At 39.2% G+C, this 72089-nt stretch overlaps 5 protein-coding genes across 6 annotated transcripts in view; 2 read left to right on the top strand and 3 right to left on the bottom strand.

Annotated features, from left to right (window-relative positions):
• Nucleotides 1-42142: 42142 nt before the first annotated feature.
• On the bottom strand, nucleotides 42143-48814 carry wdr83os (WD repeat domain 83 opposite strand). Its single transcript, XM_042485406.1, has 4 exons — nucleotides 48639-48814; nucleotides 46593-46698; nucleotides 45068-45165; nucleotides 42143-42540 (listed from the first exon to the last, which is right to left on the bottom strand). The coding sequence occupies exons 1-4, from the start codon at nucleotides 48686-48688 to the stop codon at nucleotides 42474-42476; spliced, it is 321 nt and encodes a 106-aa protein (XP_042341340.1). The 5' UTR covers nucleotides 48689-48814; the 3' UTR covers nucleotides 42143-42473.
• A 125-nt stretch (nucleotides 48815-48939) lies between these two features.
• wdr83 (WD repeat domain containing 83) lies at nucleotides 48940-56490 on the top strand. Its single transcript, XM_042485369.1, has 11 exons — nucleotides 48940-49073; nucleotides 50441-50551; nucleotides 50778-50898; nucleotides 51093-51198; nucleotides 51619-51667; nucleotides 51811-51937; nucleotides 52595-52662; nucleotides 52785-52893; nucleotides 53347-53461; nucleotides 53798-53958; nucleotides 56418-56490. Exons 2-10 carry the CDS (start codon nucleotides 50449-50451, stop codon nucleotides 53951-53953), a joined length of 954 nt encoding a protein of 317 aa, XP_042341303.1. The 5' UTR covers nucleotides 48940-49073; nucleotides 50441-50448; the 3' UTR covers nucleotides 53954-53958; nucleotides 56418-56490.
• LOC121942228 (persephin) lies at nucleotides 56244-58630 on the bottom strand. Its single transcript, XM_042485370.1, has 2 exons — nucleotides 58158-58630; nucleotides 56244-56978 (listed from the first exon to the last, which is right to left on the bottom strand). The coding sequence occupies exons 1-2, from the start codon at nucleotides 58234-58236 to the stop codon at nucleotides 56512-56514; spliced, it is 546 nt and encodes a 181-aa protein (XP_042341304.1). The 5' UTR covers nucleotides 58237-58630; the 3' UTR covers nucleotides 56244-56511.
• An 8843-nt stretch (nucleotides 58631-67473) lies between these two features.
• On the bottom strand, nucleotides 67474-68985 carry gtf3aa (general transcription factor IIIAa). Its single transcript, XM_042485419.1, has one exon. The coding sequence runs from the start codon at nucleotides 68883-68885 to the stop codon at nucleotides 67815-67817; it is 1071 nt and encodes a 356-aa protein (XP_042341353.1). The 5' UTR covers nucleotides 68886-68985; the 3' UTR covers nucleotides 67474-67814.
• Nucleotides 68986-69932: 947 nt separating this feature from the next.
• The window catches only part of yju2b (YJU2 splicing factor homolog B), a 9433-nt gene continuing 7276 nt past the window's right edge, over nucleotides 69933-72089 (top strand). For both annotated transcript variants that reach the window (XM_042485334.1, XM_042485333.1), the window contains exon 1: nucleotides 69933-70000. The gene's annotated coding sequence lies outside the window, so the exon portion shown is untranslated. The remainder of the gene's footprint in view (nucleotides 70001-72089) is intronic.

The following is a 72089-nucleotide window of genomic DNA, read 5'->3' as shown; positions in this document are numbered from 1 at the left end:
TTTATCCAGGGAAGGAATTTGCTGAGCAGTCAGGCTTTTTTCTCTGCAGAAAGGCTTTACAGTCTCCGCTGCACATTAAGGCTCTTACTCATATATTTACATCTGAAATCTCCCCACTCTAACTTTAAATGTGATTCTTGCATATGAGAGGTATGCAGTTAGCTTGGATGGATGATGAAAACAATGAAAATAACAGCATGGTTTCTTTGTGTCTGGCTTTGTAACATTTAAATTATGAAATAAACGTGTCATGTCGCACTGCTACTGCTGATAACAACTACCAGGGATGCTTAGAGGCTGCAGAAAACTTGACTCATGGCGTGTTGTCGGCTTTAAACGGGGCCTGATTTTCCCAGTATAACATAATGACACCAGTATGGTGATGGTATGCTGGTGATGTTTGTGTGCATGTGTTTGGTATTAATATGAGCAGTCCTCTGCTGACACTCTGTGGTTAAATGAGGTACTGCAGATAAGTGCGACCTGCCTATTTTTGAATCACTACAAACATGCGTTCACAGCGGTGGAGAGAACATTTATTCAAGTACTTTCTGCCACTTTATATTTCTAATGTACTACATCCCAGAGGCAAATTTATTTTCATTTCAAATTTTCATTTTCATTTATTTCATAATTTAAGTAATATATTTTGGATATTCAAAGTGCTAATTCTAGATATAATCGACAAATAAATTACATAATTCAATTCAACTAAACTTAAGCACACTATTTGCCCTGAATTTACCAGCTGCAACATTTTATTCTTTGACACGTGAGTGCATTATTATTATTATTTTTATCAGCATTTTTATTGTTTTTTTATCATCGTTTTTATCATTATCATTATTATCATTATCATCAGTTCCATGACCCTTAAAGGGTGAAAAACGTTTAGTTCCACATTTTAACAAAAATTAAAGCTTGAAACCATTTTTTTATTTTTTAAATAAAGTATGTGTAAAAAGTCTCACTTTTGAAAATAATTGAAATAAAGGTGAGGTGCTCCACCCAGCTGTAATTTTTTGATTACCGTAGATAAACAAATGTACACGGTATGATTTCCGTCAATTTTCATACCACCATATATATTAAAATCCGTCTATAGCTGCAACCTTGATGCCAATATGTATTTTTTAATGACAGAGGTGACTTATGTAGGTATTAAACCAATTTTTATTCCAGTTTGTCCGTACTGCAGAGTCAGCACTTTCTAAGTTAATAAATGCACAGCTTACAAGATATAACAAAGAGGAAAAAATGCTAAAAGATCCAATAAAATACCTTCAAAACATTACTGTCAAGAAGTTAAAAAAAACTAATCAATCTCACAGCACAAAAATGCCACGCTATTTCATATTCACCGTAAATACGAGCAGCCAAGTCGTAAAAAAACCCTTCACATCAGAAACAGGAGCTGCTGACAGCTACTTATCTCCCACTTGGTGAAAGAACTACAGAGGTGTCAACAAAGCAGTTAAACAAAAGCACCAACAACCACTTTAGGACTTGTGCTATGAAATGGATCAGAGACCTTCACTAAAAAGAGGATGATATTTCCTGGAATGATTTATGATAAAAACTCTAGGCAGCCTCTTCCTCTGCACAAAAAAACAAGAAGGCAATTTTAAATACTCAACGGATTATATTACGCCCTGTCACAGCGATATATAAAATGGGCATAAGGGATGACAGTAAATGTATAAAATGTGGTGCCGCTGAAGGAACGATGCTCCATCTGCTTTGCAATAAAACTAAGGATTGGTTTGGCGTGACAAAGACGCTGATGATCCAAACTAATATAGACACTCTACTCACATAACCGCCATGTATACTGGGAGATTTGCATAACTTCAGCAGAGCGTCTTCAAAGAATAAGAAGATCTTTCTCTCGATATGTGCGGTCACAAAGACAGTAATCGTGAAAAGACTGTTTTAAACACACAAAGTCAGGAAGATCGGATCATGGAAGGAATAGATATTATTAAACTGAGAAAGGAAGCTTTCAGGCTGCAAAATAATGAGCCAGAATGTGCTGAAACAGGGGTGCCGGTGGGAAAGTACTTAATGTTGCTTTCAAAGGACATGAAGGAAAAAAGCGAAAACACAAGAATTACTTTCTCGCAGTTGTCTGCCTCCGCTAATCAACTTACAGTTACAGCTTACACCCATGTCTGTCCAGACTCATACGCAACCACGACACCGGCCGATTACTGAGGCCGATATTTGGCATTTTATTATAATGATCGCCAATAAAATGAACTCATAAAATAGTGCACAGAAAGTGTGGAAGGGTGGAACTTTTACTGTGAAAGCTCAGGGAGCTGTTTTTATTTATTCATTTTTAGTTTTTTTATTTCAACTTGACTTTATTAAAAAAGTTGCTGGGAACATGCTGTATAAGATGTTGAATGTTTTAGTTTTGATTAAACATTTGTTAAAGACATTTAAACAAAGTATTATGTTAGAGTTTGTTATATTCCCAATTCTAAATATTGACAGAAAGATTTTCATTTTTATTATAAATGCATATAGTTTCCAAATTTCAGTTGTCGGTCTCATTGACTACTGATAACTGGTATCAGTATCAGTCCTAAAAAAACAATATCGTCGATCATTAGTTTACAATGCTTCAAATGTTGCTGCAGAGACGCTACAAATTCTAAAAGGTTCTGTGTTATTTCTTGTTAAGTTGCTCATTGCCCACTTCTCTTATTTTCAAAAGAGATCAAATGGATTTTGGGTTCGAAGGGTTAATATACAACTTAATTTTACACTAGGTAGTAGGGGGCCTCTGCTCTGTGTCTCCTTCAGCTACAAATGTCCTTACCCAGAGACACGCTGAGGACCCCTTTGTGAGACACTGAACTGCCACGGACCTCCGAACCTCGAAACTGTGTTTCTGATCCTTACATCAAGTCCAGTGTGTGTGCATGTGTGTGTGCATGTGTGGGCATGGTGCCCACCTGCGCGACGTGAAACAAAGGAGAGGAAGTGGGGTGAGTCACTGAGGATTTGGATGAAAGGGATAAATGACGGAGAGATGAAGGCTTCTGTAAAGGAAGCCTAATAATTTGAGTCTGTCCTCAGCAGATAAATACAGCGACCTCTGTCTTTTGTGAGGACGACTGTCCTCTCTCAGAAGCAAAGTAGTGCGACATTGTGAAACCAAGGCAGAACCTCTTTGGGACGAGGGCAATGAGGACGGCTGGACAAACAAGACATGTGACATCAGCCCAGGAGACCGGCAGGGGCTGCTGAGCAGAGCGATATCAAGAACAATCTGTGTACAAAAGTGTTCAGATTAAAGGGATAGTTCATCCAAAAATGAAACTTTAGTCATTATCTGCCGATTGAAAGTCGGGTGAAGTTTTATAGTCCACAAAACACTGCTGGACGTTGCACTCACCAAAACAATTGAATGTACTCTTGCGTCTTTATTTGCAGAACAGCCCACAGACTCTATAAAAAGATGAACAATGTTAAGTGTAACTTTTAAATCTTGATCGCCCCCTGGTGTCAGACTGCAGTATAGGTCCTAGAGCCCGCCCCTCCATGTCAGGAACACAGGCCAAACTAAAAGCTCAAAATACGCACCAAATAAATTTTTCCCAAAGATTGTTTTTGACACTGAAGGTAGTTTTCATCACCCTGAAGGATGTTCAAGTGTTTGTTTTTATAACTTTGGTTTTAATTTCATTTTATTAAGTGGGGGCGTGTCGTGTCTATAAGAACAGCCAATAGGAACGCCCTCTCTCTGAAATGACCTGTGATTTGCCAGAGTCTCTCGTCATGAGCTAGATTTTCAAACGTCTGAAAACAGAGCCAAGAGGAGGCACAGAGGTCTAATTTTTGCTCAGAACACTCCAATTACAATACGCTCAAAGTTTATTATGGGATTTTTATCGTGACACCAAAATAAAAATGCCTATCCCAGCGTTAAATGTTCAAAAACTAAATTCTTCTTGCTTGTGCTTCAAGTCATTATTCACATTTTCAATATAAATGAATGACTGAATGACTTTATTTCAGACCAAAAATTAAAAAATGTTATGAGGAAACAAACAAAACAAAAGTACAATGTCCTAAATGGAGTAGGTATAAGTAAAATGTATATATGCCTTATATTACACCATGACCACAGTCTCTCCCCAAATGTGCACTGTGAGTGATTTAAGATAACCATAAAAAGGTTTAGTCAGGTTTCTATAGCCTGATATTTTATTGACAGAGTGAATATTGTTGGGAGAACGGTTAGTATACATTTTGCAAATAACATGTTTCCATATGTTAAAAAAACATTTAGAGAGTCATTAAATTTGTAGTAATTTCAAGGAGACAAATGTAATGATCATGAAATGCGCCTAGAAATTAGTTTACTTTGAAACTTAAAGCGACTGAATAAACTTTGACTTTATAACATTTTCTAACTGAATGCAGCAGAAAAAAGTTCGTTACCTCAAGCAGCATGTTCGCATAGAGGTGTTCAGCTCTGGAAACTTAATCACTTCTCATGAAACCAAACAACATTAAAAAACGTCTCACAGTCACAAACAGCAATAAATAGTTGCTGCTAATCAGAATACTAATTCTCAGACTGACAGGCAGAAGAGGAGGAGAAAGGGACGGAAAGAAGGGATGAAATGAGGAACAGAGGAAAGGGTGACAACGAATAATTGAATGGATGGGAGGTAAAGGCAAGAGTGGAAGATATAAGAGTGGAGGGAGGGGGAGAAATAGGAGGAGAGGACAGGGCTGACGGGTGAATGGAGACGAGAGGTGGAAGGTGAGAGAGAGGAGGAGGAGAAATATTAAAATGAATGATGTGCACTCTGCAGGCAGAAGTGCAGCTGGCAGCAGAGTGGCGTCGCCAAGCCAGCAAAACAAACTGACTGATGCTGGCACTAATACAACACAACAGGAAGACAGTCACTGAGGGAGAGACACAGAGACAGAGACAAGCGGGAGGAACGCTTTCAAATAATGTCTCTGACACATTTAAGATGCACACAAATAGTTTTGCCAAATAGTTTTGAGAAGAAATGTAACTGCTGCCTGGATTAAGTTCAATGCCAAAGTCCGCCGTGTTACGTTCATGTACTGCAGAGAAGTTAAGGAGGTGGTCATAGAGGACAGCGGGAGACAAACTGCACGACAAATATCCGTATAGAGAGACAGAAAATGTTCCTTCAAGGTAATTAGATGCTAAGTGCGACATTTTGAATTAGAGAGATTTAATGAAAGGCGAAAAAGTTTACAAAATGTCTGTTTTTGCAAAAGATTTTTACCTTCTTTTTTTCACCCTATTCTTATTTATAAATAAGAATATAAAACATATAATAAGAAAGACTGTGATAATTTAATTTAATTCAATGTGACAAAGCCTTCTAAGGCCTTATATTACACCATGACCACAGTCTCCCCAAATGTGCACTGTGAGTGATTTAAGATAACCATAAAAAGGTTTGATAATAATAATAAAATAAATTAATAATAATGAAATCATAATGTGCATGTCTGTGTGTTATCATAATATAAATAATAATAATACCTATAATAATAATAATAAATGTATAACATATTAAGAGATGAAGACATTATTCTTCCTATAAACACCCATCTGTTTCATAAGTATAATAAATCAGTCACATTAATTAATTTTGTGTGAGCACAAACATTAGTATTCACAATCTAAGAAACTCACTCTCATGTGATGTGATTTAAAGACTAAATAAGGCAAGAAAGTTAAGAAAGAAGAATAAAGGGGAAAAGAAATTACACAAAAGATAGAAAAACGTCATCTTTGGGGCACTCTATTGTCTCCCACTTCATTTGAACCCTGATGAAGACATTTCAATGTCAAAACCATCGACTGTAAATAAACAGTCCCTCCAGGGTTTTGCAGACTGTTTTGGGGGATTTTTGAGGTCTGACGGATTCACAGATTCAGAGCCTGTCATTATGAGCATTCAGTGGTGGGCGATATGCGGTCTCACTGCACTCTCGTTTCTCATTATTAAGTAAGAGCTAATCAACGCCGGAAACTTTATTTCACACATTTCTCCATCTTTCATCAGAGAGGCAATTTATTCTCATCACCAGGAACAGCAGCCACGACATTAGTGCGTGTGAATGCATTGTCAGATTTCCTGTGTAGGCTGATTTCTTGCTGAGTGGGTCACAACTGCCACTAAAAACGCTGAAGTCTGTTAACGGTACAACAATAAATACAGAACAAAAGTCATTTTAACGGTCTTCTCCCTAATAATTCAGCACTGAATAAAAATGCAGACTGTGAACCTGTAATCTCTCTCACACTGTTTCTCACGCTGCTCGTGCTCGATGCCTGGTCTGACACTCGTGTTAAAGTCACCATGAATGTGATGTTAAAGATACACCTGAAATTAAAGAAAGAGTGTGTTATATCTGATATATCTGTCACCACACACACTGAGTGGTTTCTGCGTGTGTTGTTAGGGTGGAGGCGACAGATTTTGGCAAGAAGTTAAAGCTTTGGCGTGAGGGCACTGCAAATCCACCTTCCTCTGAGGAGGAAGAGGAGGACGGACATTAAAAGAGAGAGAGGAGGATAGAGACAGACAGTAGAAAAACCAAGAGGCTGTAGATGCCAATTTGCTCTAAGCTATAATCTGGTACAGTGCACCAAATGGTAATGCTTTTGGTAATATATTGGTATATTTTAAACTGTACGTGGTCCCTTTAAAATAAAACAAAATAAATAAATACATATTTTTAAAAAAGAAAAGTGAATTTTGAATTAATTAAATGATTGCCTTGCAGTTTTATGCCTCTGTGTACCAGTCAAGTTGCAATTATTGTTATTTTCCAGGTCTTTGAAAACATGGATGCTTCACACACATCTTTTCCCGGCAGCACAGTTTCAGATTAGTGTCACCAATTCAGCATCGGATCAAATGTTTCTCCTCTTCCTGAGAAATAACTATGAAAAATGGTCACACTGACCTTTAGCAACTGAAATCTAACTACTTGAGTCACTGAGTCCAAGTGAACGTTTGTGCCAAATTTGAAGAAATTTCCTCTTGAGGTTCTTGAGATATCGCATTCACAAGAATAAGAAAGATGAGGTCACAGCAACCTCGACCTTTGACCTACGGCTACCAAAATCTAATTAGTTCATCTGTCAGTCCAAGTGGATGTTTGTGCCAAATTAAAAGAAATTCCCTCAAGATGCTTGTGAGATATCCTGTTCATGAGAATTGGACAGACGAATGTACAGACGACCTGAAAACATGCCTCCTGCCACAGCGATCACCAGCAGGAGGCATAAGAATAACTCTGAGTTTGTCATTTTCTATAATAACCACCAAAACTTGATTCAGGCGGATCTGATGTGTTAATTGTTACTGCTGTTAATTATGTTCTCTTTGATGAGGAGACTCTTTTAACCCTTCTGTTATGTTGCGGGTAAAGCTGACCTGTTTTAAGTCAACATGCCCCCACAACAAAACTAATTTAAAAATGCTGAAAAAATACTGTACAGAAAAAAATTGTTTAAAAACTATTATTTTTTATTGGAAAACAAGTGAATTCTCATGAGTAAACCATTATCTGTAAGAGGTGAAAAATACAATTACACTCCTTTATGAAATTGACTGTCAGATGAGTTAAACATGCAATGAGTCAGTTTGACCGGGGAACATTATTGCTGTTCCTTTGAAGTTGAACATAAAAGGAGGGTTAATAATGTCCGAAACTGAGGAAGGTTAGATGAGTGATTCCTCACATGAAAAATAAAAAATATAATTAATCCATTTGTCAAAGTAATTTCTTTTTGCTTTAAGCTTATTAATTCATAAATCTCTGTGTTTAATGAGGTCTGCCTCATCCATGAAATAAAAGGACACTTTCACTTCTAAATGTCAGACAGGAGGAGGCAGATTGATATGAAGAGTTTACTTAAACACAGAAATGACGAAAACATCATCTCCTGCTTCAGTTTGCTCATCCGTCAGCTCTTCCCTCTGACCCTGCCTCGGCCTATTTTTGCCTCATGTTTTCCAAACCACAGGCTTTCTCAGCTTACCGTGACCTTTTACCAATGTCGCAGCCTAAAAAGCACAGTTACAGTTGCAGCAGCTAAGAGGTTAAAGAAACACGAGCGTGACCAGGACAGTGTCTGGTTTGACCTTCAAGGCTGGCTTTAGGAAAATAAAACAGGGTAAAGAAGTTGAATCCGATTTTTTGTTTCCCTCAGTTGGAAGCGAAGCTGAGCGGCGTTCCCGCCTCCTGCCAATACGCCGACTTTCTCGCTCTTTATACTACGGTGTCTGACTTCTTCCTTTCCTCCCATCATAAAAAACATAATTATCATCACCACTAAAGGTGCCCAAAAATAAACACAAATACAGGTTGTAATAAGCTGCTCGAACAAGCAACCGATCAAATCTAAGGTCTTCAAAGGGACTAAAACGATGAAAATGACTCGATGAACATTAGGTTGCTTTTATTGTTCTGGTCCAAACACACCTTTAATCCAGCAGTTCCCACAGTCTCCAGTATGTTTCAGTTTACGAGGCAGAGCCCATCACCCTGGCATGCACACACTTCTCCAAAACTGTAACTATCAACTGTCCACTGGGCAAACCGCAAAACAACGTGATGTGAACGGAGCACTGGGGACACTGTCTTTTACCAGTTTATTTTCAGATGGATTTTTTACTGATGGTGATAAAACAAGGTGCTTTAGTTTTGCGGTCCTCGCACTAAACGACCAACTCAGACTCATAAAAGCTCACATCACTGCGCTGACACCACAGCCACCATAAAAACACATGCAATTATTATTTCCACATTTCTGTTAGCAGAACAACATCATCCAACTTATGGCCCGCAGGCAAATCTGGCCCCCGAAATGGCACAGAGTGGCCCCCCGACCATTTTCTAATTCACAATAAAAATAAACCGATTCACACTGGGAACAGATTTTATACTTCCAGTATACACAAGGAGCCAGAGGGCATAAAACAGCAACAAAATACGAGGTCCTGGCTCAGCGCCTGATGCCCTAAAATCCTACAAATGTCCTGAAATCCTAGAAACATCCCAAAATCCTAAAAAACACCTTAAAAAATTACCTAAAACTCACAGAATGTGCTTAAGTCCTAAAATGTTCCAAAATCCTTAACATCCTAAAATCCGAGAAACGTGCTAAACTCCTAGAAATTCTTAAAATTGATTTATGGACATTGATAGTCTTAAAATCCTATCAATGTCCATAAATAAATAGTCCTAGAGTCCTAAATGTCTAGAAACATGTATCGGACTGCTAATACTGGCCCCTGGCCTCCGGTCATTTTGCAAAAATGGCCCCCCAGCAAAGAACGTTGAGTGTCCCTGTAGCAAAACATCATTTTACAAATACTGCACTAGTCTTACTGTGTAATAACTTTATATTATATCTCAGTGTTATTTCATTTTATCACAGTCATCTCACAGCAATTATTATGATTATCATATAAATTTCTTTCCTGTTTTATTTGTGTGTTTCTTTTGCTGGTACAATATAATAATTTTCCTCCTTAGGATCCATCTTAACACATTTCATCTCATCTTAATTAACTAATATGTTCTTTTGCTATTTGATTGATTTTTTTTATCACTTTATGGCACAAAAGGAATCTCAGTGTTCTGCCAAAGATGAACTCACTGAACTGAACTGGTGCCAGAGACGGCGAGACAGCAGAGACAGGTGATGCAGCAGAAGCACCAAACATGCCCTCAATCACAATTAGGGGGGATAATGGCAGAGGACAGATGACTGCTGCAGCTATTGGTCCTAAATGCCATTTGGGTGCGATCAACTAGTCTGTAAGGACTTCCTTAGAGTCTGAGGGAGGCATTATCAGAGAGGAAGTGACAGAAAGGGGAAGAGGCAGGCAGACACACGGGACCAGAGGGTAATAAAATCCACCTGACCCACCGGCAATCTTTCCATCCATGGATCCACTGCATGACAGGGTAAGTGGGGTTTTAACCTGTCATGTCTAATAAAAATCAGCTAAGCCCCCCCAGGCTTCGCTGACACACCTGGTCTGATCTGCAACTGGGTCAGCAGCTGTCTGCCTGCCCATCTTTCTGCCTGTTTGTCTGTCAAAAAAAAAAAAAAAAAGGAGGCGATATAAAGTCACCACAGGCTGCATTAGTTACGAGGCTCAGGACTCAAGGACAGGGCGCCTTGTGCCGGGAAAAGCCAAGTTTCGTCAATGGCTGTTAAGAGGGTCAGCAAAGGTAACATTGAGAGTGGCTGTCCTCGACCAGTGACGTTGTTTGGCCCGGGCGTCTGAGGCCTCAGCCCTAAATGTTTTAAGATTAGCCCCATATCTAAATAGACTGAATGTATATTTTAAAAAAATGTCTCTTGATCCACTTCTACTTCTATACTCTGTGTCCGAGGTAGCAGGCTATACAAAAATGCAGAGGTACAGCCTGTAGTTCTAGCTACAGCCAAAAAGCCAGCAAAACTGGATGCCGTGTTGTTTTGCTGGAAGGGGAGCAGGAAGATCGAGGCACTGGTAAGATAGAGGGAAGTTTTCTACAGTTTATTTGCACATACTACCCACCTTGTAACGATATAAAGCTGGTTAAAAATTGGCAAAGTATCCCTTTTACTTGTGCTTTTTAATTTGTACTTTTTACTATTTGTAATTTTTAGAGATATCTGTGTCTCTGAGAGTGTGGTGCGTGAGATGCGGCTTGTGTACTATCGAATAGATTTCGAATAGAACAGCTTTACTGATGTCGGTGGAAACGTTAGACTGAGCGTGCTCCAGCCCTTTTCCTCTCCCTTAGAATATCTCTTTAACAGCTCATGTCCAAAGTGTGCAAACACCTCTTCCATGGCAGGAAAGACACTACAGTCATTATAATCAAACTGAATTTTACATCTTTTAAGCCAAGATAAACTTACAAAAGACAAAGATTAGCTTTCTATAATTGGTCTCCACTCCCCCACAAACGGGCCATGTAAGTCACACTCCCACACTGCTGCACAACCCTGATCGCCGCAACACCTGATTTGGTGTGCATGCAGCCCGAGTCTGCATGACATTGCTGAGACAGTCAAAATATGTTCTTAAATGCTGTTTTAAGAGTTTTCTCGCTTAGTTTGCAACAGTTTCTATGTAATCATCAGAAATACAGCTCGTGTTGTTAAAGAAAACATTCTCTCCCTCAGCCGCCTGTCAGAGACGTACAATCAATGAAGACACAAACGTATCGATTTTCTCAGTCGCTCGAATCACGTTTGTACTAAAAGCTCTAACACTATTTGGAAACGGCGTATTGATCTTGCAGTGAATCTTATAGCCTCCAATTCTTAAGCCACATTACCATCTGATGCATCTGCAGAAGTTTAGCTCTGTGCGCCACGCTTGGATTGAAATAGATATGAACAACCAAAGAACACATAATGAAGAGGCCTTCTGTTGAAGAATCATTAGTGTTGCTCCAATCTGTTCTTCTCTTTGTTTAGTTGACAACACAAAACAGATCGAACTGACTCTCCTTCTGTTCACTTGAACCTTATGAAAATCTATAAACTATAAATAAAACTACAATTATCAGCCCTCCACATCATAGCTGATGATTATTTGTCTTTGTTTGATGTAAATTCATAGTGGGATATTATCCCAAACGTAATGACTAGACTGATGCAAGTGCATTTTCAAGCACAGACGCCAGATCAAATGTTGCCAATGTAACCATCTGCAAACCACAAATACATTACTTTTACACAAGTTATGAGCATATGAGCTGACTGAGGGGTGGAGAGGACAGTGTGTGGTGTGTCACCTAGGCAAAATCCCTGCCAAGCTGCAGAACAACGTTCGCGACCATAAAAACAACAAAACCAGTTTTGTTTTGGGAAGTCTTTGCTGAGTTTTTAGGCTCCAAACATGGCTGTTCTGTAGCAACCAGTTGGTGGAGATCGTGCAACATAAAGTGATTTTTTGGCTGGGTTTTTCCCTCTTATCTAATTATGTCAAATTGAACTATCCAAAACTAATGCAGAAAACAATATTGTGTTTGAGTTCTAGTGGAACTATAGAGAGGAACGTTCCCCAAAATGTCAGGAAGCAGCAGCTACAGAACAGTCCCTAAGTCACGGCTCTGCTGTGATCTCTGCATATTTACATGTTGTTCTGCTTGTTGTTGGAAGGAATCAAACATCAGATATCAGTTTATTCTTTCAGCAGAACCGGGCTGGAAACTCACTACACCTGAACTCAAACCGCGTCCAGGCTGTCCTCTCATCGAGTCCCCGTCACACACAAACGGAGCAGAAGGAGGGAGGGGGGAGACAGCGGCCGCTTACACCGGTGTTCAGCGGGTTACTGTGAGCAGCGAGCACGCTAATAAATGACGGTATCAGGATTGGATCGAGACATTTTGGTGCCCTAAAAGACTGTGATTGGAATCACCTGTCGGCCAATGAGAGCATAGAGGACATTTGGAGATACCAGCGAAGAATGAGAGCGAGCGGAAATTCGGAGACACCGGTGGAGACACCGGTGGAGACACCTGCGAAGAATAAGGGTGGAGCGGACATTTGGAGACAACGGCGGAGATACAACATTGTTTTATCGCCCAGCCCTAGATTGAAAGTAAAGTTTGAGCGTTTCCCATATTATAATAACATGTAAATTTAACCTATCTGAGGCTTGCTGAAAGGTGCACCCATATTTTTTTCTAGAGATGCACCATACTGTTTTTTTTTGCCAATTTTTGGAGCAAAATAAGAAAAAGCATGTTGATCGATCCTAATAGTTCATTTTAAAGCGGATGTTGGCCAATACTGATGACGTGCCAACACCGGTGGAGACACCGGTGGAGACACCTGCGAGGAATAAGGGTGGAGCGGACATTTGGAGACAACGGCGGAGATACAACATTGTTTTATCGCCCAGCCCTAGATTGAAAGTAAAGTTTGAGCGTTTCCCATATTATAATAACATGTAAATTTAACCTAACAGCCTTTTGTGTGATCATGCTTATGTTACATTTTACTTTTAATCCTTTATATTTGTTTCTATTATTCAGCATTGACCATATGTGTCAACTCATGATATTTTGGCCTTTTTGTTTGAATGTTCCTATTTATTATTATTATTTTTATTTTATTTTATTTTAGTACTTTACCAGCCTTTTTGTGATCTGCCTGTTTTATTTACTTTTATTCCTTTTATTTGCTTTATTCTCATTGACCTTTTGTAAACGCATGTTATTCTGGCCTTTTTGTTTGACTGTTCTAGACCTTTCTCTGTTTGGCATGTTTGATGATGTTTATTTTTAATATTCCCTGAGTTCCTGCCTTTGCTTTGTCTGTCAAAGCACTTTGTAAACAATAGCTTTTAAAGGTGCTATATAAATAAAGTTATTATAATTATTATCATGCATCCCTATTTTTTTCTGGCAACTGGGCTGGCATTTTCACTTGTTTGGAGTTGCTTTGCAAACTCACAAGTGAAAGAACTGCATGCCAGACAGTTTTTATGACTGTCTTCTATCTGACGGGCAACCTAACATGACCCTCCTTTGCAGCACTTCTTTCCAAGCCAAAGTCTTTCTCCAAGCAGACTACCTACACTCGGTGTTGTTAATATTGGCCAGGATGAACTGGGACCTTGTTAGAACTGCTAGATCCCAGATATGATTACTGCAATTAGTGTTGAACAATAGTAATTATGTTTTATGACTCTTCCCCTGTCTCTAGGTAACCTGTACAGAGGCTTATGTTTAGTAGGTAACAGATAAGCTGAAGAAGTTATGCACATATGAGATATGAGTTGTGCGGGATAATGAATAATATCGCTATGGGTAACAGGATGAGGAGGAGGAGGGAGGGTGAGAGGCAAATAGAGGGATGGACGTATTCCCTTTGACCAGGTGGAGAGAAAGCACTCCTTGATGTTCTGACACAAGCAAGATTAGCTGATCTCACACCACAATTAACATCAGTGCTAATTCAGCAGCTCCAGTTTGGTTCCCAGAAAAACATTTAAACCTTAACTGCAAGTTAAAGCTCCGCTACTCAATATTTCCTTTACATTTACAGAGAATTTAAAGCGTCTGGAAACATGGCTTGAAATAGTAAGAATACACACATTAAGTTGAGTGTCTCATTAAATATCTACAAAAATCTGGGTGAAAATGAATGTCCCTGACCATCAGAAAACCTAGTTTTAAAAAAGGCTTCTTTTTTTTTAGGATAGTATTTGTCAAGACTATGTGGGCATGGCAGATCACGTTTTGACTGTCACCTCCTCAAAATATTACATATCACTCTGTCACTGAATGGTGAGTTAACAAAATGCTTTGTTATCGATATAACAAGAATGAAAACTTGAAGTGCTCCGATATGGCAACATTTTGAATATGAAGCCAACAGAAAATGTATTCTAATTGGCTGCAGATAACAAGCTTTAGAGATGAGCTTTTGTCAGATGTCCCATTTCTATTTATTCCTGTCGCTCGCTTTGACAGCACTACACTGAACGAAGAATGGCTGATTCATGAAATGTAAATGAGGAATTATTTAAACTATAACCTCTTATTTCACCACAAAAACCTTATTTAGGTGGCAGATAGTTGGGGGTGGATCACCGGGGAGCTGAAAGTTTCTGTTAAGCCTCATTCCCACTGCACAAAAAACCCACCAACACCTACTAACATCTGGCTTTTTAATACAATTAGAATGCATAAGATCGGCATTCATACCCGGTTCAAATGACTCTGCAGTAGACACAGGTTTTTATCGTCTCTGGCTCTGATCAGCATAGAAATATAAAATCTGGGTGAATGCAGTATTTTCAGCCATCTCACCAAAACCGGTGAGATGCAATGGCACACCGTCACTAACTACCGTCCGTCTCCTCCTAATCTGCTTAAACACCAATCCCATTACATCTACGCCGAGTTTAAAAGAGAGATTGAATAAGTAAGAGATATATAATGAGAAGAAATAACTGAAAAGTTTTCAAATATCTCTGTTTCTGCTTTCGTGCCTGTCCATGTCATCGCACAGACACACCAACAAAACAACCCACACATACACACACACACACAAAAGCTGACAGAAAGGCAGACTCGTGTGCTCCGGCGGTGTGTTCATGGCAGTGGAAAAACAGTCGATCGCCTATATTTAGCAGGTTTACCTATGTTTGAAAAACCTGCGTGCACATCTTGGTGAGAAGGAGTATTAAATGACAATACTGATAAACTAAATATCACGATATAAAACAACTGATTTCGGTTTAAAAAGTACATAGTAAGACAGCAAATTCTCACCCACTTTTACAGTGGTTATGTCTCCAGTATGATCTCAAGCGCACAGCTGATAGCTACATAGTGTGTTCACATGAAGTAACAGGAGTGCATATTTAATGGATTCAGTGTTGACAGAGAGCTCTGATGTTATGCAACGTGATAGTCAGGCGCTCGTTTGCTGATGGCACACTAGACGATTGTGTAATTATGCTCCGCTATGAAGCAACTGCTGAGTCAAGTGGGACACCTGGTAAAATTCTGTATCCCATACGCTGTACGGTAATATCAAAACCCTTTGAAAGTTTTTACACTGGCTCGACTATACCATATCGTGATATTTTTAAAAATTAAAATAACAGACACCAATGGCTGATGGAGTAGTTTTCAGGCAGTTGTCATATTAAACTGACAGAAAAGAAAACAAATTCCGAGAAGTTTGAATGTTGTAACCAATCGCCATACGATAACGGCATCATCAGATTACCCACAAGTCACTCATACCATAAAAAACACACCTCCCCCCTTATAACTCTATTGTTATCTCAACTGTAAAGAATTAAAGTGTACTCACTCCCATTGTTTCCTCCTGGCCTGCGGTGTGTTGTGCAGCTTGTGTGCCTGGTGGGCCAGGATGACATCACGGTGGTCCACCACTCCTCCCCTGCGGCGGATCAGCGGGACTGTGGGGTCGTTGTTGCTGGTAACCAGGGACATGGAGCCCCGGCCGGAGCGAACCCCATAGCCACCACCTCCGCCGATAAAGGGCACTTCTCTGTACTGCTCCACCCGGACGTCATAGACAGCGTGGTAGTAGGTGGGGTTGGGGCCAACGCTGCTCCCGCTGATTGGGGGAGGGTGGCAGCGCAGTGGCCGGTGGAGGCCCTGAGAGGAGGAGGAGCAGGACGAACTCTGGGGCCACACCGAAGAGCCGCCATGGTCCGGATAGAGAGGGGACAGCATGGAGCTGGATGAGAACAGATGGAGTGAGAGAAGAGAGGAAAAAACTGATTACTGAAGTTTAGTTTAGTTTAGTTTTTTTTCTGTGTCGTGCCAGCCCGGCCCATCCCATATGGGATTACAAGACACCAAAACATCACAAAGCATGTGTCATCTTCTGGTTGTATTCAAAAGCTTTATTTGCCTTTGGCCATGGCTAAATGGCACAGAGGCAAATAAAACTTTAATAATTCTTAAGGGCCATTTACATGGCAACTTGCATGAAACATTACACTTTTGTTGCGGCTGAGCCTTTCGTTAACACAACAACAGCGTTTTGGGGGCTTAGAAATGCAAACTTTTGAAGCCAAACTTTTGAGTGTATTTTTTGAAAACGCCCCCGTTATGCCACCGTGTAAACTGGCAATGCGCAGTTCCTGTGAGAATGGTGATGTTATGTCATGCCATAAACGAGCAGGAGGACAAAAATAACAACAATGGCCGGCTACTGAGCTGTGCTTGTGCGGCTGACTCTGAGTTTATTAACGCTGTTGGCTCTCGTGCGTGCATCCGTCATTCGTTTGTTTATACTCAACTCTCTGTAGAAGAACGCCTCTATGTGCAGACTCGTGGTGTTCTCCCATGATGTGTCATTACAAAGTTACACCACCAACTACTGGCCTGGCATGCGTTCTACAGTGTCTTTGGTTGTTTTTGTGGATGCTTGCACACAAGGATCTTTTCACAATGTTGTCATGTGAACGCTTTTTTCTTTTTTTAACCTGAAGGAAAGACTCTGTTTTTAGTTGGGCCTTAGGTTCTGAAAATTTGTGATGGTCAATTTCATTTCAATCAAATAATGTTTTTTTAACTTTCTGAACCTGACAATTTGATAAGCATGACCGCTTCAGACAGCAAACAGCTCACCGGAGTAAAAGTGTGAATGCACGCAGAATACTACTCGTCATTATCACTGTCACTTATCATGGACATAACTGAATGCAGATGCCTTTGAGGAGTGACTGTCCCAAGTGCGTGCTGTTATGCCCATGGTAGGATTCATTGTGTGGAGATAAGAAAGAGCAGACTTCTTGAGGAGAGATTAGAGAAGCCGTGGGTTGCAGCCAGGATGAGGCTGTGACGGCAGGCTTTTCACCCTGGATTTGATTGTGGCCATTCAGAACACTTTTCGGTCAGATTTAATAGCACTGATAAAAGGCAGAACCGGGAGTTGCAGACTTAAATGAGAACGCTGCTCACACACACAAGACAGATGAATTTCATTTATCAAATTGTAAATGAAATTTGGTTTTGCAGAGTAAACAGTGGCCTCTACGGAGTAAACTGCAACCGCAGTCCTCCAGTTATACTGAAAACTCATAATAATCAAGTGGTCGACTCTCTTATTGGACTGTCGGTGGACTGTGTGGAGGAATAAAACGAGCATCAATGGACCTTTATGAAAATCAATAGATTGAAAAATCTGCTGCAGCTCTATTGCAGGTTGCACCAAATGTTTTGACCAAAGTAAAATCGGAGGGAGACTGCAAACATGAATGTAAAGAGGGACAGTCAGGAGGGATTCAGTTCAAAAAGCATGTTTGTGAATGGATAATGGAAGAAAGAGTGGACAGAAGAAAAGGATGTGGAGACAGAGGGCTGCAGAGGGACTGAGGCCTGAGCTCTGGAGAAAAGAGGAACAGAGGAGGAGTAACACAGAGAAGAATGTAGAGAGTGAAAAATGAAGAAGAACGTTGTGAATAATTGATTTTTGGTGAAAAAAGAGGTAAAGGGAGGAAATAATGGAAATAAAGCTCCTTTAATCCAGTGTTCACTCATCATTAAAAAAGAATAATAATACCATCCATATCAAAATGCACTCTGATAACACTTTTTTGGTAAAAGGACAAGCTGCTTCCACAAATACTCTATAAACACAAAAAAAATTTCAGAGCTGGCATTAAAACCAGAATGCAAAACAAAATAACAGATATGTCCCATAAGCTACTAAAACCACCCACTACAAAGCTTCAGCAGCTTCAAAACTTTAGAATATCTTCAGAGGCAGCTCGTCCAGAAAAAAAACATTTTATACTATTTACTGAACACGTACTGAAAGATAAGACTTTTCTGTTAATGTAAACAGGAGGTACGTCAGTCCTCAAGGGAACATGAGTAAGCTGCCTGTTCTCTTTCCCAGCTCCTCAAATACCACGTTTGTGAGGGATTTCAATGTCGGACACAGATGCATACAGGCATTTTTTGCAACGGTATGATATGCCACCAGGTAGCATCAGTGATCATGATATGCTGCTGTGCAGGCAGATTTTCTGTAAAATCTCAGAAGGCTATTCGTCACACTGGCAGGTTAATATTTGTATCAATGAAAACATATTTGCACAATGCCACAAAACCTGACCGTCATCCGCTGATCTGCTAAACTATCACCTGCCGCCAGTCTGCTGCGAGCTAGCATTGCATCTATGCTGATGAAGTTCATGAATAATCTCCTATTTCTCGAGTAGCACCAACTGATGATCTTGCTATGGCAGGAAAACGTCACAATATTTGCACAGATTTAAATATTATACAACAGCATGTCAATTCAGCTGCAGTTTTCCTTACTAAAATGATTGCTCTGTGCTCTCTCTTGACTTGATACTTTAGAAATAAATATAAACCAGAGGGAACAGTCTGGGGAAAGAAAGTAAACTAATGATTCTTGCCCTTGGTTACAAAGAAACCAAAAAAAAAGAGTGAGAGAAGGAGGAGAATATAAAACCACACAGAGAAGGGGCACATTAATAAACCAGACATTCAATAAAAGTACAGAGGGCAAACAACAAAGAGGTTTGGAGAGAAACAGGGGAAAGAAAAGAAGGGTGGGCAGGAAGATAAAGGGGAAACACTCTTAATTAAACGCCGGTAAAGAGTAATGACGCAAACCTGGCGTTTCACTTTTTACTATGTAATTGCAATGAAAAAAAAAATGCCCATGGTTTGTGTGTTGTGTGTGTTTGAGTGCGTAGTAAACAGCGTTTTTCTTCACCAGTTATCTGCTGACAGTGCATTACACATTATTTCTCCCTGACATGGTGTAAAGCGAAAACTAATTCACAGAGACAGGCGCACACACGCAGATTTACGCTCACACACTGCAGGTACAATGATGAGACATACTGCTATGGTAAGGACTTTGTTGGGTGATTGAGGGTGTGTGTGTGTGTGTGTGTGTGTGTGTGTGTGTGTGTGCGTGTGTGTGTGTGCTGCAGGGCCTGGATAACACAGGTCTAGTTGTATTAGTGGTAGCAGCACACAAACTCAGGACCAGGCACAAAACACGGCGCAAGGGCAAACTACAGACCTAACAGAGACGACAGAGGACTCACAGGTTATGAGGGGGGACAGTGACGATGATGGACGGATGTAGAGGAAAGACGACTGTGAGCTGGAGAAAGAGGAAGAGTGAAATGGAGGACAGAAAAATGTGAAACACTGAAAAAAAAAAGAAGCAAAAAAGCATTTACCCCAAAGGCAGAATGGCATGATGGAGAGAGCACTTTAATAAAAGGTACAGAGGCAGCAGAAACAGCAGGATGAGGGAGAAAGAGTAAGAGGAGATTAGGGGACATGACAGATGTGAGAAGGAATGACTAATTGCTGATAGAGAAAGACAGAGCAGAGCTATGCAGATGAGGCAAAATCCTCTCTCGCTTTCAGTCATTGTGTCTCTCTTTTCTCCCTCGAGGATTGACAGCAGAAGAGAGGAGGAGGCCTCTGCTCCTCCAGCAGGGAACTACCTCTCTACATGCTGTAGGTCTACACTTCAGCGTGCCAATGAAGGGAGGGAAAGCCCTGCCTTACTCGGCGGGTTTCTATTAACCCTCAAATGTGCGAATTAAAATAGTGCATATAAAATACGCCTGATGGAAACGCGTCAGTTTCCAAATAGCTACTGTTTATCACAAAAAGGTTTTCATGCTCCCATGAGGTGGTATTTCAGGCAATCCAAAAAAGTCATATTTGGTAAACTGCAACTGACACTTTTTTAGCTACACGATGCTATGGCTATATGCTTGTCAGTCCGAAGTGGCGCCCTCGTGATGCAGCAGGCGTTACAAGAGGTGTTACTGCATCGCATAACAAAAGTTGAGCAGACCGTAGTCAACATTTAAAATATGCACATTTTAGAACTACAGTGCCCAAAACCATGATGAAAAATTTAACAGATACCTGTTATGAAACTGCTCAGTTGGCACGGAAGTGTTGTCACACACTTAACTGAATAAATTCATTCATCCTGAGTCCCGCTACATCTCTGACGTCAGAGCTTTTAGTTTCCAGCAGGACACCAATAAAAACAACAGCGGAGACGACGAGCCAGACTCAGCTCACTAAATTAAACATGACTCACTCTGAATCTGAAACCGGGATTTAATTTAAAGTGGGTTTTTTCCTTTTATGAGGGGGTTGTTTCAGGTTATTTTTCCCTCTTTCTTTAAGATAACTAAACATAAAGGCAGCAATAATAGTATGATTGAAATTACGCTTGCGCTTTTTCAGAGAGGCGGGGGAGTAAAAAGGGAGCACTGGTTTGGTGCATTTAAGAGGGACAGAGAAGAGAAACAGCGAACAATGCTTCAAAGTCACAGGAGCAGGATTTTGATTGGAAGGTCACTGAACTGAATCCCTAGGCAGCAACGGGAAAATCTGGCCGGGGGGGAAAGTGGATGAGTAAAACCTTTTCTTACCCTTGAAGCAGTCCTGAGCAGCTACTGAGGCCATAATTTCTCTAAATTTGCTGTGAAAAACACCTTTTCATCAATAGAGCAGGGAGTGGGAATTCAGCAGAGGAAGAGCTGACTGGGGAGGTTATTTTGCATGTGTCAGGTCAAGAGAGGATGTTTCACCTGACAGCTGCATCTACGTGCATGACAGCATCCTCACAGCATTAAAGTCCACACTACTAATGATGTCGATTTTTAACTAATATGCCATATGGAGAAAATACACATTATTTCCATTGGGTGTACTGTCATAATCAGTGTCGCTGCAAATTATTTAATCAAATCAGACTGTGATAATCAGAATCAGAAAAATCAAATTTGCACGTAGCACATTGAAAATAATTAATTTTTGTGGTTTTTTTTTTTATCTGAAAACATAGTGGCATCATGACAAAACGCTTTCACAACAAATAATAAATAGCAAATATTAAAATACACATAAACTGAATAGAGATTGATAAAACTATAATAATCAGAACAAACATTTTTAAAAAATAAAGAAAACTCCTTTGTGTTCAGAGAATTAACAACAAACTAAAAGTGTTTTCCTATGCTGTGTATTTTCTTCTCTTTCTGTCAAATACTGTCAATACTAAAGCACTGAATAGCACTCGTGAATTTCTGGTGATATGTAGTTAGTCCAAATTCAAGTTAATTACAGCGCAAGAGCCTCCAAAGCACATTCAACATGCTGAACCATCCACACGGCCAACAATGAAGACTGTCGAGTGCCAATGGTGTGGGATGGTTGGGCCACAGAGGCTCAACAATGGTCCAAAATTACCCCAAAACAAACATGTTCATCATCTCAGCTTTTTCAGTTGTTTTCATTAATAGCACACACAGAACGATTAACACCACATGACTCTTCCGGCTGCCAGAGCTACTTATATGTCAGCCGCCATTACAGTCATGCTCCTGGACACGGATTTTTACTCCTTTTGAGAAAGTACTAAAATCACAGGAAAAAGTCAAATCAGTGACACATGACCAAAGATACGTGTTTTGAGCAGCATTGTGCGACTAATTGGCTTTGTGCAAAATCATTCACTTCTCCATACTCATTATACAGGGAGTTTAAAAAAAAAAAAGCCTTTGGACAAGTAAGAGATGTCTTTATTACTTTTTATTTTCTAGGGGCAAGTGAGATTTTTTTTTCTAGTGATCCATTTTCTACACTCAAAAAACATTTTTTTTTATGTGTGACATAGTGATTTTTTTGCAAGAAAATAAAAAATTCACTCTATTTCACACATGATTTTTTTTTTCAACTTAGAAAATGGATCACCAGAAAAAAAAATTCTCACTTGCCCCTCAGGGCTTCCGTAGAAATGAGTTAATCATACAAACAAACAAACAAAAAAGTAAATTACCTGTTTGTTTTTTTTTTTATTGTTTACAACAATTTTCTAATAATCCCTCTCACCCTCACTCCCCTTTTTTGAGCACATTTTTGGGTAATTTTCTTGTCACATATTAATAATTTCATGCAATTTGTGGGACATTTCTTGCCATGTTGGTCCTGCTTCACACCTGGTGACTAGCACGTTCTGTCCAGTTGTGAAACTGACTTTGCCCCTTTAAAAAAGGTTTTTTTTTCCCTCCTGTTGACACTTTTTAACACCATTGCGCACAAAAGCCCAGCACTGTATCACAATGACACATTTAAGACCAGTACAAACTAGCCTAGCACCAGTATAGCTCCTGACTACCCACAAAGCAAACCCTCTTAAAGTGACAGTGTAAGCCATCCTACAAACCTGTAAAGTTTCTAACTGCTAAAAAAAAGTTGGTCTTTCCATAAAGCTAGGCTGTCTATGCCATAGATATACTCTACATAGACACTCCGACCTCCTACTAGAAAAAGCTCAATGGAACGCCGCTCAAAGTCGGAGCTCCTACTTGTCAACTTGGGTTAAATCCGTGTACCCTAACTTCGGCGGTTTGACATCACACAACAATAGCACCATCCATGGAGGCCACCGAGGCGCACACTGTAAACGGTAAGAAATCAACCAAACTAAACTGTAGTTGAAATAGAGACACTCCATGCAAAATTAATATATCCTCTAACTATGACCAGCACAAACGATTTTTTAAATCTTCGTATTGAATCTGATATTTTCACAAGCAAAACACGAGACTCACAAAAAATAGGTGAGTGGCAGCAGCTGTCTATGCACTAAACTGCTCTGTAACTGGGTGTAGGCGTTAATAATAGTTTTACAGTGCCGATATTTTGCAATACTCTTTGTCCAATGGCTAAAAGATTATGTCAAAGCAGTCAGATTTGTCGCTAAATTTCTTGAAGTCTCAACTCACATTCCTAAAATGAATAATGGCGGTATCAAAATGGTCACAGTGAAATAAGTTGGTGCAGAAAAAGAATTTAGGACTAAATCCTCAGTCCAACCATTCACAGCAGCCACTAGGTCAGTCACTCACTGTGCAGAAAGATAACAGTTATCCAGCCTTTTTTTTTTTAGCAGCCAAACACACCGCTCCTGGTCTCCTGATGTCCTGACTGTCTGACTGCCGCTGACCTCTTTCTGCCTGTCAACCCCCCAAACGCTCTGACCTCTCAGGTCACAGCTCTGTGAGCGCTGCATCCATCAAAGAGCAGGTGAATGCTAACAAGCCACGCTGTTTCTCCTCTAACGTCAGCTCTGAGGCTCAAACAGCACCCAAAAATGTCTTTTTTTAACCCTACTCACATGGGACATTTATGCTTGGTTATCTGGGGAAATACCAAAACTTTACACCAACAAATAAACATGTTTATATGTTCATGAATTGTAAAAATGTGCCTTTTTTGAACAAGTATTAGCTCAAGTTGATGTTAGTCACAGCAGCTACTTTACCCAACGACAAATTATGTGATATGGCAGTGATACTCAACTTATAGCCTGCGGGTAGAATCTGGGCCTCTGTAATGTGCCGGATGGGCCCCGGACCATCTTCTAATTCACAATTTTAAAAAATTGTTTTCTTAATGTTAGTGTATAAAAGATGCCAGAGTGCAAAAAACAACATCAATGCAAGAAATTGTAGAGGATCCAAGAAATTACCTAAAACCCAAGAAACATGCTAAATGTTCCAAAATCCTTAGTATCCTAAAATCTGGGAAATGTCGAAAAATCTAAGAAACATCCTAACATCTGGGAAATGTTTTAAAATCTAAGAAACGTCCTAAGATCTGAGAAATTTCCTAAACTTGTAAAAACATCCTAAAATCCGAGAAATTACCTAAAACCCAAGAAACGTGCTAAAGTCCTAGAAATGTTCCAAAATCCTTAACATCCTAAAATCCGGGAAATGTCATAAAACCCTAGAAACGTGTGGGGCTGCTGTGACTGGCCCCTGGTCTCCTGTCATTTTGCAAAAGTTGCCCCAAATCAAAGTAATCTGAGTATCCTTGGTAAACTGGATTCTGCAGTTCTGTAATAGTGTGTTGAAGCCTGTGAAAGTATACAGTACGCTACAGTAGATTTTTAGAGGGGTGTAGTAAATTGTTGGTTGATGACATGTTCATTCACCTCACCAAGGTGAAAGGACATCACGAGCAGGACTCTGGCTGCGTGCCATTTTTGGTGTAGTTTAAATTACCTCTTGCTGCTTCAGAGGGTGGCAGAATATTTCAGCTTTAAAATTCCACTTATTTCCTGAAAGGTACAGTATGCACAAGCGCCTGACATTATCTCCTGATGTTGTATAAACATCACACAGTGCATCCGTGTGTTAGCCTCAGCAGGTGGGTCGGTTGTGTCATTTGTGCAATGAAATGTTCATCTCAGGTGCGCACAAACATCCCAGGTGGGAACATTAAGGGGTAAATGTACGGAGCTAAATGAAGGGCGAGAGGGTTTTTCTTGGACCACTGATCTGTGAAAACAGTCAGTGCACATTTATAGAGTGTGTTTATGTGTATTATCCAGACTTGCTTTAAACGGTAAGTTCATGATTTTCCAACTTGTGGACCCTTTTTCCTGATGTTTCTGATTCTGTGACCACGTGACTAATGGGAACAACAACTTTAAAACATGGTCGAATATTGAGCAAGACAGCTGCAGCCGACAGCAGCGAAACAGGCTCCAATTCAACCACTCGAGGAAATTGTGTATCATGAATTAAGTCCACAAAAAGTGCGTTTTTGTGCTCAGATTTTTATTCTGAGTGTTAACATTATGAAGCACATCCCTACAGTGATGGCCCGTTTTCTTTCTTTGTTTTAATCATCTTTGAATGAAATGTATTTTGCGATGATAAAATGAATGTTTATTTAAATGGAATCTGGTGGGAGGCTTTGTTTGGTTGAACAAAAAGGAGCTTACTCTATAACAAACAAACTGTACGGATCTATATGGCGTTGTCAGACAATTAAAATAATAATCTAAGCCTGTCAGCAGTAAAACAAAAACTTTAGTTGAAGTACATGGATAGTGGGACATTGATATTTGGTTAAATCTAAGTTGTGACATCCTGTGACCAAAATTCAATATAAGGACATCTAATATCAGCGTCAGTTTGACGTAGAATACGGATGACAAATTGATATTTTGTGGGTTGTGTTTTTAAATAATCAAAATCTGACTTTTTCCAAACGTCTTATGCCAGCGTCATCTTAAAGAGACAACATGAAGTGTTAAATGATATGAAGAACACCGAGCTTCTTCAACGCTTCTTAATATCCACACAACCTCATATTCTAATGTCACCTGACAGTTAAAATACAGTCAAAGTGATTTTCATCCCTGCCCGATGTAAGAGTTTAATATCTTTCTGACGTCATATTGACGTCCAGTGCCAGCTGGGACTTTTCAGACTGTTTCACCAATGCTGGCTGCAGTGCCGTCGCTCAATACTGAGGACCAATTTTTAAAAAATTGTTGTTACCAATAATCAAAGCCACAAAAACATGGGAAAATAGGGCCCAAGTTGAAGGTTGGAGGTTCAAGACCACTTTGATTACCAACCAACTGCCTGCCATAAACAAAAAAATGACAATGGACAGTTTATTATTTTAGTTATCAAGTATGAACCTCGCAGCAAAGACGTTTCAACAGCTTATTTCTTATTCAGACCAAACCCTGTGGTGTGCCCACTTTTAGACTGAATACATCACAACAGGTTGTAGGAAAATCACCCCACCGTTGTGCTGCGAACAAAAAACAAAAGCTGCTTTCAATTAACAAATGGAGATCAAGTGATTTGGCATGGAAAGACATAATTAAATTGTTAATGTCTCAGTGAGTCACCACACCAGCTCCGGACACGAATAAAATCAGCTGGCAACATGCTGGGACCCATTATTCTGTGAGAGGTAGCCAAAATTACAGGGAGGCAGAGGAGACAGAGGTATTACTGGAGCTTATAAATCTGAGTTAGCGATGGACGCAGAGACAGACAGCCACCACAAAGGCAGATGAAATGGATTGAAGTGGTGAGGTGCCTCTTTTCATCAAAATACAAACACGGACAAACGGCTGCTGTCCACATCCGTGCTCTGCTGAACCCAGCCTGCGTCTCACAGAGGAAGTATTTAGTTTGGGTTTCACCCAGGGGTGCCTCGATACACTGACTCACTCCTGCTTTCATCCCGACTACTGCATAAAAGTCAGAACACAGGATGTTGTTTACTCCGCCAAGCCTGGTACACCCACGACAACCACGTTTGATTTACGTCACACCCTGAGTAGAAAGACCTACACGGATCTCAGAGAGCCACATGTACAAAAAACTCAACTAGCCATGGGAAAGTAAAGTTATAAAGAGACAATAACTAATTGCCTTGTCATTGTCTAACAGAATAATCATTTTTAAAAATTGATGATCACAGCCGGGAATACGTCAATGATTTGCAGTAACACTGATTGTGACAGTGCACCTAGTGAAAATAGCATGTATTTTCTCCGTATGCCAAAGATGGTTAAAAAAATGATGTTATCAGGTAGAAAATAGTAAAAATTACAAATTCCTAGTCAAAAGCCAAGAATGACTCCAAAAAATAATACAATGCATGTTTTATGCTTTGATGGCTGTGGGATCAAAAATTGCAGCTTAAATGGGTTTCATGGGGCATTTTTTGCACTCAACAGTCTAAATGTAAAAATGTTGTTCACAAAGTATATTTTAGACTTATTGTAGGAACTGAGCTGGAAATTCCAAGATTCAACAAAACTATACAATCTTGCCAAAATGTATGCCATATGTATGAACACAGCCAAAATTTGGTCCTCTAAAAGCAACATATTTCTGAGAACACGACTGGCATGGACAGTGTTAACCACTGTGGACTTTCTAGCCAAGAACTGTGTACTGCTGGACTGAGGGCGGGGTGTACTGCAGTTATTGTGCCCCTGCTTCGGCACAGAGAGTTTATTCCTGTATGCTGTAATGCGTCCCTTGGGTGCATGGGCAAGTGTTTTGCCCTGTGGTACCTCTGTTGCTACAGAGTGATGTTAAGGTAGAGGGAGTAGTTTTCCTGTATGTTTTTTGTGTTGTTGTCTATATTTCTTTTGTTAATGGACATTCCTAGGAATAAACTGACCTGTGTCTACGCCATTTCTGTTTCTGCCAACTATTCCTGTGTTTACATCCAGTTAGATCCGATGACTCCTACCTCTAGTTTGCAGACCACATTATAACCTTTTTTAATCAGCCACACAAGACATGTTTGATAAAAGATTAAAACTTCATTGCACAACATGAGATTAATAGCCTACAACCTTGGTCCTCAACAGGTGGTCTACGACCCCTAGGGGTAGGGATGGGTACTGAAACTCGATAGTAATGAGGCACCAGTGCCGAATTTTTAAAGACCAGAGTGCTGATAAGCTCCAATGTTAACGGTTCTGCTACGTGAAAATATTTTTCTTGTTTATTTAGGTTAAACGTTTTCTTTACAGTTTTTATCTCACCAACTCCATTTCTAATTTGCAGTAAGATTAAAACATTTGTCTATGATGCATTTTTGCTCTTCAATCTAGAGGAGAGCTCTGTGTGTCTGAGTCTGCTGCATGGTGCATGTGCGAGGAGCGGGGTGGGGTCAACGCTGTCACTCTGTCTCACACACACACACACACACACACACACTCAGGAGCCCTGCACTCAATGACACGCTCCAAAGTCTGATTATACTTCAAGAGTTAATGTGGTCACTGCTCGTTGCCACAAGTGCAACAACTCTTTTGCACATAAGGGCGAAAACATGAACAATCTATCATGTCATCTAGCGAAGGTGCATCAAATACAGGTGAAGAATGCGCCACCCACAAACCTCAGGTATGTTAGGATCTAGAATCTATGGTGATTTGTTCAAAATGATGCCATTGCAGAATGTAAATGTATATACTATGCTTACATGCATAGAAAATAAAGCAATATTTTTTCTTTTTTTGTCCTTTCAAAAAAACAACGCCAAAAGAATGAAATCCATCCCTACCCAGGGGGTCATCAGAGTTACTGCAAGGCGGCCACCAAATTATTGTTTGATAATTCAACTTGGACACCCAGTGCTGCACACATTTCTCTGCCTCCAAAGAAGAATCAATCAATAAATAAAACAGCAGAAACAAAAACAATATACATGTTTACAGAAAAACATGTATCAAACCTTTTAATCTCTCCATTGACAATCTAAAATTAGTAAAATTTCTTTTTCTCTTTTTTTTGAAAACACAATAAAGGCAATAAGCAAATTGACAAGAAATGTTTCGCAAATTGAAATGAAAAAGTAAAAGGTGAAAATGTGTGTATATATGTATATATATATATATATATATATATATATATATATATATGTATATATATATGTAATATATATTTATATATATATATGTAATTTTCTTGTTTGTTTTCATTGCTTATTTTCAGTTAACTTTGTACTCATTTCTTGCTTTTTGGGCCATTTTTTCCTATGTTGCTTGTTGCCTCTTTCCCATGCTTTTGAAAGAAACAGAACCACTTTGCTCAAGTTTCAAAGGTTTAAAGGTCCTGCTCGCCCACACAGGTCATTTTAATTTCTGTAGCTGATTAAACCTCCAGGGAAATTGACAGCAAGTAGAGCTTTGTTGTGAATTACGTGATATTACCAAACTCTAAGATAATGTATTAGCAACAAAACTAACAGGAGTGTGATTAAGATGTCAATCAAGCAGAAATTGTACAAGCTCGCAGCTGAGGTCTAATCATGCAAGTGAAAGTGAAATAAGTGTGTGGGTGGACCACAGGGGCTTTAGAACATTTTACCCAAATCAAACTGTAGCACACAATCCCAGGAAGACCTGCAGTGTCTTACAACATGTACTGACTAACAAAGATGCCATCTATCCTCCAAGTTTTTGCAACATAGGAGGTTTAGTTTGTGCAGATTTTGGCAGATATGGAGGTCAGTCTTACAAAAAGCATGAGAGCAGACAGGCTGGTACCATAAGTCAGCATGCTGGTAGTTTGTTTTTTTCTCAAATTAATTTACATTTACACACCTGTCCATCCCAATCTTGTGAACGTGATCTCAAGAACGCTTCAAGGAAATTTCTTCACATTTGGCACAAACATCCACTTGAGTCAACAATGAACTGATTAGAATTTGGAGGTCAAATGTAACTGTGACCTCACAAAACTCAAGAATTCATACGCTCATTATAACAAAATTTCAAACAAATGTCCAATAGGATATAATAATGAAATGCTGACATAATGTATCCAAAAGGTCGAAGGTCACCTTCACTGTGACATTTATGGTGTTTTTGAAAGAGATTAAATCAATTTAGGTTTCAGAGGTTAAAACTATGTAAAAGGTGTCTGAGTGCAGCACAAGAAAACAGATGTCGATCAAGGTGAGGAGGGTAAAATTATAAAGTGATGATATTTTACATCCAAAAGGTCAAAAGTCTACTTTACTCTTACATCATAATACAAAACTACTTTTTCTGGCCATTATTCAACGCTATATCTAAGAAACAGAAGGGGAGATATCTGGTCAGATGCTGATTTGGTGATACTAGGGCTGGGCGATAGAATAATAACAATCGTAATCATAATATAACTTTAACTCAATTGAAATATGAGACGTGGTCGATAGAAGGCATTCAAGTCATGTTTTTACAGAAAACACTAACAGCCAATGAAAATAAAAATAGCGCTGCTGCAAACCAAATGCAGTGAAGGACTTGGACTCTAGTACAGCTGAGTGTTTGACAGCCACAGCATTTCATCACTGCGGAACAAACAGCTGATGGTCGACAGCAGCAGTGAGACAAACAAACAGAGCGCAACATTTTCAAAGGTGGAAACTGACTTATTTAGACTTCTACAGACTACTTTGTGTTAGTTTCAGGTTTAATCAAACTTCGGATGAATAATTTAGAAACACCGGGACGCATCGCTGCGTGTCTCATCCAGCCGCTCGCGGTTAGCTCTCATTACGACCTATTAGGAGTGAAGGAAAATCGACTCATATAAGAATCTCGATTCTCGTTTTTAACGATTCAGAATCAATTCGAAAATCCTAAACATCGATTATAGACTATATATTTACTAAAGATAGTCTCTTTTAACCCTAAAAATCTTTATCATTTAGAAAAGTCTTCATTATGAGACCGTTTGTCGGATCGTCTTACTTTTTTCGCCGGTGAAAGCTGCCGTTCAGAGGGAAACTCCGATGCATCGTAGCTCTTGTAGAAGCCTCAGTGTCCAGCCTGGGAATTCACGTGTTTTTACGGGACCTTGTTCAAATATACATAATGATAGATCCGATATTGGGTGTCTTCCGTCCATATTTTATCCATATTTCGATGATAGAAGTATATTAGCATCGATGCTAACCGCCATATTGGTTTCCCATGGTTCCTTTGGAGAGAGGTCAGAGGTTTGTTTCGGTCTTGTCCACCAATCGGAAGACGCTCCGACGCTTTGTATCCGCTTACGTATGCATACGTCATCTGGAGCAAACTGCACTGTGATTGGCCGAATCCTACTACATCTATCGCTCTGTGTTATTGGCAGCGCCTCCTGCATCAGAATAAACTCTGGTAGCCCCAATAATAATAATGATAATACTAATACTAATACTAATACTAATACTAATACTAATACTACTACTACTACTACTAATAATAATAATAATAATAAATGAGACAAGGGTAAATCAGGAGACAGTCTAACAGGCAGCAGGGCCTCATATGGGTGTAAACTCTGTGTTCACTGCAGGCAGAGCAGGCAGGAGAATCAGGCCCCTCTCTGAGGTGTCAGGAGTGTGATGTGGCCCTCTGCAGCAGCACAGAGAGGAGCTGATTTGCAGAATGGCACAGATAATGGGATACACAAAAACAACTGCAAAAAAATGATGGGACTTTTTTTTGGAAAAGAGTGTCCATTTTTTTAACTATAATAATTACAATGTTTATTTTTTTTACGTTCTGATTCCCAACACTTGGGAGAAAGGTTTTCTACAACAAAAAAGCTTGTTCATAATAAAACCTCCATAATTTCATACACGCTTTGCTTTTATAACATAATATGCCACTGGCAAAACAGACTGGAGTAGATCCTGAAATTACACCTCCTATATTTTGAATTGGAAATCAATCATTACCCCAAGAATCGAAGCCGAATCGAATCTTGAGATACTGAAAGATTCACATCCCCTATTACCAGGGACAGCTGTAATGTTTTGGGGGCTTGGGGCCACATGTCATGCACATTACCCTATTTTCACCCTTTCTCTAACTGGGAATGTTAGCCAGCTGTTGGCAGCTATAGTAGAAATAGTTTTCAATTTTTAATTCCTGAATAAAATGATTAATAGAAGTTTTATGGAGGTTGAAGTCAGAGTCCTGCAGTCAGGAGAGGTTGGCCTTTTATCAGGATGTTTGTGAAGCATTCACATTTTAGAATTTGTAGCTTTTTACAGTAATATCTATATTTGAAGCATTATCAACTGTCATGGAAACAAATGAGTCTGGACAGACAAGGATGCACACTGAAATTTAACTTGTTTTTCAGAACTTTAAGGCAATAATTCAAGTCTGTGTTTTGTTATCTTCTATGCAGAGTGTCTCTGAGGACTCTGAAAAGCGCTATGTAAGTATGATGGGGTTTTTTGTTTTGCATTTTTTCCCTGAGGGTAGTAAATCCTCTCTGATATATGATAGGAGATACTGTTATACAAAAATAAACAAAAATTGATAAGTCATTAATGAGATTGATAAGAACTGTAGTGAGCAATCAGATTATAGCTGATTTAAGCTTTTCTCTGTGCATGTTTGCTCGTGTGTAATATTCCTGTCATTAGTTTTGTTTCTGTCAACTTAACAGATAAATAAGTTTGAAAGTAGCGATCACATGACTTCACCAGATGGTCACATAATTGAACAAATAAAATTAATATGTTTATTGTATCTGCATCCAAATCTAGGTTCATTACAGTAAATATGCTTGTGCAGTAAATAATGACAACAACACACAACATGGCTCCATAATTACTGTAACCAACAAAAAGTGTGTTTCGAGGTTCAAGGTTCATTTTCTTTCCATTCTGAACATGTCGACACATGAAAAGAACACAAACTGTGACTCAGGTCCAGCAGCATACGATAAGTGACAGTGTTACCAAATAACTTAATAAAGAAATAAATAAAAATAGAAATGAAAATACTGTTATGCTATGCTGTAACTTAACACCACAGATTGCTTGAGACCTGTTCAAAGCATCCACGGGTTCACTGACAATCATCAGTCACAAGATTTTTGCAGAAACAAAACAAGCAGCGAGACTGTGCTTTAGACCAGTGGTTTCCAGCTACTGGGTTGCAGTCCAAAAGTGGGTCGTGGGACCATTTTGAATGAACTGCAATTGACTTGTGAATGTGTCAAGTTTGTTTAAAAATATATGGTATTTTGAAGTGAATTTCCAGCACAAGGCTTTTATTTTGAAGTGCTGTTTCTGTATATTAGTACAATATGTTTTATTTCTTTGTGCCGATGTGTTGTTTACATTTGGTCAAATAAAATTGAATATGTGGTAATATATCATATTAATGGACCTGACTAGTTGGGAAACACTGCTTCAGACGTCGCTGAGTACAGAAACAAGTTCCAGTATGTAATGTAACATCTTAAGTATCATCCTCTGCATGTATATTATCTATGTCTGTTTGTTCTAATTGTTGACTTTTCGTCCTCCGCTTAATGTCAGCTTAGTTTGACAGTTACTGACTCTGACAGCACCACTGCTTTGTCTCATGCCAATAAGGCTTTATTCAGTCGAGTAAAGCTGACAAACAGAGGGATGGAAATCACTGGGATGGATTGATGGACGGACGGGTGGATAAATGGGAGTGCTGAGACGGGAGGGTCAGCAGAGAGACGACCCGGAAGAAACAGGCATGAGCGAAGGTGTGAGGTCGTAAACAAGTATACGAATACACATGCACACCTCTGTCAGAAAAACTCTCTGGTTCTGTGGGTGTTGAAGCGGGAGGAAACCAGCGCCCTGTAAAGATTCGATAACATTTAGATCCGATGATGCTGCGCTGATGTCAGGTTTGGGCCAACATAGTAAAGGAACAGAGAGAAGCGGGGAGTATTTTTGGCTAAGGGGTACAGAAGTACTTTCAAGAGATCCGTACATCAAGATTTTATATAACTCACTCATCCAATAGCGGATTTGGCACTCTCCTGCGTTCAATAATAACCCTGGGAGAAAACCTCAATGTATATCATGATCCTGACTCCTTTGAAGGAACAGTTTGAAGGTGTAAGAGTATTTTTTGTAAACAGCAGCAGATCTTGTTTGTTGTTGGCAATGTTGGCATTGTACATTTCTGGAAACAGCAGATATGCCACATTTATACGTTTCTTAGGTTGCTTTCACACCGATGGTTCACTACATTTGCCCCCCTGCAGTAACTCTGGGAATGGGTATCATTCTTTTCTTAAGAGGACAAAAAAATTAATTTGCTTTATTTTCTATGTATGTAAGTACAGAATACAAACCAATATTCTGCAATAGCATCATTTTAAACAAGTCACTTTTATACACTATAACATACCTGAGGTGGGTGGGGTAAAAAGGGATGAACTTTGAGCTAGGCAAACGGTGCATTACTCTGCCTGTATGTGAGGCACTTTCACTAGATATGTTTCCACCCTTAAGTGCAAAAGTGTTGTTACGCTTGTGGCAGCAACAACTCTTGAGAAGTACAAGCAGATTTTGGTGCATGTTTCACTGAGAGCAGGGCTCCTGAGTGTGTGTGAGACATAGTGGCTGCACTGACCCCACCCTTCACACATACGCAGGCTACCAGGCTCCGACACACAGAGCACGCCTCTGAATTGATGAATGAAAATGCATCACAGATGAATGTTTTAATCTTGCAGCAAATTAGAAACAGAAGGCCCTAAGGAATTTCTTCAAATGCCATTTGAGCCTGTCAGATTTTGGTTGTCATAGGTCAAAGGTCAAGGTCATTTTGACCTTATCTGTCTCCTTTTTTTGTGAACACAATATCTCAATAACGCGTTGAGGGATTTCTTTTTTTAACTTTGGCACAAAGGTTTTAGTGGACTAAAAGATAAATTGATTAGATTTTGGTGTTAAAAGATGAAAAGGTCAAGGTCACCGTGACCTTGCATCCATCTCATTCTTGTAATTTTGATATCTCGAGAACACCTTCAGGGAATTTTGTCAATTCGGGCACAGATGTTCTCTTGGACTATAGGATGAACTGATTAGATCTTAGAAGTCAAATTTCACTGTGACTTTCTCTGTCGCATCTTCTTAAACACGGTATCTCAACATGACCTTGAGAGAATTAACTAAATTTGGCACAAACATTCACTTGGACTGAAGAATCTTCTTTATGTGCCAAACAGCTGAATCCAAAGGAGACACTTTGGTCTGTTTATGTAAGGTTTAAAAAACGAGATAAAATACACCCCATTCTTTAACTTCTCAGGATACATTGTATCATTGTTGCGTTTACCCCATGCACATAGTTTTCCCATTTTTTAAGCTATCATTTAATTTCTGATGCTTGTCTATGGAGGTGTTCGAGGGCGGAGCTTAGCGATAGGTCAATTGGTGACACTAATCTTGAAACTGTGCCGATTGTATAGATCGTCTGCGTGTGAAGCATCCATGTTTTCACAGACATGGATTTACACGGGTTTTCCGGAGGCATACAACTGCAAAGCAGTAATTCTAGTTCTACTACATTAACTCTGTATGGATATCATCTACAGTTACTGCCTGCTTCCCTCAGATTTGCATTTTACATCCAAGCATAAAGCTTTTGTGCCATTCATGAGCTACTTACACAAACTTTAAAAGTAGACTAAGTTTCATTTTCCTTGATCCACTGAGTAAGGCACCAGTGAGGAGCACAGAGGTCTCAGTCAATAAATAACCCACTCTCCCTCCTCTGTAGGTCCTTTATCAACAGTGACTGAGCAAAGGCAAACAGAGTTATTATTACATTGAGAGGAAGATGCTTCGGGGCCTGCGAGGCTCCTGACTTCCAGTTGTCCATCAATCCAGTGTCCTCATGTGATGTAAAATCTCAGACATCTGCTCTGATTTTGACTGAATCTTGAAGCCTGATGGGGATGTGCAATTACAGGGAAAAAGTTAAACTATCAGACCTAAACCTTTTAACGGCTTGGGAATTACCCTAATTAATTTTAATTAAGTGCATTTGAAGGCTCCTAATTAGGTTTACTCCTTCGCAAGCATTTCGCATTCAGATAAAACTGGCCACAAATCGAATCTCATCTCAATATTGATATTCATTTAAACGTAAAGTAAAAGTCTTTTTAGTCTGGCTTGTATATAGTGTCTTATGGTTTATACGTATTTTATTTATTAAGATCCATTTTTGCTTATTTCCTACGTTCTTTTTTTGTTTCTTCAATCAAACTGTAAATCACTTTGAACTGCATTTGATATGTTTGAAAGGTGCTATATTAATACAATTTGATCGATTAATTGATTGATCACTTTTAGGCAATGTATGTGTTAAGATTCTTCGTCCATTGGAACGGACATTAAATAAAAACAAGGAAAAAAGTATACTATTAAAACTTTTTCTTTTGCCAATGACTTTTAAGTTTATTTATTTAAGAAATCCATCATTACAATAATTTGTATGTATTTTTGGAACATAACTGGGCTCTGAACGGGTTAAGTGGTTCACTGACATATGATGGTGTCTCTAGGTGTCACATCTATAAAATTATAATCTCTATCTCTTAAAAGTTAAACTCAATAGGTGAAAACAAATGATTGCCTTTGCTTTTCTGCACCCACCACATTGCACCATATTGCACGCATGTAAATATAAAGCATATCTAGGTATATATATACATTATGACATATTTTTTTCTTTCTAATTCCCTATTATTTAATTCTATGTATATATTTTTTTATTCTTTTTTGTCTTTGTAGGCTACTTTTTTACATGTCAGAGCTGACATTAAAGCTGACTTTGACTTTGGCTTGTGTATCCCCAGAAATCATTCAATTTCTGAAAAATGCTGCATGGCATTAACATTTTCTTGTTTGGGAGGAAAAAAAAGAAGAAAAACTTGCTATTGGAGTTTAATTCCCAACTGTCCACAGAGGCAGTGCTGTGTGGTCCGCGGGTCCTTACCTGTCTGTCAGGTGCTCCACTGTCCGGCGGGCACACAGCCTGATGTCTCCGGGGATTCCACACCCGCCCACCGGGTCTCCGCTGTCCCAGACCCGCTCACCTGTCGGGCGGAAGCGGCTGCGAACCGGTCAGCGGTACCGGGAGGACTGGAGGGGCGGAGAAGGAGCAGCAGCGTATCCACCACCGGAGGGGAGGAAAACTCCATGTTCACATCCAGAACATCCCGAAAAAAGTGCTGTCCGCCGGTCACTGAATGTCACCGTGAAATCAGCTGAGCAGAGTATCCGGAAAAGAGAGCGAGCTGTCCGGAAACTGGGAGGCAATCGGCGCGTTTTTCTGATCCGGTGTGTTTGGAGGTCTGGTGCTGTGAAAAGGACGTTTCGGTGTGTGAGCTCCGCTGCACCTCAGCCGCCACACCGGACTCTCCCTCCCTCCCTCCGTCTCCATCCACCCCGCCCCTCACTGGCTCCTGTTTCTGTCTCTATCTGAAAGTTTCCTCCTCACGCTTCTGCATCCTCTCCTTCTTCTTCTCCCATTCACACCAACTTAACCCTTTGAAACCTGGATGTGCATCACTTTTCTTGTGCTTCATTTAGATGCCTTTCAAGTATTTGAACCTTTGAAATCTGAAATTTTAAAATGAAATTGAACGAAATGTACCCATTTAGGAAACCTTTTCTTTATTCCTTAAATGAAACGTCTAGGGCAAAAACGAGAAAAAGCTAGGGAAGAAAAAAAATATATATATACAGTACACACACACACACACACACACACACACACACACCTTTACCTTGCTTGTTTTTGTTTGTTTGCTTGTTTTGTTTTTTAAAATTTTTTCTTTACTTTTTTGTCTTTTTTTTCTTTACAGATTTTCAGGTAATATTCTTGTACTTTTAACTAATTTCATGCTAATTTTTGAGTTTTGAATTTGCGTAGGTTTCAAAGGGTTAATAGAAGCAAACATACTGAAAGTGCAGTGAAATCCATTGAAACTGAGCTCACTGAATGGCTCCTTAAACACTGTTTTCACCTGCTGTGTGACTAAAAATAGTTCAGTGCAACTTTTATTTCTATGGAATATATAATATATATATATATATATATCACAAGAGTCCCTGCCATGTGTGCAGGGGCTTGTCTAGGATTTGATGACATTCAGAACTATATATATATTTCTACTTTGACGCTTTTTATGCAGTTTGACACTTTTTTTCCCTTATTAGTTTTGACACACACACACACACCCACACCCACACCCACACACACAAACGCTACACACGTACTACACATACATACCCACACACCTTAAAACCCTTTACACTGACAAAAACTCATAACTAATTAAGCATTTTTTAGTTCATGGATAATAATTGTGATGAGAAAAAATATTTGTAGTTTGTAATTAGCAAAAAAAAGTTCAAAAAAAAGTTAGCAGAAAATTACATGGAGATAAGTCACAAAAAGTAAAAATCAAAAGCAAGAGAATTTTAAAATATATATATCTATTCATTTTATATATTTTATTATATTTTTATGTAATTTAGAATATAAAAGTATCATAATTATAAAGGAAGTTTTCTGGACATTTTCTCTCTCTTGGATAATTTTTCTAACAATCCTCCCCTCTTTTTTGGCAAATTTTCTTGTTGCCTTTTACTAATTTCTTTCAGTTTGTAGAACATTTCTTGCCAAGCTGCTCATTGCCTTTTACCCCATATTTCTGAAAAAATCCAACCAATGGTGCTGAGGTTTAAAGAGGGTTAAAAAGCTTGTGAAAGACATCTGAATGGTGCACAAGAAAACTGATGTTACTCCAGGTTTCAAACATATTCACAGGTATGCGTCTATAAGAGAGACAGATGGGAGTTTAGGAGGGAGATAGAGAAATATTAAGAGAATTTTAAGCAACTCAGCTGAAGCTGCAGGTCCAGTGTCACGGGGATCTGACCACTTTTTAAAAATTCAACATCAAGCAGTGATGCAGCCGGAAAAACTCACCTCATAACTGCTGTGCACACTAACATTCGAATGTATGCATGTGTTAGCAGTTCTGTGTGGCTTTTCAGTCTTTGTGTGTGTTTTTGTGTGTGTGTGTGTGTGTGTGTGCGACAGCCCGACGACAAGGGATGCCCGACTCAGCATCTACCCACCAACACTGCCTGTGTTCACATCCAATAATAACACCTTGCTCCTGAAAATTAAAGCCTGTAGCCAAACGTACACCTCCTCTCGTGCATACACACACACACAGATACACAAACACACATAGGGGATTCAAATATGCAGAGGTACAATACAGTTTAACCTCATTTGAGGACACATAAAGCGACCTGGCTGTTATGCTGCAGAGATCCACCAGTGTTTAGCCAACACACACACACACACACACACACACACACACACACACACACACACACACAAACACACACACACACGAAGCACAGGCACAAGTACACACACTCACAAGTGACAGGCTGCAGTTTTGAGGTTACTGTGTCGCCACACTGCAGATCAAATACAGAAAACACTAAACATCTTCAATGGTATTATATGATTTAGGCAGCAGGATACTTTATTAGGTCTACAAGGTTAAAACCTTTGAACCTGAGATGATGTGGCCCAATAATAATCTTAATAAAAAGAAAGAAAAGACAAGAAAAGAAAAGAAAAGAAAAGAAAAAAGAAAGGTCAGTGACTTGGTTTGACTTGAGTAAAAGTTGCTCTGAGGTTTTCAAACACATGCAGAGAAAGATAATCAGACAGAAGGACAGAAGAGACGTTCATGATGTCCTGCAGGAGTCAGGGGACTCAAAAACGCGTAAAAGAAAACATAACGCACTCACTCACTGATATGAAATTACCGAACCGGTGGTGTTGTTGAGTGTTGGCGTCTGAGGCTTCAGCCCCAGATTTAAAGATATATAAAGACTAATTATATATATTTCAAAATTAAGAATAAGCCTATTAATAAAAAAAAAAGCCCAGCATCTTTTCTGTTTATACATTAAAGCCCTCAAAAATAATATGACATCATTGATCAAAATTACAATTTTGCAACTCGAGTCACATTATACATTTTCAATAACAGCAGATGTAAAGTATTCTGTATCTAACAGAACTGGTTCTGTTTGCTTTTTTGCAATCGAGTTTAAAGCCGTCAGGAAGAGAGCCAGCACCTCCAAATCTGAGATCAAGGCTTCTCTGCCGGAAAATGGTGGACTGGGGTCAGTTTAGGTGTTTCGGGCATTTGATTAGGATGCCTCCTGAGCGCCTCCCGTTCGAGGTGTTCAGGCACGTCCAGCTGGTCGGAGGCCTTGGGGCAGACCCAGAACACGCTGGGGAAATGATATACCTCATCTGGCCTGGGAATGCTGTGGGATCCACCAGGAGGAGCTGGAATGCGTTGTTGGGTGAGGGACATCTGGAGTGCTTTGCTCAGCTTGCTGCCCCACAACCCGGCTCTGGATAAGCGGATAAAAATGGATGGATGGAAAAGTAAGTCATTAAAAACATTTTTAAAGGTATAAAATATGTCAAAGTGCATACAGAAACATCACAATAGAGCTTCTTTATCCCCCGACACTGATCCGGGCCAAGCCTCAAATTTTCCTCAAATTCTAGGAACACCTCTGCACCCAACCAAGGTAAAGAAAGTGACATGTGAAGTGACGGCATTTTCAGACCGAGTTTCAAAACTGTGAAATTCACTCATAATGAACATCACGTAAATGGTGTCTCAGACTGCTTACACTAATTTATAAGTTTGAGCAGTAATAGTCAACAGAGAAGAATTTTGCTCTTGAGGTGAACCTGTGACCACCAAACTGCAGACCACCTGCCAGAAACATAATAAAGACATGAAAAATGTAACTAAAAATGCTATTTCTGATGACTTTCCACACAACCATTGAAAGATTTCTTTGGGGAAACTTTATTCCAGAAGTGTTTTAAATCCTTTCAACAATACATTAACTCATTGATGGAGGCCACAGAGACTGGACTCATGTTATTTCTTTGAGTCAATCAGGACTCTGATATTTGTGATGCTGTTGTGCCCTCTAGTGTCACAGAGTGAGAAGGAGGCCTGTTTCACAGTAGTGTCTCCTCACTCTGCTCTCACTGAGTGCATTCAGCAAAGGAAAATATGGAGATTAGATTTAATTAAAACTACCTCCGGCCGTCACCCGCTGAACTTAAGATCCACATTCAGCAAACTGTGACAGTTTTTAATATCCAAATTACGCAGCCCACCGATCAATGCAGACGATAACTGCTGACTCGGACGAATTCAATATCCTCTCCTGTGATAGCAATCAACAACAAATGTAGCATTGTGACTGGGGCAGACCAAATTTAAAAACCACAACAATGGGAGAAAGGGAGTTGTTTAAGTGCTCCAAAAAAAAAAGGAAAAAAGGAGTGAGTTGGCAGTGTGAGTCAGGACAAAATCAGGAGAAAATCCACTGGAGTTTGCTGAAATGACGCATGGCTGTGAGCCAAGCAGCCCGAGCACACACTCTGCATGGCAGCAGCCGAGCCGGGCCTGGGGAGGCATGAGTTATATGGCACTAAATCAGTCTCACATCCAGCTGACTCCCCAGCTTCTTCTCCGTCATCAGCATGCAAACACACACACACACACACACACACACACACAAACACACAAGCAGTCAATGGTGTGTGTGTCTGCATGTGAGGAGAAAGCAGTGCCTTACTAGATGAGAGTCTGGAGGGGGAAAGACCTGAGTGTGTGTGTGTGTGTGTGTGTGTGGTTAATAACCAGGTGAACCAGAGACAATAAGGGAAACCTCTCACAGTGTCTGCTGCTGTGTGAGCGACATAATTCGGGCAACCTGTATGCAAATATTTATATAATTTTTATTTTTTAATCTGATACTTATATGAAAACTACCTTTTGCATGATCTCACAATTAACTATGGGTTTTCTGCAATATTTTCTACAACATAGATAGATGGATAGATGGATAGAAAGAATAAATTGTGATTTGTTATTCGGCTCTGTGCAGAAAAGTGACTTGACTTTTCTATACAGAGCCCATTAACAAATTGCAATTTATTCTTTCTAAGCATCACATTTTAAACTGTTAGAGTATTCTTCATAAATAAATTGTTACTGAGTATTCTTAATAAATAGACGCGCACCAGTTGCTCAGTGTGTTTCAGTTGTTCCTGGAAAGCAATAGCGACTCTGAGCAAATGATCCTTGTGAAATAACGTGAACTGAATGGGCAACTTCACTTGGAGAGGGACCAGTGTTTGCTTTGAGACACATCCTGTTATTCAGCACAGAATCAGATCGGATCTTCAGGACAGTATATGAGAATCCCAGTTGTAATCTGACATATAAACAGTACGGTATTTACAAGTTATAGTCTAGTAAATAACGTAACTTTCGATTAGGTAGGAGCATGGCGTTGACATGTAACAAATGAAATCAAGCAGTTCCTTTTCAAAATTGTACAGCTTTATTGATGACATCCTGCAACAGATCAGCCAAACAGTAAAATTTGAAGTTTTCATCAACAAATACAATTAGAAAAGATTAAAAAGAGACAAAACATGAGAACGCAGTTAAAGGCCGTTTGATCTCTCTATCTTGACGTAATGTCCTCTTCACTGTCCATCCGTTTCCTCTCTCCTTTTCTCTCCATCATATTATCTTCCTTTCTGTCTCTGTTTTTCCTCAATGATGGCCTGGGGGGCCAATCAGCTGTTTTGTCACCACTTCAGCATCCGCAATTCACCTCCGTGCTCCTCTGTGATTGGCCCTTGGTTACCATGGCGGTGACATTGGCTGTGGGTTCTGGAGGTAGGACATCACCACTGCTGAGATGGACAGCCTACAGACGGTGCAGAGAACGGGAGAAAACATCATGTAAAGCAGGGACACACATCTTTCTTTGCCCGGGGGCCACTTTTCCAAAATGACAAGAGGCCAAGGGCCCTTTAATAAACAAATATTAATAATGTTTATCAGAAAAAAATAAAAAAGCAAAGCAAATTCAGTCACAGCAGCCCCATGAAGGTCAGGTGTGCACAGGGGGATTTGAGGACATTTGGGGCTTGGCCAAGATCTCTTTTGGGAGGCCACTGACTATTTCGTTTTACTTTTGTTACCTGAAAGCCACCCCACACACACAGAGACGTGCAGTTGGCAGCGAGCAACAAGTCCTTTTGTCGGATTTAAAAAAACTGTATGTGGGGTAGGCTTCCAGGTAGCACGTGAACATTGGTGTGCAGATACTGCGAGCTCTCGTTTGTGCCGAGTCCACGCAAACGTGGCTCCCACACTAGGACCTACAGGCTACAAGAGGGCTAAAAACATGGCACCGTTGATGTTTTTCAAAACAAGTTGGCATGTTAGGGCTTCAGGACACTTGGATTACCTCAGATGAGCAGCAAGGAGACATTTTGTGGTTTTATGATGTATTTTTATATGTCTGAATCTTGGTCACCATTTGCTTCAATTATTTATTTATTTTTTTTACTATTCATATTGTTCTTTTGCTTGCTTATCCTGCACACACCTGGCTGCTGAAACAATACAAATTTTCCCACTGTGGACTAATAAAGGATTGTCTTATCTTATTTAAATTTTATTTGAAACAGTTGAGAGTAAATTAAGAATTATTCAAAGAAAAAATTCCAAGGAAGCCCGGGTCTTGAGACTTAAAAAATAAACCTTGATAATACACAGATGACAGCCATGCATCTTAGCAAAAAACATTTTTTTCTCCCTTGTAAATTCCCTTTGTTTGCATTTGTTGCGGTCATTGAGCACCTTCGCTCGTGTCACTTGTGTAAAATTGTGTTTCACTTATTGCATGTAAAGCAAAAGCACATTCCAGTTGTCCTTCAGTTATTCAGTGAGATATTTTGCTGGAAGGTTTTGTATATTGTGAAACACTGAGCACAGGTCATATTAGCACCAATGAAGGAATTAAAAATGTATCCCAGAGTCATGTGAAAAAACTGTGGGGTTAATTTATCCAAGCGTGTATGTATAGATAACCTGAATGACTTACCTGCCCTCCACAGCTCTGCCATCCTGTTACTACACTCACCTTTGTTTAATAACACCGGGATACTTACATCATATCTTGGCTATCGAAAAATGTCCTAAAACTGGCCTTGAACCAGCGTCTGTGCAAACGAGCCTGGTGCATTAAGTTCACCGTCTGACATTACTTGCTGAGCCAAACATTTTGCGTTACTAAACTATGAGTGCATAAAGCTTGTCTTTAATACAACCTCATCTAGACGATGGAGCAGAAGGTTTTTCCTCATCGCAAATCTGTCTGCCAGGCCTGGACCAGTGCCCCACTGTAGTACTCTTTTATAAGCAAATGGAAATGTACCACCCCTGGAGGTCACACAGTTAAAAGCTTTTGGACATTAGAGTTGGCTCATTTGAAGTCTCAGTGGGAGACAGAGTCCAACCTGCAGATTTAAAACTGAATAATTCAGGAGTTTAACGTCAACACATGGTGACGTTATTAGCCTTTTTGTCTGCAACAGAGACGAGGGCCACATCCCTTATAATTGAGATGCTAAAAATTAAAATTTTGTTTGAATTTAAAGTTTTTGAGTGAGCACATTTTTAGGCTGATAACAGCGCCGTGCGCTGGACAAAATGGTTGAATTAAATATCAGGATACTCACAAGAACATTTGTCAACTATGCTACAAACGGCAGCAGCAGGACAAGGCGCCGAGTGTCTACTCCACCCTAAGCACCGCTCATTTGCTGTTTATTTTTTCTAAGAGCCACGAGTTTTGAAATGTGGAAATTTTCTAAATAATATTATTAAATTATCTCACGCTCAAGGTAAAAAATAAATACGATAGAAATTCAAACTGTCTCCTGAACAGTCCTGAAAGCTGGACTCAATATTTTTAGATATTTTCGTCTGGTCTCTTTTGTAAAAACCCTCTCAGGACGACACTGTCGATTAATATTAGGGCTGCAAAAGAAACTGACATATAACTGAAATTGCAATATGTCCAAGTGCTATATACAAATCGCGGGAGCTGCAGATTTCTTTTACAAGGTGAAATATGTCACATAGCATTTTAAGGGAACATGAAAGTTTGGTACAGACCCCAACAAAAAAGGCATTTTTGGGGGGGAAAAAAATTAAGACTGCCTCTAAAACAGTGACTCATATTACAATTACGATATCTGTCAAAATAATCGCAATTTGAACTATTTTGGAAAACCTGCAGCCCTAGTTAATATGTTCTGTGCTGCACTGTGCATTGCGGGTACATTACAAGGTGTTTAAGTTTATTTGTATTTAAGTTCGGCCTATATTTATGTAATAATGGTATATCCTGTATGTATTAACACATGGTGCTGTACACTCACATGAAGCTGCTCATCATCTGTTTGGTGTCCTCTGAGCTTCTGGAGTTTGCAAAGCTGATGAAAGAGCAGTAGACTGCGATCCAGGCACACCACTTCAGCTGCAACACACACACACACACACACACACACACACACACAACACACAGGTTACAAAGATTTGCTGGACAATGGTGTGGAACATTAAAAAAAACCCATATTTATATATTGAGACACATTCATATGATGACATATTATGTTCTGCCAGGTAACCGTCATTTGTTTGGAGTCAGACAGACTCTATTAGCAAAGATGAACAAGACTCAGCCGTTGCACTTTGAAGATAGATGAACACAGCATAGTTGATAAATGGCACTGAATCAATGAGTACACGATGACCTTCAGTTCAAAGAGGTTTAATCTGGAAACTGCATGTTTCCTGGCTAATATACAGACATGCATAACGTGGTGTGTCACCCGCACACAAATCCCAAAACAGGCCACCAGAACTCAAAAAATAAAGCTTTTTCTGAAGGCAAAGAGTGGCGCTGTCACTCCTTATTAACACAATATTTTATTAGATTTTGCCGGTATTTTGTACACCCTCAGAACCAGACTTTTGTGTTTCCTGCACTGACAGAAAACCCCAAATCTGCCCATACTTGCCTAAAAAAATCAAAATATTTAAGGAAATAATGTATGCACAAAAATTGTAATAATAAAAATAAAAAGAATTACACCAATGTTTACCACAGTGATCTACTGGCCAAATCTGGGCCTCAATAGGGTGCCTGGTACCCCCCCCAACCATTTTCTAATCACAATAAAATTAAGTGATTCAAACTACATAAAGTGCCGAAGTGCATAAAATGGCATCAAGCTTGTTTATTGAAAAAATGTCCTAAAATCCTAAAAATGTCCTAGGATCCTTGAAACATCCTAAAATCCTTGAAATGTACTGAAATCCTAGAAATTATCTAAAATCTGAGAAACGTTCTGAAATCCTAGAAATGTCATAAAGTCCCAGAAATGTCCTTCAATCCCAGAAACATGCTGAAATCCTAGAAGTGTCCAAAAATCCTGTAAACATCCCAAATTCCTTGAAATGTCCTAAAATCCCAAAAATGTCCTAAATGCTTGGAACATGTATGGGGCTGCTGCGACTGGCCCCTGGCCTCCTGCCATTTTGCAAAAGTGGCCCCAAAGCAAAACAAGTCGAGTGTCCCTGTTTTACACTAACAAGTGAAAGTAGTTCTTTGTTGATGGAAAGATAATCAATTAAACAAATGATCTCCTAACAGACTGGGAGGCCACAGGAGTCTGCAGCTGTGCCCTCTTTGCTTTGTTCATTGTGTCCTTGGTGCTCAAAGTCAAAAGCTGCCCCTCATCCTTTCATCTAAAAGGTGAGTTTACCTTTAATCTTCTAAATGGAACGACTGGGCTGGACCAAGGTCTACCATGCAGGGGCAACACCCCTTTAGTGGGGACACACAGACACACACACAAAGGAGGAGGACAGGTTTAGTGTGTTTGTGTGTGTGTAGGTCACCTTGAGCATCAGTCCACACATGCTGAAGATCATGCCGAGCAGGTTCATGTAGTCCGGCGTGGGGTCCTCCAGTGTGGGATTGGTCTCTGTGCTGGGGGGTTTGTACCTGCAACACCAAACACATTTATCAACCAAAAAACACCGTGATAGGCATTTCATTCTCTCAGTGAGATACACTTTTACACACAAGCAGTCCACAGTTTCCCACACATTAATTTATTTGAGGTGGACTGCCACAACTAAAATGATTGATTTTCGGAGCTGGACTGTTAATTAGGAGCATTATTAGAATATATGAACGTCAGATGCTCTGAAAGTAAAACCTAACCAGGGTTTGAAATTAACATTTTTGTCCACCTGCCACATTGGCTGGTGGACTCCAAAATCAGCCACTCAGTAGATAACCGTTGTTTTTTGGCTGCTAAGTGAAGCAAATCTAGTGGCCACTTGCATATTTTACCAGCATTTGGCTGGTGGCTGGTGCTAATTTCCACCCCTGAATCTAACCATTAATTCTGTTTAAAAGTTAGCTTTCACTTACAAACACCTGCAAACGGCTCCTCTCATTCATTGATGTGATCTGATCAGCTCTAAACGGATCGATATATCACTTATCCAGCAATTTTTAGTGACAAACTGCTGCGGAGGAAAAACTGCCTGCTGCGCTGCATTCATGGACTTCCCGAAACAAATGGAACAAACCATTAGTGACATTTAGCGGCAAAACTGTAGAACTGAAACGTCACATGTGCCAAGCGACAAGCGTCTAACAACAAAAGAAGCCGTCGCAAAAACTCGGATAGTCCAGTCTGGAGCCAGTTTGTCCGTTCTGAGCTACTGTAGAAAAACACGGTGTACTCCGTGGAAGAGGACGCGCTCCATTTGTAAATATTAACCCTTTAACATCTGGATCAACATCAGTTTTCTTCAGCCGCAATTAGATGCTTTTAATAAGCATTTAAACCTCTGAAACCTGAAAAAATCAAATACTTTCAAAACCACTAGAAAAAAACATAATGAGCAGCTTGGCAAGAAATTTCCTGTAAACTGCAAAAATAGTAAAAGGTGACAAAGATATTATCTGAAGATTAGCTGGGTGGGATAATTGGATATTATCAAAATGTGTAAATATCCATTGTTTTCTTACATATATTTAAAATTATCCTACATAAATACGTATTTAATTTTTTTGCACTTTCTTAAAGCCATTTCTTGCTGTTTTTTTTTTTTGTTTATTTTTCGTTTTCTTCTTTATAAGTAATTTTCTTCAAACTTTTTAATAACTCCTTGCTCATTTTGAGCCGTGTCTTGTTTTTTGCTTGAATTAAGTTTTGTAAACTGCTGTATTACTTGTAATTTATTGTATTACCTTTGCTGATGTTTTTCTATAAGATCATTTGTGTTTCTAATCTCTCTTTTTAACCTGTTTTCTGTTGCTGTTTTTAATGGTGTTACTAAATAATAAAATGAAATGAATGAATGAAATGAAGATGCCTGTCTTGTCTTCCCATGTTTTTAACAGAAATCAACCCAATCTGTTTAGGTTTTACAGGGTTAACAACGAGGTAAACACAACCACTGTTATTTTCAGGTGATTATAGACTAAAGAAAACATGTTGATTATGATATTTCTGCCAATAGATGCCCCTAAATCATACACACACTGGACCGTTAAGTCAACTTTATGGCACCTGATTGACTATACCTGTCTATACCCCACTCAAAGACTAAAAATATCTCATAAAGTCTAAGAAAAGAGTCTTTTTAACTGACTGTCATGGGTAATAGGCAAGGGCAAACTGGATAGAAACATTATGGAAAAACAGCCCATCTGCTAGAAATACTTAATGACTGTTTTTTGATGACTAAATATTTAGAAATTATCATGATTTGTTGGGTGTTAAATGGTCTATAATACTTTAATCAACTAATCGCTAATCCTCTTAAACTAGTTATGCTCATGTTAAAGGTTAGCTAGTTAGCTGTTAGCTTCCGTTAGCTAATACCATCAAGAAAAACTACAAATTTGACAAATATTTGACTCACCTTAAAATCTTATTTTGTCTCCTCGGGTCTGCCATATTGTTGGAGGCCATAATATGTTATGATGACCTTCTTTGAGTGTTTTATTTTTGATAAATTTGATCTCCGGTGAGCTACAGACAGCTGATCGACTTCTTCATGAATGGAGTCAAAGGGGGGTAGTCATATCCGGGGAGTTTCAAAATAAAAGTGAGCCGTTGGGCAAAAACTGAATCTCGAATCGGGAGAAGTGTTGTTGAACTTTTATTTTGACAGCGGCACTTGATCCCAGTGTGCATTGCGCGTGCTAGCAAACATGGTGGTTGAATGAATGGAAGACGAAGCTGTTGATGGTTGCAAACTTTGGATGAATTTATTATTATTATAATATTTGCGGCATCAGGGATTTTGAAATGGCACTCCTTAGAAGTTGAACTGTGATATAACAGCTCAAAAAAGGTAAATAATAAAAAAAAAAACACGGAAAACTGCAGTTATTAGGAGCTTATTAACGTTAGTTAGCTATAGCTTAAATAGCAAACAAAGCTGTGAATTGTTGAGATAAACAAAATATTTACAAATAAACCACTGTTTAAGACAGTGGGGGGGATTAAAATATAGTTTAACATAAACTTACGGTAATAATTTTCTTTGTAACTTCTATTAGTTTCCTTCGAGAAAGCTAACGTACATTAATTTTCATGTGGCAAGAAATAATACTAACTTAGCTAGCTTAGTTTGGTTTAGCAGTATTTAACGTTACAGAGTATACAAGTATACTACAGTAAGTAAAAGTAATGTTAGTAGGAGAAATAATCTGCCATAAGTAAAAGGCCTACATTCAACATATTTCTTAGGTAAAAGTACGAAAGTATTAGCATAAAAATGTCGGTTTCAGACTGGTATATATTTAATTATTGGTTTATAATTGTTGATGCATTATGGAAATAGATTTGTGTCAATATCATTTGATAATCTGTGTGTAAATTTGTAATTTCTAAATACAAAGCACCTTCTACAAATACAAATAAAATTAAACTCACAAATATACAAATATAAAACTGTTCCAAAAAACCCCAACCAAACAAAATACACAACAAAGACTCAGTGTGCATAAAATGCAAATCTACACATGTAGAACTGAGATTCACAAATAAAAACTTGTATTCACAAATATCTGTTCATAAGTTGCAAATACTATGAAGATATTCACAAATGCTTTTCATTTATTTGTAAAATACTTAACTGTATCCATAGATATTTTATTTATGCGTGGAATTTGTTTAAATGTGTCTCCATATCTATTTTATGTTTGCAAAATCATTTTGCATTTGTGGAAGGTGTTTTTTATTTACAGATTACACATCAACACCGGGAATGTCGATCAGTTCACACAAATACTAATCGAGACAAATCTATCTCTAAAATAAATTAATATTTGCATTACTTCAGTGTTGAGGCACATAAAGGTGGGGGCAGTTTTAATTACTTTAGATGCAGCTGGGTAGCTTGTGAATTTCCCTTGAGGATCATTTAAGTTTCATCTTATCTTAATATTGTAAGACATTATCATTTAATTGTTTATTATAATTGATATAAGTCAGTAACTGTTAACTAAAAATAATCAATATGTGTAGTGGAGTGAAAAGTACAATATTTTCCTCTGAAACGTATTGGAATAAAAATACAAAGTAGTACAAATTGAAAATAGTTGGAAAATAAAAAGTAAAAGTTACTCAGACAGTATTTGAGTGAAAAAGTCAGTTTCTTTCCCCCACTGGTTGTCAGCATGGCTCATATGTTCGTGTCATGTTTTTTCTGCACAGGTAATGTCATGGCGTTCCCTCAGCCCAGACCTCAGGCTCCTCAGCTTCCTCGACATCTGCTCAGGACCATCGACTGCCAGCAAGGAGCGGTCAGGGCTGTTCGCTTCAACGGTAACAAACTACTATAACATTTATTTCTGTTGAGGTATTGACATAAAGTCGCTGCTTGTCATTAGAAATCTGGTTTAAGTTCACATCCAAGATCTGAAAACACACTCAACATAGTCTCACAGTAGTCCGTTTGCTTGCTTGTGCTTGACTCCATGTGAGTCATGAGCCGCATATGAAATGGCACGAGCTTATACCCGCCTCTGTCTCATGTCTCCTGCATGGTCAGCTGATGGGAACTACCTGCTGTCATGTGGCAGTGACAAATCTCTAAAGCTGTGGAGTGTGAGCCGAGGGACCCTGCTGAAGACATACAGCGGCCATGGATACGAGGTTCTGGATGCCGATGGGTGAGAGAACTGTAACAGCCTTCTCCAAAGTGTGACAGGAAAACTAATTAGTAATAGATGGAATTAAAATGCATGATAAGTAAGTATACGTAGTAAACACATATGGGCAGGAAATGTTTTTGTAAAGGTGTGCTGGAGAGATCTTCTCCCTGCAGAAAGTAACCATGTTTGTCTCTCATTGGCTGTTTCAACAGGTCCTATGACAACAGTCAGATTTGCTCCTGCAGCTCCGATAAGACGGTGATCCTGTGGGACGTCGCCACAGGCCAGGTCACACGCAAACTCAGAGGTCATGCTGCGGTCAGTTTTACTTTTTTTTTCTTGTTAATTTCATTTAAAAAGCTTTTACACCTGCATATTTATATAAAAATATGTATTTTGTTCTATGGTTGGGGAAAATGGTGAAGACTTCTGGAGAGACTGAGACTGTATAATGAGGACAGGGGGAGTCTGGTTTACAATTTTTTTTGTATTTTGCGAGGCGTTTTATAGATTGCACATTAACACAAGGATCATCAATCTGATCACACAAATAGCATCAAGACAAAATCTATCTCCAGATGCTAATCATGACAAAATCTAACACAAATGTCCAATAGGATAAAATGATGAAAAAGGACATCAGCTTCACTTTAGGCCATGACTCAACATCATATTTCAGAAACAGAATGACATAATAGTAATTCTAGTTTATATCTCACTCAAATTTTCTGCTCACAGAAAGTCAACTGCGTCCAGTTCAACGAGGAGGGAACGGTCATCTTGTCCGGTGAGCTCCCATAACTCACAATACATTTCTAATATTGATAATTGACTGATGTGAGTTGTGTTGTCATGTTCACTCAGTAACGTGTGTATATTCTTTTATGGTCCGGATGTGTGTGTTTGTGTGTGTGTTTTCTCCTCATTCAGGGTCCCTAGATGGGACAGTTCGGTGCTGGGACACCAGGTCCAGAAGATTTGAGCCCATCCAGATTCTGGACGAGGCTCGGGACAGCGTCAGCAGCCTGAAGGTGGCACAACACGAGCTGCTTACCGGGTTAGTACAATAAACATGATTTTTGCCAATGAAGCAATAAATCATCTGCATAATGTCCATCATATGTGTCAATTATATATGTCCTTATCATCATTATTGTTGTTTATTATATTTTCACAGGTGTGATTAATTATATCCCAAAATGCATCTTTTTAAAAAGATTTTTACAAAAATCTTGTAAAAATCTTTTTAAAAAGTTTGGCTCCCCTTGCTGGGATGTACTGTTTTGTTTGCATATTTAGATATGATTAATCACATCTGTGAAGATTTCGTTGTGTTATTGCCAGTGCACACGCTGAAGAAGGATTCTGGCCCGAAATGTCCGTGTGGCAGTAAAAGATACTTTAATAGTGCTGTCCTATTTCAGCACCAGCTTTCAACTTGGTATATTGTGAGTGAGCGCATTGTATTTGTATTTTTGATGTTTTTTACATTTCCAGTTGCTTTAAAACGTCAAAAAATCACAATCTGACGGAGTCCAAAGTGTCGACCTCAAAAAGACCCATGAATGACAATGAAATGCAGCAAATTCTCAAATTTAAGAGGCTGAAACCAGACAAATATTTGACATTTTAGCTTTACGCACCTCTTTACCTGTTAGATTACATTTTTCGGTTTCACCGTGGCACTATTTGAAAACAGCTGTCTTGTTTTTAGGTCAGTGGACGGCAGAGTGAGGCGCTACGACCTGAGAATGGGACAGCTGCATGTTGACTTCATCAGCAGTGAGTCATCTATGTAATTTCAGCATTCATTACGAAAAATACTACTAATAAAAATCTATTGTATTATTTAGTGGCACTCGTATAAAACAGAGAAGGCTGTAACTTGTGTTTGTGTGTTCCAGGTCCCATCACATGTGTGTGTTTCAGTCAGGACGGTCAGTGCTCTCTGAGCTCCAGTCTGGATTCAACAGTCAGACTGTTGGACAAGAGCACCGGCGAAATGCTCGGAGAGTGAGTCCCGTTGACAGGGTGGTTTGCTTTCATCGTGGCTTCGCTTACTTGTCAAATAATTCAATTTTTTTTTTTTTTTTTAACAACCAAAACTTTAAAACTTTGCACATAGTGTTACGCCCCTTTGATCAGTTTTTAATGAAGAAAATTTGGTTAAAAATAATCCTGAAAATGTTTCAAAAAGCATTAAATTTAAGTGTCTGATACCTGTAGAGACCGTGTGACAAAAAATTTGACACCACCAACAAAAACCTCAGCAAGAGTCAACACCATTCTGGCACTTGCCAATATCCTAAATTAACATTACAAGATTAAAAAAGTACTATTTATTGATTTTAAAGTCATGTCTGTTATTTTGTCCACCCTCTGGTTGTTTTTCTGTATGTGTAAGTATGTGTATTCATTCACACTCTTATTGTTATGATGTTTATGGTATTTGTTTGTGTCACTCAGGTACACAGGACACAAGATGAAGGGCTATAAGCTGGACTGCTGCCTGTCCAGTAAAGACACCCACGTCCTGAGCTGCTCAGAGGACGGACACGTCTACTGCTGGGACCTGGTGGAAGTAAGTGTCCAGTTACATTCATGTCCACGGTGATTTAACCACCATACGCATTTTACAGAGCTTAACTTTATAATGTGTGCCGATGAAAGTGAAAGACAACCCAGGATTCAGTTTTGTCTCGCCTTATTTGCAATTTTTCGTCTCTTTGTCCACAATACTTGGAACGTGTATTATAGCTGCTCATGGTCTAAATTTCATCCAACCAGCACATGAACACAGTGTCATATATCCTCAAAAATTAGACATATATCCCAGAAATTTTAGACAAATATGCTCTGTCAGAGACAAATGTAGAAAGTGCACTGAAAGCATTTGTTGTTGTTTTTTTACCTCCAGGGATCTCTGTCTCTGAAGCTGCCTGTGGGGAAAGCCGTTGTCCAGTCGCTGTCCTTTCACCCTACAGAGACCTGCCTCCTCACAGCCATGGAGGGACGCGTCCAGGTGTGGGGGACGGAGCCAGAGGAGACAGAGGAGGACGCAATGGCCACGTAGAGACGGTGACTCACAAACTATGTCTTTGCTTAGAAGATTCTTTTTTTTGCTGTTATTCCAAGATCACACAGTCTGCATACATATTAACTTTAACATAAGATCAACTTCATGGTAACATGAACACATCAGATTTAGTTTTTGTGTAAGAGCACACAGGGTCTTTGGAGGTTTGGCACTGGGATAATAATTTAGTGTGAAGCAAAGTGAGTGCTTGATAAATGTGCCTGGTTATTTAGAATCACGGGTTATTTTCTGTCAAAACAAAAATATCAGAAAATGTAAATAAACAAACACAAAGTATCGAAGGCTCATGCGAGCAGATAAACTTGAATAAGATCCAAAACGAGGTCTATGAAAACTTGTAAATGGCTGTAAGAGGAAAGTTTCGTTTTCGTCAGGAGTGAGCTAAAGATACAAAGTGGTCATTTAGGTAATTCACTTTTTAATCAAATTGTCAGTTTTTTCTTTAGCTGCTGTTCAAGTCGAGAATATTGCTCTGCTATACCGCCCCGCCGTCGTGTGTATAAGGTACAATTGCATAATGGGGGGACAATAACAGAGACGAAACAGTGTCCACTTTTACACTGCCTGTTCAAGGCGGGAATATCACGCCCAATCGCAGAAAGGGAGAATAGCGCCTGAATTTTGTGTTATTCTTTACATAGAAAAATATATTTCCAATATAATTTGATGTATAAAAAAATCAACAATATGATGCTCAAAGTTTTCTCCAGACTCCCCACTTAACATGTGTCCCCAAAAATGTTGATATGAAACCTACGCCTTTAATTTTTGTTCATGAGTTAATCATAAGAATTAACTTAATGATCTAATTCTTTTGTATCTGTGAAACATATATTTTCGTACAAAATGTTAAATAAAGATTTTTTTGTATATATTACACCACATCATGTATTCCTCTCTCAACACTAATAATACTCCCATCAACACTGTTTAGTTCTGTACATGTTTATCTTTATTATGAACTGTACACACAGCAAACATAGAGACAAACATATTACAAAATAAGTTAATTCAGCATGACAAAAAACTGCAACAAATAAATAAATAACTTATATTACATAAATACATTTTTTTAAAGTGTAGCTGGACTGTTGAAATGAAAAGAACCTCACTCGGCTGTATCTGCGCAGCTTCGTACGTTGAAGCCGCTCTACTGTTAACCCCAAAATTGCACTGAAGGTATTAAATAAATATATGTCAGCTTATCTACAGAAATAGTCAAGTAGCTCGTCGTGGAATCATGTTCAGTTCAGACTCAGTTGATATAAGCATTGCTTTCGTTTTTTTAAAATAGTACTTACATAGTAGGAGCTTATTTCTAATGCCCTTCATATATACATTGCCCACATCAGCTGAAAAACTCCCCTCTTCAGAATGCAAACTGCTCATGGACTAAGAAAAGCACACGTATTTTGTGTGGGAGTAATTTTTTTTAAGCTCGCAAATGCCAAAAGTAATAAAATTCAAATCCCACTGAGGCCCATTAGATCACCAGCAGAAGTCAAAACATTTAAATCAACAAAACTGGATTCATGAGGTGTTCACCCAAAAGTGAAAAGGAAAACAGCTTAACCCTTTGAAACCTGAGCGGATTTGCCTAATTTCTTTCAAAAACACTGGAAGAAGTTACGAGTAACGAATTATAAGAAAATTATCTCCAATTTAGCAGAGAAAAAATTAATAAGGTCTAAAAAAGGAAACAAAACAAACAAACAAAAAACCCAAATGTATAGATAATAATAATTATATTCTAAATAAAAAGAATTAATATTCTGAACATTTTGCCTATTTTTTAAAATGATCATTAACCTATCATCATTTCCCCTCTCTGTCTCACTCTCTTATTTAAACAAAATTTCAGGTACCTTTTTTTGACACCTTTACCTTGTTTCTTGCAATTTGTAAAACATCTCTTGCCGAGGTGTTAGCTTTTCTTATGGCTGGTTACTGTGAAATAAACTCTTTGAAGCCTAAGCAAACTGGCATAGTTTCTTTCAAAGAGATGTGACAAAGGGAATGAGCAACTTAATAAATGACCCAAAAATTTGAAAAAAAGTACAAGAAAATTACATAAAAATTAGGAAAAAAAAGAAAAAAAAAGTAAAATGTTCTCAGCAAAGACATGACTTGAAATAAGTGCTTAATAATACTAATAATTCTGTAGAGTAATTGAAATATATAATTTAATAATTATAAATATTTTTTTTGACATTTTTCCCTAGATTTATTTTATTTTTTTCCCAAATCTACTTATTTGTCACAATGTGCAGAACATTTTGATTTCAAATTGCTTGTTGTCTTTTTTCCCGTATGTTTTCAAAAGAAAGCAAACCAATGTGCTCAGATTTCAAAGGTGTAAAAACTTATGAAGGCCTCTGAACGCAGCATAGGAAAAGTGATGTTGATCCAGGTTTCATAGGGTTAAAATCTTCATTTACAGACATTACAACAAAACCTGCCAGCAAACTGATCCTCAGAATGGCCTCACAAACCATTGCACGTCTCTACTTTTTCAACCGCCTACGCTCGGACGTCTAGCCAACACAGCTGCACCCCGCCGCCGACAGCTTCTCCACCTTGTGCCAGCGGTGCGAGTTATCGAGGAAGGCCACGTCCTCGTGGTGGGTGGGTCTGCAGCAGGGCGTGTTGTGCCACAGCTCCCCAGCTACCGGTTGAGGGAGCAGGCCGCTCACCAGCAGGTTGGTGAGGGTGAGGTCATGGTTGGAGCGAACGTGGGGGCACGCCCCGCTGCAGTACTTGAAGAGGATGGTCTCATCCGAGTCGTATCCCAGTCCTAGGTTTCGAACCTGTAGCAGGACGGAGCGTAGGCCGCACTGGGAGTCTGGGGTAGAGCGACGTGATCGGACTAAGACTGGGATGAGGGGATCAGGTGATGGCCCGACTCCAGAAGCTTCTGTTTGGTCGTCTTCTGCAGCTGGATCTCCATTTTTGTTGTCCCCATTTAGTGACGTGTTTGGAGATGCTGCTTCTGGTTTCTGATCTGGAAAACACAAAGAGTTTCAATGCAAATGATGCACAAAAGAAAATCAATAAAAATGCAAAGAGCAACTCATTTCAGATAAGAAAAGATCAGCCCATATTGTCCCGTTAGGGAGAAAGATTTTCATTTCCACTGGAAATACATATCTGTTCCAAGTATTGGTTTTAAGTCTCATTAAATACTAATAATCTGTATCGGTCTCTGTCCTGAAAAACCAATATAGGTGGAGCCATAGTTTGCAACCAGCAGAATACAGATATATAGCACAGTAAACTTGGTTTACTGAAGTTGCCAAAACTTAGAGAGATTGATTTAATAATTAAACTTGTCATTTTTAAGTTGCAACAACTACTTACTTACTAAATGTAACAAAAATGTAAGTAAACTTTATAATTAGACATCAAGCAAACATAAAATAAGACTAATAGTTTATATTTTCTTACATTTTTCAGAGCAATTGGTTTCCCAGATTTATTAAAAGTAAAATCATCTTCAGATCTTACAGTGTACTAATAATCGCACTAAAGTCCTATACAGAATTAATGCGCAGTGCTGCACATGAGGTTATTGCACAAATGTCCCACACGTAGTAATTGCAAAGATGCCCTGCACAAGGTCAGTTCATAGCAAGTGCTTTACATCAAATATTGCACACACCCCTGTGCACACATACAGACACACACACCATCTCTTACTGTAAGTAGGTTAATTGATAGTGGAAAACAAAAATGGACACCTGTTCACCTTATAGTTTGTAACCTGTACTTCCTGCCTGAAGGCATTGACTCACAATAGGTCATTTTATACAATGAGGTCAAGATTGCAAATGAACAGTTTTTTTTAAGGAAAGTACTGTTACTGTGGATGACATGGAGGTCACAGAAAGTTGTGTATCAAATATGATACAACTGGTTTTATAAGGTTAATAATGTCCACGTCCTGATTCATGCAGTCATTTGTATATAGAGAGCTTGCGCAGCCCTGGGGAGCGCCAGCATTTATAACCCCAGTCCAAACTCACCAGTTATTTATACTCTCACCTATGAATAAACAACTCCGAAAAGGCAGAAAAACAATGTTTAAAGTATTACGTATCCAAGGTTAGGTACGATATTTAACAAATTGCAGTCAAATGAGCAACAATGAGATTTTCATCCAAAGGTCATAGGTCATACTTACCAATCAGTGAACTCAGCCAGCGGCCCTCTCCCCTCTGGACGCAAAACAGAATCACAACCAGCTTCAACAGGGACCTCATCGCTGCTCGTCGTCTGCTCTTCGTTTGCTTGTCGTCTGCTCTTCGTCTGCGCTCAAAATGAAGCACACACGTGTGGGTTTGTACGAACGTCTGCGGGTGCGAGTGATGCTCAAGATGCAGACGAGTCACAACCTCCAATATATAGCCCTCGGAGATGAAGAGGGGGGGTTGAAGGGATGAGATGAGGACGTGTAAGGGGGGAGACAGACACTCACCCGTTACTTGCCAACAGACTATCCCGCTCACCTGAGCCTGACAGGGAGCGTAGGAGGGCAGGCGGGCGCTTGACCCAGAATTTGTCCCGTTGAGATTATCTAATTGGTGTAAATCACCGGCTTATTGTCGAGTTTCCCCCAGATGTTTTTCCAGAGGATGTTGGCCACTGGATATATGGATTTCCCGGAGGTTTGGGGCTTCTTAAGAGCTGCTAAGGAATGGACAGTGATGTCACATTGATGATGCTGAGAATTATGTGTGATAAGTGAATCAGTAGATAGGTAGCTAGACGGGAACGGAAGTGGAAAGGCAGGCCAGCCAAGAGATACGCAGACAGAACTTTATCAATGCATGACCACAAAAATGATCCATGTGGGAAATGTAAAGAAGGAAGAGCGGTGAAAGGTTCAAAAAGGGCAGCATGAGTCACTGTGGAATGTCTTAAAACGGGCCCACGTTGCTCTGCTTTTTACGCTCTCCTCAGCGTTACATCTGAGTATCAATGAAAGAAAAGCAAAAACTTTAAAAGGTGAAACCCCAAAGGAGAAAGTGAGCTCAGGTTATAGTCAGAACACAACAGGGCCTGTTTCAGCAGACATTCCACATTGGGCGACTCGTCCTGAGCTGGTCCATAAATCGAGGGATTTCATCAGCAATGTGTGGCTGACATGTAGAATATGTACAATATGCATTATGTAACGGTTATAGGGCCCAAGCATGCAGTGGCTGGAATTTGGAGTTTGCAAAAAAAAAAAAAAAAAGTGCATATTTGGATCCTGTTTCTGTCATCTAGGTGCAGGTCAAGCACCTCAGTGCACCTTATTTAGCAACTCAAGTAACGGAAAATATGAGCTGAACCCGCCCAACTCTATATATGACAGCAGTAGTGTTTCTTTTTGTGCTGCTGCAGAAAAAAATGGCAAAATTTTAAGGAGATGAATAGCCTAAATTTTGGTTGATGATGAAAAAAAAAACCAAAAAAAAAAGATGTTTGAATTCTGGAAACCAGGACATCAGCCAGTGTAATGTTGTCTATCCTCACCACATTAGTTTGGCGTGTTGGCATGCAAACACAAAGTGCAGCTAAGGCTGATGGGAATATCAATAGTTTTTTAGGTATTTTGTTGTAATTAAAAGTATTTGACAAAATTTTATTTTGACATGATGACGGCACAAGAGGACAGGTCAGAGTTTCACCAATGTTGTGATTTACGTGATTTATTGGCGAGCCATCCAATGTATCGATAGTTTCTGCAAACCAGGTTAACATGTTTCGGCACAAATCCCACTTGGTTATGGTTAGAAAAAACATGTTTTGGCTTAAAATCCTCAACGTGGTTGATACAAACATGGCTAGAAATGTCCCAATGTCTGGTTTAAAACTATCTTGTTTAAACATGACAAATAAGCAGAAAATGTCCAAATGTTTAATTAAAAACAACCTGTTTTGTTAATACAAACCAACTGGAAATGTCCCCAAATCTCGTTAAAAAATACCCGATTTGGTAGATGCCAACCGACTGGAAATGTCACAACGTCTTGATAAAAAATACAGAGTTTGGTTTCTACAAAAAGAACCAGAAATGTCCCAGTGTTATGTTGAAACATTCGCAATTTGGTCACCATAAACACAGCTTGAATGTTTCTGGTCTCACACAGTGGGCAGCCAACTTGCCCAGGTGCAAGGGCGTAGGTTTGCATATGGACAGTAGAGACTATTCTATTAGTGTAATTATTTATAAAGATTTAGGCAGGTAGAATAAAAAAGAGTAAGCAAATAATACATACTGTATATTACAAAATATTAATTATAATGTAGGAAATTAACACACCAATTTCAAAAAAAGCCCATTACCTCGCCTGCATTTTGTTCATGCCTGACTCCTGGCTTCACTTAGTTATATTTAGACATGAGGAGTGTGTCCAATGAGATTTTAAGTTTATTTATTACATTTAAACAGCCTCATTTCTCGTATATTATAGCTCTGTTGATATGAATTACAAAGGAATCATCCCTAAATCTTGAACTAATAATGGGCCACGAAATTTACTGCCAGGAATTTCAATAATTCTTTCAAGGATGAGGTTTTCAAGACTGCACTAAATAAGAGATGTTAAAAATAAAAAAATGATTGTATTTTTAGTGAGCTCTCCCTCAGTTATAACACAATCCACAATCCACCATACCTCTGACTCTCATTTGAGCTATTTTTACCCCAAATGCCTATGTTTCTAGTTTTAGTTATAGTTTTTTGAATTAAAATGTTGAACTATTGAAGGTAGAAGAAGGTAGAAGGTAGATTTATTGATACAAACATGGCTGGAAATGTCCCAATATCTGGTTTAAAACTATCTGGTTTAAACATGACAGATACAGCAGAAAATGTCCAAATGTTTCATTAAAAACATCCGGTTTTGTTAATACAAACCAACTGGAAATGTCCCCAAAGCTTGTTAAGAAATACTCGATATGGTTGCTACCAACTGACTGAAATTACATTTGTCCTTGATCCTGCTACATCTTTGGAGTTGAGTGATGAGTTGATTAAAATCAGCAGCTACTGTGAAAATTCCTTCTGGTTGCTCTGGCATGTTGCTGCTGGTGGCATCAGGGTGCATCAGAGTCAACAAGGTCCGCCCCCCCAGTGCAACAGCCCGATTTGGGATGCCAGGGAACAGCCATGTCTCTGAAGATGTGCGTGGAGTAGTCCCCGATCTCCCGTTGCTGAATGAGCTTCAATCACATCTCATCCACTTTATTCTCCTGCGACCGGACATTAGCTAGAAGAAGGCTTGGTAGAGGAACAGCTCCTGTTCCAAGTCAGGTCAGCCTCGCCCTGATGCCGGCTCTCCTCCACTCTTTTTCTGGTGCTTTTGGTTTTGTTTCTCCCCTCTGTTCTGACTCGCCGGTCTGCGTAAGCCATTTTTGGGGATCCTCTCAGTCTGCTGCATCCAGTCTAAGCTCCACACAACCTTTCCTGATATGTTGACAGGTGTTACTATTGTAGAAAAGTTGTACTTCAGCAGAAGGGGCCATGGTCTAGAAAAAATAGAATATAGCAAAAAAGTAGCAAGGATTGGAGGAGCTACACACTGCTGCATCTACATGTACTGCAATCATCAGAGGAAAACGTCTTGTCTCAAAATATAAAAGGCTAAGTGGCTTTAACAAGCAGGCAGAGGGCATAGGTTTTGTGTCAACATTGAGGAAGACACATAAAAAGGGGGTGTTTGAGGTTATCTGCCAGAAAATCTGAGCATCAAACACTTTCCTGCATTCTGATGATTTCTTTATGCAACAAACAGATTTTTCTGCATCAACTTATGGTGTAAATGCCTCTAAAATTGTCAAAATAAAAGTACTTTTACTTTTGTTATCATTGAGGGTGACAAATGCAAATGAGTAAATATATCTGTGTCTTAGGATATAAAACTAGTTCACTGGACTTCTCTGGGTTGCAGTAAACACATTAAAGATGACTTGCCTTTGAGGAAGACACAGAACTGGTCTAGTTGACCTTCTCAATGGCCTAATGCGGTTATACTGGGCAGGTAACCATCCTTTTTCCCCTAGATATCGTAAGTAAAGACCTTTGTCAGCCTGCACGAGTTGAAAACCATAGTAGCTCAGCTGTCCACGAGCAAGCAAAATCATTCTCCGAGAGCGTCCATTTCCCGGTAATTTGTAAGAAAAACAAGAACACGAAAGGGCAAAGCACCTGACACATTCCTTCCACCTCTCAAAGAGACAGGAGGATGAAGGCCAAGGGTTAGAAGAAAATAAAGAGGGAAGGCGGAGGAGGTGGTGGGAGAAATACAGTGGAGATAGAGCAATCCCGTTGGATTAGGGCCTAAAGATCCAGTCTGGAATTCAGGGTTGTGAGAAGACAGGAATGGAAACAACGTGGCATCAATTTCTGTTGAAACAAAAGGGCGGAAGACACAAAACACTTTTATACAGTGGTAAACCGGGCCAGATCTGAAAACTGTCTGACGCTGTTTCTAAACTACAAAGGCTGACCCATCATTTGAAAAAGTATCTCCTATAATCTATGTTACAATTTATATCGCACGTTAAAAATAAAGTAAGGCAAGTTTGGATGGATATTAGACTCAGACACCAACATCATTTGTTTACACACATTATCCACTAAATTAGGGTTTTTAGCTATGATAGCAGCATGGTTCAACGGATCACTATGCGGGTTGGTTAGCTACCAATTTGGCCCAGACTTAAATATCTGAGTAACTATTTAATGGATTTCATGGAAATTTTGTGCAAAATTTCATGCTCCCCTAAAGGTTGCATCATCATGACTTTGGTGTTATCCAGTGAAATATCTTAACATCTATAGAATGGGATGATACAAAAGTTGGTTAAGATATTCATGGTCCCAACACACTGCATCACTATAACTCTGCTTTTCAAAGGTTAACACAGGACTTTCACCTATGAGACGAGGCCTCAAGTCCTGTTTGAAACCAATATTTATACTCAATCATAATCTTTTCGAAACCTAACCAACCTTTGGTGCCTCAACCCAAGGAAAAGTGCAACTTAACAAACTGGTAATGGCCATTGAATGGGCTGAAAACGGTCTTCTGACCTTCAGTGGGTGTAGCAGGTCCTTACTTACCACTAATACTGAGGCTTTTAATCACAAATAACAGCCATTAAATAGTCTGGTAATATCCAGATCCAGATCCACAGAGATACTAGCATGACTTAGTCTTCTTCTAACCATAAAGGACTGTTTGGCACATTTTATTTTTGCTTTTCATTCTTCATTTTTGATAATTGTGGCTTTGTTCATGCATGTGGTATAAATTTTGGCAAATTTGTGCCAGCTCGTTACATTCGTACTGTTAAGTGCGAAAACATTCAAAGTGCAATTTTTGACCCCACAGCCTACTATATACATATTTATATATAGTATATTGAAAATATTTTTTTTTCTTTTTCTTTTTTTCATCTAAAAAGATGGTGGCATCATGACAAAATCCTGGCATTTAAAAGATAAAAATTCTGAAAAATAATAAAAACTAGATATTTATGATTAGGATTACTGATGGTTAAAAATGAACTCAATAAAAACAGAAAATAATATTAATGTGTAATATTTTTTAAAGCTTGATTTTGAAAAGTGCATTTTGTGCGCAGAGCAATAGGAGTGTGTGTAATATCAAAGCAGGTCCTAAGGGTAAATATAGACATAACACTACAGCACATGACTTCAATTATTAATACATTTAGAAATGTGCTGTATCATCTCATTCTAAATGTCATTCCTTATAGACAACACAAACATTCACATCAACGAGCAGTTATTTTCTGGTGGCCAGTGCAACTCTACAAGAGCAGCTGAGGGTTTTGTTCCTTGTTCTGGGGAACACTGGGAGTCACAGTTAATGCAGGGCAGGACCCTCCTTATTCTTTCCTTTTTTTCAGCCCATTTTCTCCACAATGGCCCAGCTCTCTTAACCGTGACTTAGCAGCATTTTAAAATTTTGAGCTGCTTCCAGCTCCTTAAATAAATGTCACAATTGTCTGGTTTCTAGTCTACTTTTAAATCTTTTTAAAGGCACCGTAGATCTTTAAGGGGAGAATCTCTCCTCCCAGCACTTTGTCTTCTCTGGCACATTCCTGCACGTTCAGCACATTCATTTTTTTTTTTTTTTTATCTCATGAACCAGTCATAAAACAAAAATGCAAAAAATTAAGATGATGTACTGCTTCCTGTATGTTCTACTTCTACTTCGGAAGATTTAGAAGATAAAGAATTACTTTATCTGGATAATTAAAATAAAAACTAATAATGGGGGTTCCATGTTCTTATTTGAGTTGTAGCATGTACAAAGACCATTTTCTTAATCCCAAGGGAATTTCATTTACCAAAATGTACCTGTCTCATTGGTATTCCAGTTGATTTCTTAAAATCAATAAAAAATATATCTTATACTTAGACCCACTGTACCCAATAATATATTAGTGTAATAAAAAAACATTTATTCACCGTGTGCAGATTTTTCCCTCACTTTGACAGTTAAAATGTGCAGGTTTGACAGTAGGTGACTTTGAATCCAGCGCAGTCTGTGTGTCTGTTCCCAGGCAGCCAGACTGGATCAGGCGTGACTCCAGACCGGCCTAAATGTAGCCTGAGTTCATGCCAAACTGATATGGAGAGGTAAAAATAGAAGGGAACAATATGAAGATGTTTGAGTAGGGGGAAAAAAGTTAGATTTAAAGGATAAAAAGTAGAATTACGGCTGTATGCTTCTGCAAACCGGTCAAGTTGCAGTTACAGTTAACCCTTTCAAACCTGAGCAAATCGGTTTGACGTCTTTCAAATGAACAGAGATAGAGGTCTGCACATAATTTCTCTTTATTGACTTCTTTCAAAAACATTGGGATGAGCAACTTATTAAGACATGGCCAAAAAGTATTTAAAATGATTAATAAAAAATTGAAAACCTAAAAACAAGAATAAAAATATTAAAATTATAAATGTAGTTTTTTGTGTATTTTCCCATATTTTTTAATAATAATCCTCTGTAATTTTTTAAACATTTTTTAACCTTTGACCTATAGCCACCAAAATCTAATCACTTCATTGTTAAATTCAAGTGGACATTTGTGCCAAAATTGAAGAAATTTCCTCAAGGTCTTCTTGAGATATGGCACTCACAAGAATGACAAGAATGCAAGGTCACGTTGACCTTAACCTTTAACCATCAACATCTAATCAGTTCATCAAATCACGTTTACAAGAATGGCACCGGCTCGAGTCCAAGTGAACGTTTGTGCCAAATTTTAAAAAGATTTTCCCTTAAGGCCTTCTTGAGATATCAAGTTCACAAGAATGAAACGGACAAGGACACACCGATCTTGACCTTTGACCTGTGACCAAAATCAAATTAATTCATTGTTAAATCCAAGTGGTTGTTTGTGCCAAATTTCAAGAAATTCCCTCAAGTTTTCGCGTTTACCGGAATTGAACGGGTGGACAGTGTTGATGTGAACTGATGACATAAAACCAATTTGTAGCAAAATCCCAATCAAAGTGATGACTTTTATCCAAAATGTTGACTACTGTGAGAGATCAGAACACCGTGATTACATTATATCTCTGTTTAAACTGACAGTGTCTCTGCAGCTGCACGTGTTTCTTCCACGAGACATTCCGGTTTTATCACTATTACAGTCATGTCGAAAGGTTTTAAACAGGAAATGATTACAGGATACCGTGTTACATCCAGATTGTATGAATACTAATTGGATGAGGTCTGCTGTGCATTTCTGGGGGAGCTGGTCAGACAGTCAGTCCATATAGGGCTCGTCTGAGCCGCGGGGCAGGAATGCAGGGAGCAGCCGTCCTGTAACGGGAAATATTCGGAGAGGATTTATCCTCGGAATCTCAAACTCGCACGGAGCTGCTCCTGTTTACGCCGTAAATCTGCCGGTGAGAGCTGCGATGCTCCACCGTGTGTCATCAAGAATCTGCAGGTTTTCATTCCAGCCGACGGTGATTTTACCGACAACACACACACCCCTCCTTTGGTTGTGCAAGTCAGTGACATCAGCTGCAGGTTCCTGAACCACGATGCCATGAAGATGAGAGGGACACACACCACATGGCCATAAGTATGTGGACACCCTAGCATAGGACAGTATGCAGGGATTTGAAGTAATTCCATAATAGCAGGCATTAATCTGCTGCTATAACAGCCTCCACTCTTCTGCTAAGCATTTTCAACACATTTTGGGATCTGACTGCAGGGACTTTATACCATTCAGCTGCAAGAGCTGCCTCACCAGTTCATCCTCAAAGTCCTGAGATCAAGTTCTCACATGACCTTTGAAACCTGGAGCGACATCACTTTCTCTGTGCTGCTTTCAGACGCCTTTCACAAGTTTTTGAACCTTTGAAACCAGAGCAGATTGGTATGATTTTGTTTCATTAACATGGCAAAAAAAAGCAATGAGCAATTTGGTAAGAAATGTTCCACAAATTACATGTTAAATTTAAGATTATCATTTTTGAGAAAGCTAGGTAAAAATGTCTCGGGGGGGAAAAATGATATTTGTAATTGTAACTATTCAGACTCAAAATACATCTTTAATAAACAAAACTGTCTTTGTGCAAAGTTATATTTTAGGACATTTTATCATACAGAAAAGAAATACAAAAAAGTCCCCCAAAAACCAACTAAACAGAGAAAAATTACAGGTGACAACATCCAGGAGGACAGAGCACCAGGATTTGGTTTTAAGTCAAAAAGTAGGGGTTAACAGATTATTGGCCTTCCTGCTCATTGGGCCGAGACTTCGCATTTTGCCAATTATCTGTATCCGTGTTTTATTTTAACGTTGAAAAATTCGAAAAGTTCATGTTGCTGTGCTTCATGCAGGAATCATTTTCAGAAATACAATAAATCAGCTCAGGTGACAGTTTATTTTTTTATAGGGATGTCCCAATGGGAAAATATATATATATATATTCAAGCAAAAATACTATTCAGACTCAAAATACCTTAAACAGATTTAATAAAAACAAACATCTGTGCAAAGTTACATTTTCTGATATTTTATCATACAGAAATGTCTTATTAAATTCACATATCTTCTTAAATAAAAAGTTCACACAGAGATATTTAATGGCTCCAAGAAACAGAGAAAAATTACAGCTGACAACACCGAGAAGGACGGAGCACCAGGACTTGGTTTTAAGTCAAAAAGTAGGGGTTAACAGATTATTGGCCTTCCTGCTTATTGGTGCCGATATTTAGCATTTTGCCAATTATCTGTATCTGCGTTTCATTTTCACGATCGCCAATAAAACTAATGAACTGACACCAGGGAAGACAGTCTGCAATATATGCAAAGAAGTGTCAGCAGGGAAGAACTTTTACTTTGTAGACTCAGGAAGCTATTTTTTATTCATTTATTTTTGAGCGAACTTGCCCTATATGATGTTGAAAAATTCAGTTTTGATTAAACATTTGCTTTCAGGCATTTAAACAAAGTTTTGTGTTTAAATTTTAAATTTAAGCAGAAATATTTTCATTTTAGTTGTAAATGCATATCAGTTATCTGTCACAGTAAGTGCTAAAAATCTGTATCGGCCCTGAAAAACCAACATCTGTTAACCCCCTATTAAAAAAGTACTTGTTGCTGTGCTTCATTCAGGTTTCATTCAACCCAGTTGACAAAGTTTAGTGTTTTAGGTTCCAGCCTGTCAAACCAAACAGTGTCCACAATGAGGAACCATGCAGATGGCAATTAATCAAATACATGCAGCACAGAGACCTTCAAACAGCCATATCGGGAATAATAATGCATCATGAATAATCCTGCTTTGAGTCTACACTGTCAGAGGAGTCGTCAGTGCATCGGTGAGTGTGTCCACAACAGGGCTGCAGAGCAGGGACGTGTCCTGCAGGAGGGACACCAGCTCCACAGGACCAGGCGGATCAGTGTTCATGTGTGCGGACCCTCCGGTGGGCTTGATGTGCTTTTTGACAACCAGTCTCTTTGTGTCTCTGTAGCCGCTCAGCCTGGAAGCGAGGGATCTCTTGGCTCTGGGCTTGCTGATCTTCTTCCTCTCGGGGTCGTGGGCGATGCTGTGGCGCTGGAGGCTCTGTCTCATGGTGAAGGTCCTCCCGCAGCCTGGGTGGGTGCAGGCGAAGGGACGCAACTCCTCGTGGAAGGAGCCGATGTGGCTCTGCAGGTTGAATATGGTTGTGAATGACCTGTCACAGCCGTCTCTGGGACACTTGAAGACCACGCGCGTGTCAGAGTGGACGCGCTGGTGCTGCTGCAGGAACCAGGAGTCCCTGAACACCTTGCTGCACTGCTCGCACTTGATGGTGAGCCTGTGCTGCTCCTTCCTGTGCTTCAGGTACTCGGTCCAGGTTTTCCCCGTGAAGCTGCAGCCCTCCTCCTTGCACGGGTAGCCTCGGTGCACCTTCTCGTGCCGCTTCAGCTTGCTGGGAACGGTGAAGCGCATCTGGCAGCCCTCGTGGGTGCACTGGTAGGGGGGCAGCTGCGTGTGCTGCTCACACATGTGGGACTTGAGCTGCTCCTTCTTTTTGAACTCGAGGCCGCAGGCTTCAAATTTGCACACGTACTTCTTGTTTTGGTGCGCGTGCACGCGGCCCATGTGTCGCTCCCGGTTCGCGTTGGTGGTGAAGGCCTCCGCGCAACCGTCCACCGTGCAGTGAAACGGTCTCACGCCGCTGTGGGTGAGCTCGTGCCTGCTCAGGTGGTACGGGCTGCAGAAGGACTTACCGCAGCCCTCGTGCTCACACGCGTGCGGCCGCACTCCGGTGTGTTTGCACAGGTGAGCGTCCAGTTTCCACTGTTTGTTGTAAGCCGCCGAGCAGCCGGTAAACGAGCAGATGTAACGTTTCGTCGCCTCCGGTTTGATCGCCATTTCTGCAACATTAATAAACGATAAAGGTTGTAAATATTGTCGCTCAGTTCTGACCACGTTTGTTTGACACCGGTACTTCCCACAATCCTCTGCAACGTGACGCCACTTCCGAAATCATGGAATGACGTCTTCCGTTTTTTTTTTTAAAAGAAATCTTTATTTAAAAAAACTGAACCAACCGTGAAACTTCATTTAATAGAAATAGCAGAATAGCAGAAAATTTGCAGAAAATTTGCCTCCGAAATAAAAAAAAAGTAACAAATAAATAAATAATAAATAAAAATACAAAGCAAGAAGTGACCTGACAAAAAGTAAAAAAAAAAAAAAAAAAAAAAAGATAATTCTGTAAAATAATTTAAAGTATATTATTATTAACATATAGTTAACTGGAGTTTTTTTCGCAAAAAGTACTCTACATATACTATTCTTTCTCTCTCTCTCTCTTTGTTGTTTACTGTGCTGATAATTACATACTAATTCAATATTAACATTTCCAAAGTTATATATATATATATATATATATATATATATATATATATATATATATATATATATATATATATATTTATTTTTTTATTTTTATTTTTTTTTTCTTTAATTTCTAAAAAATGGATAAAGTGCTGAAATTTATAACATAATTCTTAAAGATTTATAACATAATTCTTAAAGTATCCCATATTACCCAAAGCTAGAGAAATACCGGCTACACTCAGTTCACATGTGGATATATTACATGGAGTAGATATGACAGAGAGAAGAGAAAATCTGTTAATAATGGCCAAATACTATATGCATAAAGCTAAATTCACGAAAACCCTTTACATCTTTAAAGCTTTCTATGGTGTGATCATAAATGAAGACCAAACTGCTTTATTTTGTATTATTTATATTGTAGCCTATAATTTATAATTCGCATATATATTCGTATTTATTAAGTATTTTATTTTTTTTATCCTTTATTTATTTGGCTGACGAATCCCTTTTTGACCTGCTTCGTGGGTGTAAATGTTGAATTTTTCAATAAAGTTAAAAAAAAAAAAAGTCCACCTTACCCATCAGCCCCTCTGGTGTTTGCTAACTCTGTGAGGAGGTTGATTTCGGCTAAAAGAGCATTTGTAAGTAATTATTTTAGGTTTTTGTTCAAAAGTTAAAATGACAGCAGCGCGTTTTAATATTATAATACTAACGCTTTTGTCCGCAGTCGTCGTTTAGCGCCATGTTGTTCATATTTGTGCGAAGAAGACGGGAACGTTACGTAGCGAGCTAGCTAATGTTAGCTTGCTTTTAGCTCCGATGCTAACTGTTAGTAAACTAACATTCACATTAATCAGCAAACCGTGCAAACATTTGGCAGTGCAACGTTGGGATATTTTACCTTTTTTAACTGTCTGTATACTATATACATTTACAATATCAACCCTATTCGTAATGCTGTTTAGATACACTCACCGGACAGTTTATTAGGCTTGTTAACGCAAATGTTTACTAAGTTTATCACGTTGCAGTAATTCAGTTCATTTAGGCATGTAGATATGATCAAGACAGTCTGCTGAAGTTTAAACCGAGCATCAGAGTGGATAAGAAAGGTGATTTAAGTGACTGTAACGTGGCATGGTTGTTGGTGCCTGTCAGGCTGGTCTGAGTATTTCAGCAACTGCTGATCTGCTGGGATTTTCACACACAACCATCTCAGAGAAAAGTCTGAGAAAGAGAATATGTCCAGTGAGCGGTTTGTGCCAGAGGTCAGAGGTGAATGGCCAGACTGGTTCGAGCTGATAGAAAGGCAACAGTAACTCAAATAACCACCGGTTACAACCGAAGTATGCAGAAGAGCATCTCTGAACACACAATACCTCAGACCTGAAAAATAAGACAACATAAGGCTTTATTAGTCCCACAGTGGGGACATTTTCAGTGTTACAGCAGCTATCAGGTACAGGATAAGCAGCAAAAGAACAATATAATAGTAAAAAATAACTACAAATATAAAAACATATTGAATAATAAAAAACAAGGCGTAGTAAAGCAGACGGGTGTTTTGCCAAAAACTGATCGCCGTCCACAGCAGCGTGAGGCCCGTTAAAGCTGTGTCGCCCAGTTTAGACGTCTGCAGCTGCTTTTACATGGATCAAATAGTCATAATGTGTGAATACTCCTAACTTTAAAGGAGCAGCAACAAGTCAAGCAGCTGCTGTCATTTTTTGCAGGTTGAAAAAGTGCAACAGGAAACTGAAGCAGCAATTTTATATTTTATTTATTTCTTTTATTTAAAAGGGACACGGCATATTAAGAACATCAGTATAAAATATAAATTTAAATATGCCAGAGTTAGCAGGACTGTTATTATACATCCATAGTCCTTTGGAAGGTAACAGGCAAGAGAAATAAAGAACAAAATAAAGAAGAAAGAAAACAAAACAGTAATTCACACAGAGGACAAAAGTGCAGTAACAGTAGCAAAATAATCTGTATGGCATAAAGCGCATGATGCAAGGTGCCTTATGGATGTGCAAAGTGCAAAATTCAACATTTGTTTGCTGCACGCACGTATCATCGATCTCTGGATAACAGGACAAGGAGCTACATATATTACAGACACAGTTACACAGAATACAGATTAATTGATCCTCTCCTGCCGCCTGGAGTCTAGACATTGGAGACTAAAACAGCAGGTGATTCATGCATGCCCAACACATGCATACTGCAGAGGTAGCGTCACATATACATTCAGCACGGGCTCATCAAAATTGGACAGCACAAGATTGGGAAAGCGTTGCCTGGTCTGATGAGTCTTGCTTTCTGCTGTGGCATTCGGTATGGTCAGAATTTGGCGTAAATAACATGAAAGGATGGTACGATTCTGCCTGCTATCCACGGTTCAGGTGTGGGGGATATTTTCTTGGTACACTTTCGACTCCTTAGTACTAACTGAGCGTTGTTTAAACGCCATAGCCCACCTGAGTATTGTGTCTGACCATGTCCATCCCTTAATAACCACAGTGTGCTCACCCTTTGATTGCTACTTCCAGCAGGATAACACGCCATATCACAAAGATCATTTCAAACTGGTTTCTTAAACATGACAATGGACTCAAATGTCCTCCACAGTCACTGATCTCGATCTAATAGAGCACCTTTTAGATGTGATAGAACGAAAGATTCATATCTTGAATGTGCAGCAGACAAATCTGCAGCATCTGCGTA

Source organism: Plectropomus leopardus, chromosome 4 (genome assembly GCF_008729295.1).
Source record: "Plectropomus leopardus isolate mb chromosome 4, YSFRI_Pleo_2.0, whole genome shotgun sequence".
In the NCBI taxonomy this organism is placed as follows: Eukaryota; Metazoa; Chordata; class Actinopteri; order Perciformes; family Serranidae; genus Plectropomus; species Plectropomus leopardus.
The sequence above is the reverse complement of the archived record's forward strand: the minus strand, read 5'-3'. Positions and strand labels throughout refer to the sequence as shown.

Excerpts from the sequence above, each read along its gene's own strand:
- gtf3aa (XM_042485419.1), bottom strand. The coding sequence starts at position 68,885 with ATGGCGATCAAACCGGAGGCGACGAAACGTTACATCTGCTCGTTTACC.
- wdr83 (XM_042485369.1), top strand. The coding sequence starts at position 50,449 with ATGGCGTTCCCTCAGCCCAGACCTCAGGCTCCTCAGCTTCCTCGACAT. Across the intron at positions 51,938-52,594 it reads CAACACGAGCTGCTTACCGG|GTCAGTGGACGGCAGAGTGA; the intron begins GTTAGTACAATA and ends TCTTGTTTTTAG. Across the intron at positions 52,894-53,346 it reads ACCGGCGAAATGCTCGGAGA|GTACACAGGACACAAGATGA; the intron begins GTGAGTCCCGTT and ends TGTGTCACTCAG.
- wdr83os (XM_042485406.1), bottom strand. The coding sequence starts at position 48,688 with ATGGCCTCCAACAATATGGCAGACCCGAGGAGACAAAATAAGATTTTA. Across the intron at positions 45,166-46,592 it reads TGTGTGGACTGATGCTCAAG|CTGAAGTGGTGTGCCTGGAT; the intron begins GTGACCTACACA and ends TGTGTGTTGCAG. Across the intron at positions 42,541-45,067 it reads CAGATGATGAGCAGCTTCAT|GCTGTCCATCTCAGCAGTGG; the intron begins GTGAGTGTACAG and ends CACCGTCTGTAG.
- LOC121942228 (XM_042485370.1), bottom strand. The coding sequence starts at position 58,236 with ATGAGGTCCCTGTTGAAGCTGGTTGTGATTCTGTTTTGCGTCCAGAGG. Across the intron at positions 56,979-58,157 it reads CTGGCTGAGTTCACTGATTG|ATCAGAAACCAGAAGCAGCA; the intron begins GTAAGTATGACC and ends TGTGTTTTCCAG.